The sequence below is a fragment of the Notolabrus celidotus genome, chromosome 14, assembly GCF_009762535.1.
Source record: "Notolabrus celidotus isolate fNotCel1 chromosome 14, fNotCel1.pri, whole genome shotgun sequence".
Classification (NCBI taxonomy): Eukaryota; Metazoa; Chordata; class Actinopteri; order Labriformes; family Labridae; genus Notolabrus; species Notolabrus celidotus.
Window position 1 is genome coordinate 22219225 of NC_048285.1, and position 72089 is coordinate 22291313.

At 40.7% G+C, this 72089-nt stretch overlaps 3 protein-coding genes across 9 annotated transcripts; 1 reads left to right on the forward strand and 2 right to left on the reverse strand.

Annotated features, from left to right (window-relative positions):
- Positions 1 to 1983: 1983 nt before the first annotated feature.
- Positions 1984 to 11446, reverse strand: LOC117825686 (potassium channel subfamily K member 13-like). Its single transcript, XM_034701604.1, has 3 exons — positions 11110 to 11446; positions 2084 to 2626; positions 1984 to 1988 (listed from the first exon to the last, which is right to left on the reverse strand). The coding sequence occupies exons 1-3, from the start codon at positions 11444 to 11446 to the stop codon at positions 1984 to 1986; spliced, it is 885 nt and encodes a 294-aa protein (XP_034557495.1).
- A 2637-nt stretch (positions 11447 to 14083) lies between these two features.
- Positions 14084 to 37253, reverse strand: si:ch211-195m9.3. 6 transcript variants are annotated; one of them, XM_034700388.1, is made up of 17 exons: positions 37106 to 37253; positions 36704 to 36804; positions 36586 to 36618; positions 32880 to 32916; positions 31622 to 31773; positions 29098 to 29232; positions 27275 to 27463; positions 26811 to 26996; positions 26157 to 26170; positions 25846 to 25868; positions 23206 to 23318; positions 21436 to 21512; positions 20569 to 20795; positions 18487 to 18643; positions 16203 to 16365; positions 16051 to 16110; positions 14084 to 15956 (listed from the first exon to the last, which is right to left on the reverse strand). In XM_034700388.1, exons 2-17 carry the CDS (start codon positions 36729 to 36731, stop codon positions 15697 to 15699), a joined length of 1854 nt encoding a protein of 617 aa, XP_034556279.1. In that variant the 5' UTR covers positions 36732 to 36804; positions 37106 to 37253; the 3' UTR covers positions 14084 to 15696. The 6 variants fall into 6 exon arrangements, with proteins under 6 accessions (XP_034556279.1, XP_034556283.1, XP_034556282.1 ...); XM_034700392.1 differs by lacking the exon at positions 36704 to 36804 and having other exon boundaries at positions 31622 to 31770; positions 37106 to 37250; XM_034700391.1 differs by lacking the exon at positions 36704 to 36804 and having other exon boundaries at positions 37106 to 37250.
- Positions 37254 to 65288: 28035 nt separating this feature from the next.
- gemin7 (gem (nuclear organelle) associated protein 7) lies at positions 65289 to 69083 on the forward strand. Of its 2 annotated transcripts, none has more exons than XM_034701098.1 (2): positions 65289 to 65420; positions 68193 to 69083. In XM_034701098.1, exon 2 carries the CDS (start codon positions 68213 to 68215, stop codon positions 68597 to 68599), a length of 387 nt encoding a protein of 128 aa, XP_034556989.1. In that variant the 5' UTR covers positions 65289 to 65420; positions 68193 to 68212; the 3' UTR covers positions 68600 to 69083. The 2 variants fall into 2 exon arrangements, with proteins under 2 accessions (XP_034556989.1, XP_034556990.1); XM_034701099.1 differs by having other exon boundaries at positions 65292 to 65420; positions 68196 to 69083.
- Positions 69084 to 72089: the final 3006 nt, after the last annotated feature.

Genomic DNA, 72089 nt, shown 5'->3' on the forward strand with positions numbered 1-72089 from the left:
GATGTATGCAGATGACACAATTGTCATGTCTACAACAGAAAAAAAGGATTACAGAAAGCAATAGATCATATGTGTGAATTTTGTGAGAAATGGAAGTTAAAAATTAATAGTGATAAAACTAAGGTTACAGTTTTTGGTTATCAGAAAGCGGATGTTAGCAAATTTAAGTTTGAATGGGATGGAGAAATGTTAGAGATTGTCCATGACTTTAAATACCTTGTTGTCATCATGAATTACAATGGTGCATTTAAAAGTGCTGTTAAGGAGCTGCATAAGCAAGCTTCCCGAGCAATGTTTTCTATGTTTAGCAAATGCAGAAAGTTTGACCTGCCTGTAGACGCCACATTAGATTTATTTGAAAAGCTTGTTATGCCGGTTATGTTGTATGCATGTGAAGTGTGGGGGGTTGAAAATATAGATCTACTGGAAAAGTTACACCTTGAATTTTTGAAGTATACCTTAAAAGTTAAAATGACAACCTGCAATAACATGGTGTATGGCGAGCTGGGAAGATACCCACTCTGTATTGCAGTTAACCAAAGAATGATTGGCTACTGGGGGAGGTTGATCAAAGGTAAAGAAAGTAAGTTAAACCGTATTATGTATAATTATCTGCTTAACCTGCACAAAACAGTTGCCTATGCATCACCATGTGTTTTAAAGGTTAAACAGATACTGGATGACTGTGGCCTGTCTTACCTCTGGATCACACAGCAGTGTCACAACATTAACTGGCTTAGACAAACTGTTGAACAGAGGCTTAAAGATCAGTTTTTGCAAAAGTGGCAAGGTGAACTGGATAAAATGACATCATGTGATTTATATGTACAATTTAAACGAGATGTAAAACTAGAAAAATATTTGTTATTTGAAAACCAGAAGTATAGATAGGCTATTTGTAATTTTAGAACGAATAACACCAGGATCCCTAAGGTCACGGGAAGGTATAAAGGCCTGGATAAAAAAGTACCATATTTTGTTTGAATGCAGGAACACAAGCATTCTGAATAATAGAGAGAGGTTCATACCCAGGTATTATTTTCAACGTCCCTCTGTGTTTAAATTAATTTTGCTTTTGAAATCAGATAAGCCAAAACTTATCTGTAAATTAGGAGCTTTTCTGAAGAATGTCCTTCCATTGTTTAAGTAAGATCTGTTGTACTTCTAACATGCCGTGTGCCATCATTATATTGTTTTGTTATTTGTAATTTATGTTCTGTGGCTCCATACCATGTGATCATGGTCTGAGCATCAAATTAAAATGAAATGAAAATGAAATGATTTAGTCCTAACCGGAGAGGCCTGAGTATTGTGGTTCTTAATCAAGACCTGGTCCAATGTGGTCTTGACAGAGAAGACGCTGTGAAATCACCCCCTCTTACATCTAATAAATCTACTGTCTTTATCAGTTGGTGCAAATTCCATCCATCCATCATCACAGCTAATCTCGGCAGGGTCCCAGGGAAGTCTTTAAATTCTCCAAATTCATTCCAGTTATGATGAGTCTAGATTTTGCGTTTTTGGCTCTATCTTTGCCTATGCATGGGAGACATCACCCACAATCCCTGGTCTGGGGTGATTAACATGTGAGAACATTTAAGGAGTACATAAAAGAAAAATAAATATATCAGAATATAAATTCTATACCTCATTAGGTCTGTGGCTATTTATTGTAAAACCTTTGGGTTCATTTTGGTACCGTAAGTACTTTTAGGGCCCCTATTTTAACCTCTTCACCTCTTGAAAGAAACCCAACAGAGGAATGAATTATTCTACCATGAGGGCAGTGGCCTAACATAGACTTCTTTCTCTCCATATGAACAATCATTCCGTTCTTGTTTTACAGAATTTTCTATTTCGATGTTTCTGTAGCTCACTGTTTCCACTTGAGCTTCATCACAAAGGCATTTGCCGATGGAATATGGAACATTGGAGCGCCATAACATGCTGTGACCTGAGCTGGAAACTGCTTGTATCTGCTGTCTATGCTGAGCATCATTTTCACAATAACACAGAGTTGCCTCACAGCCAAAAAAACAGAGTTTGAATAAGGGTCTGATTTTCAGTCTGTGGTGGTGGATACCACTATACATCCAGGCCAGTGTCCTCAGCATCCAGTTCAGTCCCTGCTTGATGATCACAGAGATTGCATTAAAGAGGGAGTAAGTGCAGCACACTCCCAAGAGCATCATGAGACAGTTTGCAACCTGGTACCCTTGAGAGTCTGCATGGTGCTCTCTCTGGCCACTAACAAAGTCACCAAAACCCACTGTGCTGAAGGCCACAAAGCAGAAGTAGAGGGACTCCAAGTAAGTCCAGCCCTCCATGACAGAATAAAGGGAGGCAGCTCCACATGCAACGAGCAGGACAGCAACAAAAAGAATGAGTGTGACTTGGTAAACGGATGGGTTCCCTTCTTCATTACTGATCGTGTCACTGCTTCTGCTGTCCAGACGGCCAGGTCCTTTTCTCCATCTCTGGCACCAGAAGATCAGGAGGCTCAGCAGTTTTATGACTCTCTCCAGAAAGAGATTAAAAAAGAGTATGGCAGCAGAGCACCCCAACAACCCGTAGAAAACTAGCAAGATCTTTCCAGTCACAGTGGATGGGGCTGTTACTCCAAATCCTGTGAAAAACAGTAAAGGTTAAAGGTGATATCTATGGTTACAGACACTGTGATAACAACCAAAAAAAAATGTATAGCTTTAAACTTGTTTACAGCCACAGTGAGTGCTTGTTTCACAAGTTATTGCACATAGTTTGTGTTCTAATAGTTCTTGAGCAGGTTATGAGGGGTCTGCAGTGATGTTATCTGCCCATTTCTTGACCCATGACTGATACAAGACCTTGATAGAGGGCAGGTCTGCCTGCAAGAACAGACTGGGTGATTGCGGTTTAGACTTGAGTCAGCAGCTCCCGTATCTGCTGGAACTTCCTGAGCAGTCATAGGGAGTACAACATCTGCTGGGCCTTTTTTGATGTTGTTCCAGGAAGCGAAATGAGTAGACATGGTGCTATTGAGAAACAACAGGCTAGGTTAAATTTTTCAGCAGACGAGGCTGATCCTGCCATGTAATTGAGCTAATTTTGAGAAACTCCAACCTGAGCACACAGTTTAGGTGTACGCTCCACTAAGAATTTTTTCACCACTTCCCTCGACACCAGAAATCCTATTTGTGTTTGCACTATTTTCGGATGCAACATAGATGTGCTCTTCCGCATGTAGCGCACTGATCAGATGTTCAGGTATGCAGGCTTCAAAGAGACAAAAATACAATTGAATAATAGTTCGGGACAACTGGAAAATCTGGGGTCCTGCTTCCAGTCCTGGGATTGGAGATTTGCATGGAGGCTTTGTAGCTGCAACTAACAAGTTAAACCAGCTAGGGAATACTAGGCAGAGATTACAAATGCTACTTCCTCAGGGAAAATAATGGAGTTGGCATCTCTAGTGCTTCTGTCTCTCTCTGTACCATTGTTGAAGAAAGTGATGATCAGACAGATGAAGCCTTTGAGGCAGATGTCAGACTTGAGGACTTATCAGTTACAGCAGGGGATGAAAGTGAAATACAGAGGGCTGATCAGGTGGTCGCCATGGAGGTTGGGGATACAAGCTCAATCTGCACAGTCACTCAGTGTGTTGGAGACAATATAGACATGAACATTTCATTGTATGGGTTTGATTAAAGTCACCTCTCCAGCACCACCCTCAGCAGATTATCAGATAATTTATTCCCAGATTGGCCAAATATGGGCTAATTATTTCCCTGACTATAAATAATGAGTTTATCAAACTGACTTAACACTTGCATGCCTGACTCATTTAGACTTTGGAGCATTGAATGGTGAAACATAGTTGGTTTTCTGCTGCCTGTTTGCCAAGAGCCAAAATCATTTTCTGTCACGGTGTGAAGAGGCAGGAGGGCATGGGACTTTTAGAGTTTTGTTTTAGGTACTGCATGAGTAGGCCTGAATAAAAGTTATTGATAATGGTGCTGCAAACACTGACTCGCCATAAGAAACTTCCTCTCGTCTAGGGTCACCAGGTGTTCCGCTTTGTTCGGAACATCATTTTAATCAGTTGTCCCACACAGTTGCCTTTCTTTATCAAATGGATGTGAGGAAGTAAGAGAAGGCTGTAACCATTGCCTAAGTCAATCAATCAGCACACATAGGCTCAAGAGCTCGCTAATCCGTGAATCTCTACGTTGCCTACTGTACCCTCCTCTTAGATAAAACAAGGCAGGAGTCATCGGTTTCCTCAAGAAATGCCAGGCTCACAGAGAGAAAGGTTGAGAAAAGGATACACTCCTCCTGGAAACAAAAGAGGATTGCTAAGCAGATAAGGTAACAGCAGCTGAAATAACAAACATTTGCCATACTGTGCTGCACTTGCATTCATATTTGATCTGGTGGAAGTTTGATATTTGATACCGTGTCTGCATGTGCCTGTTTCTGAGTGGAGACTGTCTCCCCACATCATGGCTGCTCGTGGAAACCTTCCCCAGTTAGAATTAATCAGTGAGCCCACTGGGCCTTGTAGTGGTGCATCTTAAAGAGATATCCATGCCAGCTACTCTGTTGGGGTTAGGCCCCATGCATATAGAGTATTCAACTGGGTTGAGAGATACTCTCAATAGGTTGGAGAACATGACATATACATGCACAAGACAAGATTTGCACTTTATTTACAGGGAGCGTCAAAATCAAGACAAACAGAAAGCTCCCCACTGAAGCTTTAAAGCAGAATTGAGCTTCACTCTTTGAGTTAGCCTTCAAAGGAAAATGTCTGCCATGTGAATTTGGTGAATAGATGACACATGGCAGTTTCACAGGGCGACCCAATGATGCTCTGCTTACCCTTCCTACAGCGAGAAGGTACTATCTGCAGAGGTAACCACTTGAAAAGAGTTGAGAAGGGCAGGTATCCGTATGTAAAGACATCTAAAGGGTTTATCACAACTGAACCTTTTCGTGCTTTCTAATGATGTTAATAGTTAAAGTACTTTTTTGTACACAAAGTCCAAACATTTATTTTGTGATATGCTGAAATATTGAGATAATGTTGAAGAAATGTAATGAACAGCCTTCAACAAATGAATGAAAAACTGGTCAGAAATTGAGAATTACTGGGAAAAAAAAGGTCAGCTGAAGAATTTTCCTCTGGGCGGATAACGGAACCTTATATTAATAGCTGGAAGGAAAGCATTCAGGATGTGGAACATGGGATAACTAATGGGCCAACAGTTTTGTGTAGGCGGTCTCCTCAGAGTAGCAGAGGCTGTCACTGTCCTTTCTTTGGTTTGTGTTAGACAAATGAATCAGATTGGCTTGTTACTTGGAAGCAGATGTCCCGGAGGTGGAAGTCTTGCTATTCACTGGACTCATGACCTTTGCCCTAGTGGTAAATGATCAACCCCTGTAATGTAATGGTTTCACCCACCCCATCCTCCTTTTTAGTTTGAAATAGAATAGAGATGGGTTGATGCCCCTGTTACAGTTAATACCGTCATACAGGTTCCCAAAGGATATTTTACGGACAGTGGCCAAAGCTCATTAGTGTCAGTGGGAAATGACTGCACTCTTTACAAATTTCCGTGCGGTACGATGCATGATATGAAAAGGATATGACTTGTGCTCGGTTTCATTTTCAGAATCAAAAAAGGTGTCGGCTATAGAAGGAAGGAAAGGCGACACATTAATGCAGGAACAAATATGGTGTAGCTGTCATAAGTCATGATATGTCAAATTGTAGTTTCTCAAAGTTCACAGAGAAGCATTATTTTTTCGTCATTCACTAAGCCCAGAGGTGTAGTTACATAAGGAAATGATTGCAGTCGGTAGACACAGAATTTGTTTTGAAAAGGAAATTGATTGAGGCGCAGTGCCATCTGTCCTTCAGTTTCCACAGTGACAGAGTACCTGAAGATAGTGGGTACAGTTTAGAGGCTGTAAATTGATTCAAAGAGATGAGAGAGGTATTGTTTATTATCTCTGAGATATGTTTTTTTCTCCAAAGGTTCAGACAAAACATTGATTTTGATGGGCTGTTCTTCAACCTAAGATCAATGTGGCTTCATGTGTCCTGTGTTTGTGATAAGTTACAGTGTGTATAATAGGTGTGTTATTCAGAAATGGTATTGATCTGTCATCATGGGATCCTTTTGTCAGAGTTCTTGTTGAACATGCTTTACACCTTGTCAACATTTTATTGGTTCTATCTGTTTGTTTCTAAAGCAGCCATTCCTAGACATAGGAAGGCTGCTGCCAAGTTTAAAAATCTCTCATAATGTGCAGCCCATCCGAAATTCTCATCGTACAACTCATCATTACTTTTGGGATCAACATGATCTGTAAATACTTGTTATTTTTGGGGGTTATTTTCACTCTTACTGGATAGGAGAGCTGAAGATAGGAAATATAGGAAATATGGGGGGCTGAGAGCATGGGAAGACATGCAGCAAATGGAAGAGTCGTACCAGCGACTGCCGCAATGCCCAAACCGCCAGGCCAACAGAGCCCCACAAGTAACAGATTTGGTGAGTAATTTACTATGGCAATTTTAGGGGGTGAAGTAGAGTAACAATAAAATTAAAGGTGGGTAAAAGAAGAAAGGAACCAAGTGAAAGCAAATCAAAAGGGGTTTCATTTCAAAAATAGACTACAATTAACAACTTAAAACAAGCTTCTATCAAAACAACAAATTAGAAGCCGAACTTTTCCTTCTTGACATCCTGTGCCTCTTTCGTACAGCAGGGGTGGAGCATTTGGGCCCAGAACTTTTTGACCGGGGTGGCCCAACTGAGGCTCTCACATAGGCAGGGGTGGCCAATGCATTACTAATAAATAACATTTACGCTTTCTGTCTTCACAACCTACTTTCATTAAAGTATTGAACAGTTGTTAAAAACATGACAAAGTGGCATAAATCTTCTAGGCTTAATTATTTATAGACTGACAAAAGATGTTTTTTCAAAGTCACATTTGAGGGCACTAATAAAGAAATCTACTATCAGCCTTTTAACCCAAATTATAGATTTTAACCGAAACCCCACCTCTGACAAGGCAAACAGCCAATCATAGTTTAGGATTTTGGGGTGGCCCCTGGGGTGGCCAACTGGATTTCAAGGGGTGCCAGTGCCACTCTTGGCCACCCCTCTTGACATGCCACTGCCGACATTCTGTTGATTCAGTGGCTGTGACAACGCGGGAGCAGAATCAGGCTGCTCCAACAAAACTTCAGGCTCGCCTGAAGCAATGCTCTTAAGGTAACCAGCAGGTGATGACCTCATCAAATTTCCTGCAAGAGTGAGGAAGGCCAAATTCCACCAGATCCGGTCCGGTCTGTCTCCGATCCGCCATGGCATCGGATCTGATAGGATTCTATTCTAGTCAATCTGTTAACCCCCACTGGAACCGCTCCGCAGGTCAGAGCCCTCCGGATCAGATACGCAAGACTTCTATTTTTGCCAGATGCCGGAGTATGACGCATCAATGCCTGACTTCCTGTCCCGCTCAATCTGCTCTGTGACACAGAGCAGATTGAGCTCAATCAGAGCAGATTGAGCGGGACAGGAAGTCAGGCACATAAACAAAATAAAAACAAAAAAAACCTCTGTCACATGACTCCAGCTGTCCGGAGGTCCTGCTTCGTCGGATCGGAGACGGACCGGACATGGATCTGGTGGAAGTCCCGTGTCACAGTGGGAGAAAATATACTTTTGTGCGTCATGGCACATGCCTCTGCCAAGACTGCAGATTTTAGTGAAGGGAAGTAACCTTTTGATACCCTCTGGATGACTCTGGAACACAGTTTTTAAATGCCTCCAACAACAATACATTCTGTAGGGCGCCAAAGTCAGTGGCACCACCATTTATCATCTGGTGGGGAGATTTCCTCGGGCCAGCAAAATGCTTTTTTTATAGGCCTCAGGTAAAACCCCATAAGCACTCAAGATAAAACCCTTTACCTTATCATGGTGGAAAATGTCCACAACTTGCAGAGAGGAGAACACCTCTAGGGCTTTACCTGTTATCTTATGTTGTAGTAATAGGGCCCACACCTCTTTTGGCCATTGCAGAGCAGTGGCAATCCTTTCAAACACGATGACGAAAGCCTCAAGATGTGACTCCTCAAAAAAGGGCACAAGAGGAATATTTTGGCTCGCATCAAAGATGTTCCTAGAATCTGAAGGATCTGGGCCTGGCCCAGTAGAATTCATTGACAAAGTAATGACTGCTTCGATGTACAGAAAACAACAACACACTTTGAGCTAGCAATACCCTTTAGGTTACTGCTGCTTACCTTATCAAACACTTAACGACTGCGTTCTACTCAATTACCTAGTGTCAACCAGATAAGAGACAGGATGCAAGAAAAAAAACCCCAGGTAATATACTAACCAGTTAGTTAGTTTATTGAACTACACAAAAACACAGCTTCCCCAGATCCTGCCCAACTAAAATTTTACCAACCTGTCTTCTGGGGTTTCCTGGGCTTGAGGCAAATTTAGAGTTATATGTTTGGGGCTTTCATCCAGTCTACATGTGTTTTGTGGGCTTGGAGAAGGCCTACGAACGTGAACGACGGGGGCTCTTGTGGGGTTTACTGCGGGAGTACAGGGTTCGGGGGCCGCTACTGCGAGCTATCCGGTCCCTGTACGACCAAAGTGAGAGTTGTCTCCGCATACTTGGCACAAAGTCAGACGCGTTCTCGGTGCGTGTTGGCCTCCGCCAGGGTTGCCCTTTGTCACCGATCCTGTTTGTAATCTTTATGGACAGGATCTGAAGGCACAGTCGGGGGGGAGGAGGGTCTCCAGTACGGGGAGCTCGGAATTTCATCTCTGCTTTTTGCAGACAATGTGGTTCTGTTGGCTTCTTCGAGCGGGGACCTCCAGTAGGCATTGGGGCGGTTTGCAGCTGAGTGCGAAGCGGCCAGGATGAGAGTCAGTACCTCCAAGTCTGAGGCCATGGTTCTCTGCCGGAAAACGGTGGATTGCTCTCTTTCGGTGGGGAGCTGGACTTTGCTCCAAGTGGGGGAGTTTAAGTATGCGTGAGATCCACAGGCGGATTGGTGCAGTGTAAGCAGTGATGAGGACGTTGTATCGGACCATTGTGGTGAAGAGGGAGCTGAGCCGGAAGGTAAAGCTTTCCATTTACCAGTCTGTCTACGTTCCAACCCTCACCTATGGTCATGAGCTGTGGGTCATGACCAAAAGGATAAGATCGCGTATACAAGCGGCTGAAATGAGTTTTCTGCGAAGGGTGTCTGGGCTCGGCCTTAGAGATAGGGTCAGGACATCCGGAGGGAGCTCGGAGTAGAGCCGCTGCTCCTCCGCGTCTGGGATCACCTCGGGATTCCCCAGGAGGAGCTGGAAAGTGTTGCTGGGGAGAGGGATATCTGGGTCAATTTGCTTGGACTGCTACCCCCGTGACCCGACCCGGATAAGTGGAAGAAAATGGATGGATGGATGGACAGTGGATATGGTAGGAAAGTGGGAGAGAGTAGGGGAATGACATGCTGGAAAGGGGCCGCAGGCTGGAATTGAACCGTGCCAGCCGCTATATAGGCACGCAACTTAACCATTAGGCTAAATCAGTGCCCTCGAGGCGACTTTAAAGGCAGTATCAGCAGCTGAAACATTGAAATGCCCACCTCCGCCAGGGCACGGAGTCACCGCCTGAAGTTCACACCCAAAAATAATAAAGGCAAAATAATAAACAAGTGCCCGAAGGAAGGGGTGTAATCAGCTGGACACTCTCCTGTCTAGACTGAGGAAGCTTTAAACAAATATATTAAGGCTAGTCAACAGACAACACACGATACACCTTACCTAGATTATAACTAGAGAATTTTAATAAACTATTTACTCACACTAAATTCCAAACCTTCTTTTGGATCCCGGACGAGCCCCGCAATTTATGTTCCGCTTGTGTCAGTGTAGTTTGTGCTTGTGGTAGATTTTTGTGATTGGCACAAAAAAACTGTTTTTGAAGTTTTCTTAGATATTATTAATAATGGTACATAATGTATATATCTTTTTCAATGTTAACTTAAACAGTCCTAACATGGAGGTGTGGGAGAGTCGCCTTTTCTTTTGTATATTTGTTTTCTCCTGTTATATGAGTCAGGTAGGTAAGGGTTTGTCTTTTCTTTTGGTTATTTCCCCTGAGTTAAGAAAGTGTGCCTGACTTGGAGATGTTTGTTTATTGTTTCGGCCTTTTCTCTCCCAGAAGTTTTGTTTTTGGGAGTGAGTAAGGAGAGGGTCATTTTATGTGGCACTCTGGTTTCCTCTCGGCTGAGTGTCACAGGCATACAATAAATAATGAAGTTAAACAAACCTACAAATGGCATGGAAAACTAAGTTGAATTATAAAATCAAAAGTTAGAAACATTTTCAGGATTTTTGGCAAATGGCCTCATTTGGCCCACCAGCAGCACCCTTAAGGTCCTTTCATAGAACCTGGTCCACCCTTGACAAATCATAGAGCCCTTTATAAGGTAAAATGTTTGACTGTATTTCTCAACTGGTTATTGAATCTTTTAAAGCTCCTTTGGATAGATTTGACTTGGTTACGGCAACTCAATTGCCTCTTTATGAGCTCCAAAAACAAATAGGACAATCAGCATACAGATCATTTGTTTCTATGTGTTTTTTTTAAATTATGCCTCAAATCACTGTTGCAGGGTAGGTGTCAGGCGAAGGGATTAAATGTTTGGTGCAGAAATAGCATTAAAAGAAAAATAATACCTAAAAACGTACAGGACAAAATCAGAGAAGAAATTAGAGGTATCACTCTGTCTTCAGGGGGAGGCTAACATCAAAAAATGGAAAAAAATAAAACGATGTTCCACACAGGGTCTTTAAATACTTTTAAGTCCATATCACATTTATTACTTTAAGTTTTTTATGAAATGTATTTGCAAGTTGATAGTCCACTCTGCAACATCTGACCTTGGATTCATTTAAGGCTGATTTAAAAAACGGTACTAAGATAGACAATCAGGAAATTGAAAGTGTATTGTGTCTTGAAGATGGCAGTAGCAATGGTTGGAAGGTAATGGTACAGATTCAACAGTATTTTCCCCGCCAGCTCTTCTTGACTCACCAATAGTGGAGACAACGGTTCCTACAAAATAGAAAGCACCTGGAATGTCCCACAGGGCTCTGCCTCGCTCTGTCCGGATACCTGCGGTCCTCGCCTCCTCGTAGTGCCGTAACAGAGACTTCAGGTCTTCACAGCTGACGTTATGTTCCTGACTGAAGTCCTTTAGCCTTGTTTCCCAGAGCTGGTGGGCCTGAAGCTCTGCTGGTCTCTCCAAAGAAGAAAAAATGGCAGCACCAGCAAGCATGTACAGAGCAATAAGCACAAAGAGCAGATAGAAACAAGCAGTTTCCCTGCTGGGGATCAGGGATGGACAGCAGCAGGAGAAATCTTTCTTCATTCTTAGTTGAAAAGGCTGAAGACAAATTTTCCTCTCCGTTTGCTGTACAGCGGTCGCTGTGCTAAGCAACAGCAATAAGTTTCATATTTGCTTAGGTGTCTGATACCATAAGTCTACCGGAGCTACAGACCAATTGCTGGCTTTCCCCTCTCTTTGACTTTATCTCATGCTTCAGTGTATTTCTATCTTATCCAGTTCTAGTTGAATTAGCATGACTTACAAAACATTAGTCCCTTATCTAAAGCTGTGTTGACAACCGCTGCTTCTAGGTCTGCAGGTGGCTGTAACAGAGACTTAAATGATGTGTGTATGGCTACTGCTTATCACCAGCTCAATAACCCTTCTCCAATCTCTTTTTATGAGCCACAAACATACACTGCACTGTCCTCTCCTTCGTTTTTTTTGTTTGTTTTACTGGTCATCATAAGCAGACCAGCACAAAAATGAAAAAGGTAATGTACTACAACAGATACATTATCCTTGTTCTTCTCACTTTAAACCTCTCTGTTACTGTGATAAGGAACAGAGAGGTTGTATTTCTTATAGGATTGGAGAAATCTTAAAAAATGTGACTACAAAAACACTTGCATTTCTTTCTTACATCATGCGTGGGTGACTGGAATCATACAGAAGGAATGCCAGCTCTAACATCCTGTGAGCAATGAAAACCATACATGTCAGTAATTTATCGCTACCACGCAGATTAAAGCTTTATAAACATCTGTTAATGTCTACAAAGTGGGAGGGGAAACATGTAGATTTGCAACTGCAATTCCAAATAAGTCAGGACACCATGTGAAATGTTATAAACCAGATGTGATGGTTTGCAAATCATTTAAAGCCTGTATTTAATTGAAACTAGTGCAAAGACAATATATCAAATGTGGAAACTGAAAACATGTTTTTGTTTTGTGAAAAACACATGCTTATTTTATATTTGTTGCACTGAAACACTGGAAAAGTTCTGCAATGCTAGAACAGAGGAACATCTACCTGACTAGTTAGGTTCATTTGGGACAGGTTTTTATGACTGGATATTGAAATTGCCTTCCAGAAAGGCTGAGTCTCTCAGGTGTAAAGATGCTAAGAATTCCCCCTATCTGTGAGGGATTGTGTTTTAGTTAACAGTTCAACGAATTTGGAATAATGTTCCTGAGCACTAAATTGAGAAGAATTTGGGGATTTCATCATCTGTCGTACATTATATTATTAAAAGACAGATAATCTGGAGAACTTACTGTTTGAAAGTGAGAAGGCTAAGAACCGGTACTGGATGGCCCTGTGGTCCCTCAGGCAATACTGCACTCAAAATAGACATGACTCTACAGTAGATGTCACTGCATGGGCTAAGTATCCCCTGGAGAAACCATTGTCTGAGACCACTCCAGTAAAAAAAAAGTCTGAGCATGCACTTGCCCTTCATTCAACCTAACCAAACTTTCACCTAGCCCAAGGTTCCAAGTAAATTGTCAATATTCATACTTATTACAATGTACAAAGCATTAAACATTAATGCTTTGTCTTCTTTATGTTGAATGTTTTTATTGGGAGTGCCACTCGACAAGCCTGTTACAGTTTTCTGGCTCCTCCCGCACATTTCTTGTCACTGAAGTTAGTGGTTAGTTATATTGTTGAATTTACCTGTTATATCCTGGCTTTTGTAATTGAGCAGCAATGCTTTATTGGGTTATTTTATGTGTGCAATACAATACAATGACTAAATTAAAAGTAAAAAATAGTCAGTTGCCACATAAGCTTGCCGCTTCTTCATAAAGGTCATAGATAGGTCACCTGAAGAGGCCAAAGTCTGGTGTTTTTCAGTTAGTATTCACCGGTGTTAACCATGTGCCTTTTTAGATATTTTGAAAGGGTCTCTTGCTATAATAGATTGTTTAGTGTCAGCTTAAGTGCCAGTTGCTAGTTTAAATCCCATCCTTCGTTGTATCCATTATTAATTCCCTGGCTTTACAGAACAATGAAAATCCACTAATGGATGGTACAGTTTTCATGGTGCTGCATGGGTATAACATTTTATAACCCTAATTTACTGCAAACAAAATTGCTATGCACTGTTTAATCACAAGTCTCCACTTCACCTGAATCATCACACCTTAACAGGTCACACCTGACCAAGCCACTCCCCCAGCCTTATAAAAACCTGCCCTCAGGCCTTTGTCTCCTTTACCTCCAAACCAAACTGGCATGAGGTTGTGAAGTCAAAAAAAGGACCTATCTATTCCTTTTGTGTTAACCTAATATCAAGAGGAATGAAATGCTTGAAGTAGATGCACAAATCATATAAATGATCTACATATCGATCCGGCACCAGATCTTGTGTTTAATTGCTCCTAACATCAGTTGTTCTCTGAACCATTGATTACAACTAGCAATAGCTTTTACACCCTCTCTGCAGAATGCTCTCTTTGATACACATTTAAATCTGCACATGAAACTAGTTGGCTTTGAATGCTGAATATTTAAATATTTTGTTTGGCTTAGTTTGAAAGAGTTGGAATATGGAAAAAAAGGATAACATATTTTTGTTGGCATAAGAATGAACAGTGGATAAGAAAACCTGGGATGTGAGGAGATGTGAGTTGGTAAAGAATTCACTCGTGTAGTCCACAAACTGCCATTATAATCGTTTTTTATTCCGAAAAATTAAAGTAAAAAAAAAGGCAACCAGACTATTATAAAAAATATACATGCAATAAATCAATGTTTTTTAGCATGCAAAAGAGAGTATATTTTTGGCATATGAAAATAGGTTTTATAGCTTGTTTTCTCTCACCCCCTTTCCAAGACAGTGTCATACACTTCAGAAAAACATTCAAATGATCCAAATGTTACCACAGAGAAAGGAAATAGAAACATATTCAAGGGACAGAAGGACCTTTGAGCGATTAGGCTCTTTAGTGTAAGTTCAATACAATATGATTGTGTTCTACAAATCATTGCTGTCACAGTGCAGGACTTGTGCAAATGGTTGCCAGATGCATGCAAATAAACACAATAAAACATCAATAAAATTAACAGATGCATTTTTCTCCCGACCACCAAATATATGAACTAGTAGCTACAGTGTTTACCTTATGTGGACACTAATGTAATAGAAAATAATTCAGCTACATTCAGTTTAAAATTTTCTGCAAAGAGTGCAGCAGACACTTTTGCATCATACTTCAAAGTGTACATGTCATTAAATCACAATGCAGGATTGTCATTAAAATATTGCATTTATTAAAGGGATAGTTTTTTTTCTTTTTAAGTAAGGATGGATAAAAATGCTAAACTGCCAAAGTAAGGCACATTACATTATCCAACACTTGTAAAAAGTGTGTCCTGAACCTGCAAGTTTTTTGATAACAGATACTTAAACTTCCCTTAGAGGTTCCTATGATGAACTTGTGGTTTTGTTGATTTGGTGCCCCCTTCTCCTTGCTACTTTGTCCTGTACATGTCTATTTCTAGTGTCTCATCGTCTAAATGAAATCTGATTTTGCTGTCCTCTGTAAATATATCACTCACTGTAAATATGTGCGGTGAAAAATATTAAAAGAAGGATGTTAGTGCAGTGTTCTGTTCCTCACTTTGTCTGACACCTACCCTGTTGCAGTGGTTTCAGTCATTAAAAATGTAACCATATAGAATGTATTAATCTTTTCACCTGCAGTCTTTTTAGCTTTTGTTGATAATAAAGACACATCACTATGTAATTCTGTCTGTTTCAGCACCTGTTAGAAATTCCTTACCGAAGCTTGAAGTACTGACATACATTTGCACGTCATGTTATTAGTTTATTCAATGGTGTATGAGTGAATTCTATCTTCTTCCCTTTTTACCAGATTATTGTTTTCACATTAAATTTTTGCCTTGTCTGTCAGATACAGTAAAATAATGTTCTAAACATTCAGCTTAGCACTGTGACTCTGAGACAGTAAACTTTAGCTCCTAACTGTAAACTCTAAATGCTACTGGTTTGCATGGATATTAGGCTTTTCCTGCTTTACCTGATTCATCAGTGCTTTACTTCCATTCTTAGAAGTAACATAACACACCTCAATAACTAAATACCATGACACCAAGTCGGAGCAGAGGGATCAGAAACTAAAATAACAAGCATTTTAGCTTTTAAGTGCTACTAATGAGTTACTGGTACGGTAGTATGAGAAAGTTAGTCATGAGTACAAGGAGATTCAAGGCATGTTCCCTGTTAACTGTCTGACACTGACAATGTCTGCCAGAATGGGTTAATCTGAGGTCGCCTGACACTTGGAAATAATGAAATGGAGTGACTGGAGAATGTAGTCATGGTTGAAATCAGTAAAGACATTAACGTGATTAAAGAAGTAAGTCTCCCCACAGATCAACTTAAGGAAGTTGCAGCCATGTGTTTCCAGGATGTGAGGGGAGGTGAGATGTTTCACAGTGGCATTTTTTCCGTAGATTTTCACCACACGGCTGAACACGATGCTTTGCGGAGACACACTGTCCACAATCCCAATGTGCACTAAACAGAGTCAGAAGTAATTCATTATGTTAGCAAATCCACATATATCATAAACAATATTTGTTTCAAAGTTCACAAAGGAGTAATGTCTTACTTTCTCTGCAAAGTTCTTTCTCATCCAGGTTGTTCAGTGACACATGACTGCATTCTGAAACTCAACCATACACAAAGGTTTTATTTAGATCCAGGAAGTGTCAAATACACCAAATTAAAATGTCCAAGTAAACTACAAAAAGTACAACTGACCTTTGATTGACTGGCTGTGGTGATGTCCTGGTTTGTGGACCGGACACAGGCTCCCTGCACAACAGGACCACAGAGAAGTATTGTAGTAGAGATGGCCGCAGCATTTGAACCCCCGCTGTGGAACGTAGAGCACCTCCTCATTCTGACTCATGCAGCAGACATTCTGGATATAAAGTACAATGGTTACAATAGTTAGAGTCTTTCCCAGAGTTTTATGAGGCTTTGTAACCTTTGCTTGACCGTAGCTACTTTTCCGCCCTTTCAGACTTTGCATAGCTAAACTTGAACGTCAGATGCAATTCCATCCATCCATCCATTTTCTTCCACTTATCCGGGGTCGGGTCGTGGGGGTAGCAGTCCAAGCAAATTGACCCAGACATCCCTCTCCCTGGCGACACTTTCCAGCTCCTCCTGGGAAATCCTGAGGCGTTCCCAGACCAGGCGGGAGATATAATCCCTCCACCGCGTTCTGGGTCTACCCCGGGGCCTTCTCCCAGTTGGACGTGCCCGGAACACCTCTAAAGGGAGGCGTCCGGGAGGCATCCTTATCAGATGCCTGAACCACCTCAGCTGACTCCTTTCGACGCGGAGGAGCAGCGGCTCTACTCCGAGCTCCCTCCGGATGTCCGAGCTCCTGACCCTATCTCTAAGGCCGAGCCCAGACACCCTTCGCAGGAAACTCATTTCAGCCGCTTGTATCCGCGATCTTATCCTTTCGGTAATGACCCACAGCTCATGACCATAGGTGAGGGTTGGAACGTAGACCGACTGGTAAATCGAAAGCTTTACCTTCCGGCTCAGCTCCCTCTTCACCACAATGGTCCGATACAACGTCCGCATCACTGCCGACGCCGCACCAATCCGCCTGTGGATCTCACGCTCCATTTTATCCCCACTCGCGAACAACACCCCGAGATACTTAAACTCCCCCACTTGGAGCAAAGTCTCACTCCCCACCGAGAGAGAGCAATCCACCGTTTTACGGCAGAGAACCATGGCCTCAGACTTGGAGGTGCTAACTCTCATCCCGGCCGCTTCGCACTCAGCTGCAAACCACCCCAATGCCCGCTGGAGGTCCCCGCTCGAGGAAGCCAACAGAACCACATCGTCTGCAAAAAGCAGAGATGAGATTCCAAGCTCCCCAAACTGGAGACCCTCCTCCCCCCGGCTGCGCCTTGAGATCCTGTCCATAAAGATTACAAACAGGACCGGTGACAAAGGGCAACCCTGGCGGAGTCCAACACGCACCGAGAACGCGTCCGACTTTGTGCCAAGTATGCGGACACAACTCTCACTTTGGTCGTACAGGGACCGGATAGCTCGCAGTAGCGGCCCCCGAACCCCATACTCCCGCAGTACCCCCCACAAGAGCCCTCGTGGTACACGATCGTAGGCTTTCTCCAAGTCCACAAAACACATGTAGACTGGATGGGCAAACTCCCATGCCCCCCCCAGGAGCCTCGCAAGGGTAAAGAGCTGGTCCACTGTCCCGCGGCCAGGACGAAAACCACATTGTTCCTCCTGTATCCGAGGTTCGACCTCCGGTCGGAGCCTCCTTTCCAGCACCCTAGAGTACACTTTTCCCGGGAGGCTGAGAAGTGTGATACCCCTATAATTGGAGCACACTCTCCGGTCCCCCTTTTTGAAAAGGGGAACCACCACACCGGTCTGCCACTCCACAGGCACCGTCCCAGACCTCCACGCGACACTGAAGAGGCGTGTCAGCCAAGACAGCCCAACAATGTCCAGAGCCTTCAGCATCTCAGGGCGAATCTCATCCACCCCCTTCCACGTGCTTCCACGACCACCGATGCTGCCGCCCTCCTAGCCACCCGGTACCCGTCAGCCGCCTCCAGAGACCCCTGGGCCAGCCAGACCCGAAAGGCCTCCTTTTTCAGCCTGACGGCTTCCCTCACCGCTGGTGTCCACCACCGGGTTCGAGGGTTACCGCCACGACAGGCACCGATGGCCTTCAGGCCACAACTCCTAGTAGCCGCTTTCACAATGGAGGCCCTGACCATGGTCCATTCAGATTCCATGTCCCCAACCTCCCCCGGGATGCACAAGAAATCCTTCCGGAGGTGGGAGTTGAAGACCTCCCGGACAGGGGTCTCCGCCAGACGTTCCCAGTTCACCCGCACTATTCGTTTGGGTCAGATGCAATTAAAATAATTTAATCTTGAATATTAGAATGTTACATTTTAGGTTATTGATACTGTACTCTGGAATGCATTCAGATTAAAGCCAACATGATGATAATCATTATTGACATTAAGAGACCTACTGATGGTTTTTGCAGCATGGATCCACAGCATTGTGCTTCATGTGCAGACTGGTTAGACCTCAGGTGGTGCAGTCTCCCTGCACAGCACTTCTTCTGTTTGCTCTTAATGTTGTAGGCCTTAATCCCACAGCAGAGCAGGTTTTCGACTTTGGGATATCTGGGAGGAGACATAACAGTGACGTTAAGAGGTTTTTATGACATATTCTGGTAATTCAAACAAGGAGGAGGGAATTCACTCAAAATGGATTGAACAGCATAAAAAAAACCCCCAAAAAACACTTTGTTGTGGGTTACGGCACAGCCTGCATCCAGAGCCCCAGACTGCTTTAACCCCTAATGATCAAAAAACCCCTTATGACAAAGTAATATTAACAGGCTAAATGACCAGGTGTTTTGATAAAAACAAAAAGAGGAGGGTGAAACGCTTTGGTGCATTAAATACTGACTCTCAGCAGACAATAAAAATGTTGACCTGACTTGGCATGGCAGTTAGTAACCATTTTTTCTGAATTATTTTTTTTGCAATGAAGCTCATTTGCATAGAAAGGGGCCAATTTTCCACAGTGGCTCTTCAAACTGTATGCGAAAAAACAAAACATGGAGACACAATTTCCTCATTTGATACTTTGTGCATGCCTTATGAGTTACACAGTGTTTTTCTGGCTCATTTGCACAGGTTTAGTAGGTGTAAAAACCTTCACATCTTTTTGTGAATCAGACAAAATCTGAGAGAATTAAAAGAGGTGTCTACACATCTGATCTGATAAGCCTTTGTAGTACATTTAGTAGTACAGTTTAATTATAAAGTGCTTTTCTGAATACTCAAAGACGCTGCACAGAGGATAAAAGAGAAACAATAAAACAATTGTACTGTAGCATGACAGTGTGATGGTGATATCGTACAACAAAAAACAACAAACAGCAAAAAATCTGACTAAAAGACTAAAAAGTTGGTTCTCGTTGCAATTATTTACAGGGTACTTGAGTAAGATGCAAGCTCAAATGTGGCCAATAAAGATATGTGTGCTTATCAAAGTAAAAGTATCTCCAAACGGACATGTATGAGAGCCATGCCTCCAAAACACAGTTGAAAAGCATACAGTGCAGCCTTCTTAAGTCATACATGGCCACTAGGAGGCAAAATAAATCTGAAACGAGCTGACAGAACAGCCTAGAAATACTGTCATGATATCAAATTGATCATCTTACTAACCACCTAAGGTCTTACATGACAGACAGAGACAAAACAAATATCTGTGTGTGTCTTACTGCTACAGTCTCCTCCAAATTCTTATCAATGTGCCAGAGAAGATGTATAATTTTGCTGTCAGTGTACTTTGACTTTCTGCTGATGTTAATGGGAAAGTTGTTTTTTGCCTGTTCATAAAGAAAAAAAGACCACTGGCAGGAGTAACTGGAAATGAGACTATTTGACGAGAGAGGTAAGAAATTCTGTGAATACAGGTGCTAACATTGAAACCCAAACTGTGACCTAAAGGTACAAAGGTGAAATAAAATAAACAAGGTTTATGGCCGTAGACTTCATTTATATTTTAAGTCATTTGATTCCTAAAAAATGGATACTCTATCTCATTCACAAAAAGCTAACCCAACACTTAACTTAACTTAACTTAAATACCAGGACCTGATCAATCCCTGGATGGAAAAAAAGCATCACATGCATGGGTAAACAAAGTCAGCCCAAAGACACAAAGAATCATAGACAGACAGGCCAAACAGACATTCCTTGGCCCGGTAGCTGTGGGTTTTAATGAATGTTTGTTCTGGGCAGTTGCTCAAATTCCTGTATATTTCCTACACTTTGTGAAAAGAATTTTCCCTTGCCACTCCTTGTCTGAGATCGTCTGATACCTCATATAGTCTATTAGACACACGCACGCACACACACAAAATCCCAAACAGACTCTTTTCTTCACTGTTGAGACACATTCCTAAAACCACAGAGCCAATGCAAGACCAGACGCTACAACATACTGAGTGGATTCACAAAAAAAAGTAGGGTAACAATTTCACTGAATTTCATCAGATTGATAAGCGTAAGCACACGAGCAACGTTATCACCTGTGTCCATTGCAGCAGATCTCACTGTGAGGCTGGTAGATGTCTGTCCCACAGCAGTGCTGCCCTGATGAGCCATGAAACTTTGAACAGCATATAGTCCCTTCAGCTGGGTGGTAAGCAACACTGCTGTCCAAGTATATGTCTCCATCCTCTCTGCCTGTGTACAAGATCTCATCACAAGAGCGGACTCTGCATCGTGCCCAGTTTGGCCGTGTCCCTCCACAGCACTTGAGTAGTAAGATAGAAAGAAAATTAAATTAGAAGTGCAGCACATTAGACAATATCTCTCTCTCACACACACACACACACACACACACACACACACACACACACACACACACTCAAATGAGAATATGGGAATATGAAACATATGTGTATAAATCCTGACAAAAATATGAAGAAACATGAGAAGAAGCTGATGTAAGTCATGTAAGTCAAATGTTAATAAAGTGTGCAAAAATTGTTTGGTCTTACCGTAAGATTTTCATGTCATCCTTTACCGAACGCGGTTAACCTTAGGACGCTAACATTAGCAGAGCTTTTGTCCTGTAAGTTAAAATCATCCTCACTTGCTGTATAAAGGGAGGTGGAGTGGGGGGAGCTCTAAGCTCTTTTTCAACTTAGCTGTTCCGAAGCTGCAGTTTTCCTTTTTTTTCTTAACAGTGACTGCTCGGATGAATGGCTGTCAGTTTCAGAATATAGATAATGCTTTGCATTTATTATGTTACAGAAAAACAGTGCACTTTAAAAGAAAGGAGTGTTTCTCAGGCGGCTTTTTTTTGCTTTCAACAGTAAAAAACAACAGAAGAATGTGGAAAGTCCACCCGGCTGAGCCAACAAAAAGACAGAGAGACAGTAGTTTATTACTTGATCAGTTGAAGGCCTCCACCCAGATTTACAGGAGACGCCTGCATGTGGAGTACAGATGGGAGTGTCATGTCGACCTAGAGACAAGGGTGTTACTACAATAATGGATCAGTTTGCAGAGCAATAACATTAGGCAGGTTTAAGAATGTGAAAGAAATGCGTCAGAGGAACAACTTATGGAGTTGAAATGATCAAAAAGTTGGCCAAGTACATGCAGTTTAAAACATTCTCCCGAGAAAGTTATTTCCCAATAATGCAAAGGTCAGGATGACAGCTGTTGTTGTTTTTCCCACCACTTTCATGTGTACCCAACTATTTCGCGTCAGGAAAAGAAAAGAGCCGGTGTGCTAAGATGGTAGTTGCCTCCAGGGAGAGTTGAGATCATCCTTTGATTTTTTGTTTACAATGTAATTTCACTCAGAGTTAAGCATGTGCATCCCGACTACAAATAGCCAGCGCCAAGGGAGAGAGCAGCAGCATTGGAACATTCCTTTATTCCTTCATTCAGATCCCCATTAGCTGGTTGAGTCAATGCATATGTTTGGATGTAGTCTTATTAGCCTATTTAATAGGCTATTAAATAATAGTTTATGATAATATTACAGGTGAAAACTGATGGAATGGTAGTAACTCTAAAATGTATTTTAATGTATGCCTTGATGCAATCCGAGCAGTGAAAAGTAAACTTGGACCAGCTATAAATGAAATATAAAGAAGAGTGAAATAGAATCTGCTTGGATGTGAGAGTGTGTCCACGATGGGTAATGTTGGCGATGTGATGATAAAATAGAAATGGAAATAATAAAACATCCACTGGGGCTCTAAAAATTCGAACCCCACATTAATGTAACTCCTTGTGGAGTAATGCAGCCCCTTCATGTGTCGGCTCCTCTACAAAATAACCAGCTTTGTTTGAAAAAGAGTATGTTTTATACAGGCTAGTAAGCCTCAAACTTGGGTTTTTATTTAGACATATGCATTAACACGCTTCTCATACAGACTTAATACATGAATTTGGAAATTACACTGCATTTATGGCTCTGTTGACAGGGAGGAGGCAGAGAGAAACTCAGGGTTCATTGTAGAAAACCTGCTCCAAACCAGGTTAGGATCACAGACTCAGTTAACACAGTAATCAATGATCCGGTTACCTCTCTTTCTAGAACAGGCTTGAGTTACCCCTCTGTCTTGAGTCTGAATTACCTCCCTCTCTGAAAAGGAAAACTTACAGTTCCCCTCCTCAGGGATAAGAAACTCAGGGTTTTCCCTAAAAACTGACCCCAACAGATGGCAAATCTGTTTGTACAAAGATTTAGGGGATTCCATCATTTATAGAAAATAATATCATTAAAGCTTGAGAGAAGCTGGAGAAATCTTTGTACAAAAAGAACAAGGCTGGAAGTCAATACTGGATGGTTGTGATCTTATATACATATATACTAGTAAATAATTAGAGAAAGATTTAAGACTATAGCTATTCATACAGAGACATAGTTAATATTGCTCTGTTTGTACAATCACTCCCTAAGAAGAGCATCTGAACAGTGTCTCCTTTGTTCATTAGTCTATCTCTTCACCTTTTGTCCCACCAGGTGTTTCTTCATGTCGCTGCTATGAGCTTATGTCAATACCAGACCATTACGCGAGCTCTAACCCAGGGTTTTTGTTTTATCAGCATTGCACGGATAGCAGTCGGCAGCCACCACTATTATGTTGGATAACATCTAACAACAACAGCACTGATACAACCAAAGACACCCAATGTCATACCTGGGGTGCAGCACAAAGGAGGCTCGGGAGAATCTGTCCGGTATGTCTCACCGCACAGGCATTTGATCAGGTCGAAACATGATGATCCAGCTAGACCTGTGTGTGGCTCAGTGCTGCAGATGTGCAAGGATATGTGCAAATAAACAACAGTTAGTTCCGCCAGAGTTATCTGATTGGACAAGAGGCATTACATCAGTGCTGATGCATCATTAAGACTTTCAGAAAATGGTCGGTCTAGATTGATAACAAATGACTTAAATTGAGCAAATGTCAACCAGTATTGTAGTCGAGTCAGCAAACCTCAAGTTCGAGTCGAGTCTTGAGTCCTCAGTGTTCAAGTTCAAGAGAGAATTCCAAGTCTATTCCGCATCTGAGTCTGAGTCTGAGTCTGAGTCAAGTCCTCATCATTAATATTTTATCCGTTTGACACCTAACTATTGTCTGTAAGAACCTGGACCGACTGCGTGGGACTGTCACGGCTCCAGATTAGTTAGGTTGTGTTAGCTCATTACCTCGTTTCTTGTCTTGTGTTTCCTCTTTTACTTTGGTACTCACCGTTGTCTCTTGTTTCCTGCTCCCTTGTGTTTCCCACTCCCTTAATTACCTCAATGTCTTACATCTGTGCCTTGTTATCCCTTCTCCCTCTGTATCAAATTAAGCTCGATCTTCCCTCCCTTTTGTGCCAGTTTGCATTGTACCTTGTGTCAGTGTTCCAGTCTTGTTTTTCCCTCGTGTTTGCCCTGCAGTTGTGACCAGTTTCGTAAATTTGACTTCGGCTGTGCTTTGTGATTTGGATACTTTTGCCTGTGCTGTTTTGACCTAATGTCTACCGACCCTTGGCCTGACTGAACTGATTTAAACTTTGAAACTGTTGAGTTTTGCATTTGGGTCAAATTTCTTGGTTCAGTGTCACAGGGACATTTTGGATGTGTAGAAAACACATTTCTTTTATTAACATTAGAATATAACAAATCCTGTCAATGTGTCTGGATATTTAATGTAAATAAGCAACTTCTCTTAATCAAGGGGGCGCGATCAGTGATTCTGCTGCAATTGGAGCACTGCAGGTGTCTAATAAACTCAAAAATACCTGCAGCCAAACCGCTATTAAACAGAGTTTTAACCAACCAAACATCTTGGACCTAGGGGTTGAGTCACTTCAGTTGCTAACATTACCATCACCTTGCTAAATAGTCTCAAACTTTAGCATCTCACTTATATTTCTGGTTTCATCCTGGACAGATGTCTGTTAGAGTTTGAGTTTGTCCTCATCTTTTACTTGATGATTTCCATATCCAACATGTTACACTGCTCTCATTGCAGTTACTGGCAGTGACTGTTGCTAAACAAGACGGCACTTGAACGCGCATGCAGGTGAATACACGTGCCAGCACTCGCCCTGAGTTGAATGAATTACATAAAAAATGATATTATATTTCTAAACTTTACCCGGATAAGATAGACGAGAGATGTAATAGAAGTTTACAGACACCGTGCAACCTAACTCATATGTTTTGGTCTTGCCTCAAACTATCTACCTTCTGGCAATCATTCTTTAAAGCTATCTCAGACACATTAGGCTTAGAATTAGATCCGACACCACATATCGCAATTTTTGGCAAACCACTAGATCTAACTCCCACCACAACTATACAAAAGAATGTCATCGCATTCACCTCTCTTGTCGCCCGTAGAAGGATCCTCTTATCATGGAAATCCCCTGAACCAGCCTTAATCAAAGTTTGGTTAAATGACATGTTATTTCTTTTGAAATTGGAGAAGGTGATGTTTACACTTAGAGGCTCATCTGACAAATTCTATACACACTGGAGACCGCTACTCACTTATTTTGACAATCTTCCTGCCCAAGAAGTGTCCTTAAATTGAACTCACCTCGGCCCGTCCGCCGGCCAATTGACCCAACACGAACCTAGTCCAAGCATGCTGTCAACCGGGGCGTGAGCAGTCAACTCCAACCGCTCTCGGTGGTAGTTTGAGCCATACATAGCAACTCTGTATATTTGCACAACTATTCTGCACAAAACATCTCTATTTGCATTTTTTTTTTTTTTCTTTCTTTTACTTATACCTAAGTTATTTTGATTATTTTGATTTATTTTGATTATATTTTACCTTATTATTATGACTGTTCTTTCCAACTTACCGGTCTTTACTGGTTGTCACTGTGGATATTATGTATATATCTGTATGTTTCTACTTGTCTGTCTCACTGTGCAACAGGTTTGCGGGAGGGTGAGGGAGGGGGGAGGGAGGGATGTTCTTGTTCATGTATGTTAAACATAGTTAACAACTATTGTACCAAACAACACTGTGATTTATACCTTCCTTTTGAAAAACAAAAATTATTTAAAAAAAAAATATATATTATAAATCTGACAAACATTAAAACAGTGTTTTCAATATGTAAGTTCAAGACTTTTTCTCAATCTGCTAAGTCTTAATGCAGTCAGTCGAGTCTGAGTCATATAAAGCGCACTACAACACTCCTATCAACAGACTTGTGTTGTACTGATAGCAAGATAAAGCAAACATACTCATAAATACAGGAATACAAACCAGGTCTGCATAAATGTGAAGGCTTGTTCATGGTACAATACTTAAAATGTTTGGTTGACTTACCTGTTGAGTTGGGAACTGGGGTTCTAAAAATAATAAAATAAAACACAAAACGTAAATATTTTTCCTCTCTCTTTTTTGTCTCTGTCTTTATCAATGCAGGGAACTAAACATTACAATAAACATTACAAAATCTCTAGATGTTATCCATGATTATGATCTAGCCCCCTCACTGGTTTCTATGCCGCAGTTTGTAGATATGCTTTTGAGGTTATTACAATGGTCCAAGCAATTTTGGCCAGCTTTGACACAGCTGATTAAATCTCATGAAACAGAAATGAATCATTAACAGAAGATTAAGATATGTTTCTCACCTGTGGTTGTTCATCTGTGAACATGAAGCATAATGTATTTTAAGTACATGTGGATGACAACACTTCTATGGTTAATCACAGCAGAAGTTTGCTTTAGTCACTGTTAGCCCCGCCGAACAATCTGAAAACTTCTAGGAAACTAAGGAATCAATGCAATACTCATCAGAATCAGAATCAGATGGGGCCCTGTCTCAGTTAGTTCACAGCTGTTTCATATTTCAGGCATCTTTGGTGGGCTGTTATGTGAATGTGGATGGTGACATTTAAATTCCGACTAACTGACCAGTTGAAAGGTAAACACTTGTTCAAAACAACACGATGTATTTAACACGGCTAAACACGGGATCACAGAGTCTGCTGGTAAACAATGTCAATGGTCGACATTAGCAGAGCTTTAGTCCTCCTTAGAGGTTAATACTCACATGCCTGTGCTGATTAGACATTGCTTCAGTTGAGTAGTCATATGCCAGTTTACCCAGACACAGCCTACATACAATTTTATCTCCATTTACAGAATACTGCCAAACAATGCAGAGCTGTAGATATCTGTCATCTTATGACAGAGCATCTTACAGCTACTGCCAAACAGCTTGTTTGGCAGTAGCTACAGCTACTGGTGGGTGGCAGAAAGTCAAGGATAACATTTGGACACACCTGATTCGTTACAGCATTCGGAGCCAATGGGGTGTATCTTCAAAGGGTGATCCAGCCCACAGCAACAATGAGTCGTGGTGTTATACTGGTCACGTCCACAGCACAGGTGGTGATCAGAAATTCTACGCGAGCAGGTCTTATTCTCAGGGGGGCCACAACATAACTCAGTGCCTGCATCAAATGTCTCTGTGGAGAAATCAGGATCATTCTTTATCACCAAAACAACTAACTTGATTTAAAGATGTGTATTTACATTTTTCTGAAGCTTAATGACTTGTGTTTTTGTTCTGCTCTTCTCACCACAGAGAGCTGTGGGCATTTATTTTGATCAATCAACACAATTTACAATTTTATTTTAAACTTTTGTCTTCTTTAAAAAAAACACCTCGGAGTAAAATGTAACACAGATTTCAAGATTCACTTGAAACTGTTGTAGATGGTTCAGGCAAGACATTCAGACGTACCTGAGTCTTCTACACAGCAACTGGCCTTATTGGGGTGTATCTGAAGAGTGGCATTTATCGCACAGCAGCAATTTTTCAAAGTGTCGTACTGGTCTTGGCCACAGCATTGATGGTGATCAGATAATTTCAACTGGCCTTTTTTTGCATCTGGTGGACCACAACACAAATGTGTGTCTCCATCAATGGCATCTGTAGAGAAGATCAGAGAGTATCTTTGTCGCTTTGACTCACAACTACTACAGTGTACAGGATCACTACGAAACATCAGATGAAGTATTTTCTACATGTGTTTTCAAACTATATCACTAAGAAAAAAGATTAAGCATGACCAAAGAACCATATAGGATATATACAGTATCATATCAGGCACCTCTCCTTTGGAATCATCTACCAGTCAGGGTCTGGGGGGCAGACACCCTTTCTACTTTCAAGGGAAGGCTTAACATTATTTTTTGATAAATCTGATAGTTAGGGCTGGCTCAGGTTTGGACCAGTTCTTAGTTATGCTGTTATAGGCTTAGGTGCCAGGGGAACAAACACTGGGATCCTATCTCTCCCCTCCCTCTGCCTATCACTTACTTTAACTCTCCCTGTCCCATTAAAGTTATTAACCATAGACCTTTCTGTCCCTGAGTCCCTGAGCTCCATTGCCTCTGAGTCACTGCCATATACGGCCCTCTGCTGTGGACGGCCCTCTGCTGTTGACAATCCAGACTTCAGCTTCCACAGACCTGAAATACTCTAGTGGCTACAACTACTACTATCCGTCTCACCACTATCATCTCTCTCCCTCTCTTTATCTCCTCTATCCCTGTTACTAACCCAAACTCAGCTGAGGCAGAAAGCTGTCTAACACGAGTCTGCTTCTGCTTGAGGTTTCTGCCTGTTAAAAGGATGTTTTTCCTTGCCACTGTGACCTTCTAAATGCTGCAAAGTGCTCTACTCATGTTGGATTAAGATGAGATAATACTGAGTCCTGCCTTGAAGATGGAACTGGATCTTACCCTGTCTTGATGTTGGGTCTTTGTTATTAATATAACATAGAGTATGGTCTAAACATGTAATGTTTGTAAAAGAGTCTTGAGATAATGTTTGCTGGGTATTAGTGCTATACAAATAAAGATTGATTGATTGATATGCAATATTTATTTCTATTATCAGTGGTTATATGCAGTATAACTTTCCATTATTATCTATTAGATTTATTACCTGGCTGTTTGAAATACTTGATTCTGATTGGTCAAGAGCCCGTTACAAATCGTGATCTATTCTCATTTAACCTCTGCCTGTTGATAAGAATCATTACCATGATAACACAACCGACCATGCACTTTGAGGTACTACTTTTTTTTTTTTTTAGCTGTATAGATAAATCAATATTTTGAATCAATTTGTTTCTGTCTTTAATTGGTGGCCAGGTAATAAGCGGGATCATTTACAGCAAACAGGTGGGGTCTTGCTCACCCGGGTTGGGGACTTCTCTACATAACAATCTGTTCACTAAACATTATCCCTAAATATTGTACAGTCTTTGCACATGCAAGACAAATCGGACAAAGTTATAAGTTAAAGTTTTCAGGCAACAAAAATTACACAGTATCCAGGCTCTTCCCTGTTGCGTTCCTAATGCTGAGTTTGATTCTGTGTGGGAATTATGATTACTGGTACAACAAGCTATGTACATTTGCCAATCAGAATCAAGTGGGTGTAGTTGAAAGGATGTAAACAAAACCTGAAAAAGAAACTGAAATATATTTTTTAAGGGGTGCAGTGTAAGTTTTAAAAATGTTTTTCTCCCAACATTTGTGCGCAGTTCTACTCACCTCTACCACAGCATTGGGCGTTTGCTGAAGGCTTGGTTCTGACGGTGGACTGACAGCATATTTCATTCAGAGAGTTGTATGCCTGCAGTTCACAGCAAGACGACACACTTTGGCTCAGACCTTGTGTAACTTTAGCTGCAAAAACAGAGATGATGTCAGAGTACAGAAAATGTTACACTGCTCCAGTTTTAGCTAGTAAGACGCAAAAGTCTGGCAATTAAATTGAGATAGGCATCATATGTAAATGTTAGATATCATGTGTCGTTCCTCATTAAACTTCTTTAAACAGTAATTGTAATTCAACACACAAAACCATACTGTTTATATATTTGCCAACATTCACTCATACAACACAAAGTACCTCTTTGTAATCTCTTGGACTGGAGTTTTAATTTAGGTGGTAATCACAAATTCATTTTATCTGGAAAAATTATAAAACCACAATAGTTGTACAAAAAAAGGACACATGGGTTGTTTATGACAGGTGGCGTCACCTCTGACATGGATCTAAATTACATGTGTGGATCAAACTTTTCATTTGTATCTGCTGTATTTCCAAAATTCATCCTTTAACATCTCAGAGCTATTCATTCAGAGCTCAGGGCAGATCCCCCTATCTCCCAGTAGAGTGCAAGCTCTAACAAGACTCTATAAATATAACATCTTCTCTGTAAGAAAAAAACACTGATTATGAACTTTCTATCCCCTATTTTGTAATACAAGCTGCAACTTATCTGGGAAAGATTTCCCCAAGATGGGAAATCTGTGCTGACTAAGCAGTGAGTAAACATGTGATGTCAGGCTCTAGCGTCAGACATTAAGTTCTAGCTATAAAAGGGCATCATAATAGCTCACACATCTGTGCAGAGGAGTCCAGGAATCTGTCCATCTGTGCAGGAAAACAAAAGGGCTTTCCTTAAAACTATGCCCAAAAAGTTTGCTCATGACCACGAGTGCAATAACCTCAACTTTGCAGTAAGTGACTGATGCAACATCTGAGCAACACATCACTGACGAACAGCTCATACAGATGGGAATAACAACATTTATTGTTGACCAGGGTTAGAATTAGTGAGGCAGAAATTTCTCACACTGACTTCCTACGACAGTTTTGTGTTTAAGGTAACTGATCTCTGTGCCACCCTATTTCACTTCTCAGTGTGTGTATCTTTAACGTGCTACATGTGCTAGCAATGAGTAACAGAGATGTATGTAATTTTGTTTTGATTCTTTTCAATTTGATGGGCTTGATATTGTGCGTGTTTCACATTGTGTTCATGTGTTTAATATTGTTATATTGTAAGCAATGAGATGTCTGGCTCTCCTGACTTCATTGTTTGAATTTTCAGTTGTCATGGTTAGAGTGCAAGTTTATTTTTTGGGAGTTTTAATTTAGGTGGTAATCACAAATTAATTTTCTTTGGAAAAATTATAAAACCACAATAGTTGTACAAAAAAAGGACACATGGGTTGTTTATGACAGGTGGCGTCCCCTCTGACATGGATCTAAATCACATGTGGGGTTCAAACTTTTAATTTGTATCTGCTGTATTTCCTAAATTCATCCTTGAACATCCCAGAGCTATTCATATGGAGTTAAATAAAACTCTAGCAAAAGCATAGTCAAAGTGACTACATTCTGCATGCTGATTTATTGTCCCTCTGTTGTATTCACCCTTCCGTGCATGCTCACTCATATCCTCTGTGCTCCTGAGCTGCTTTTATCACCTGGTCATACAGCACTACAACATGCCCTCACTGGTAGCCTATTATTTTGCTACTGTCATTTTAAACGGGGCTTTCTCTTTCTACAGTTGATTTATGCCATTGTGACGCACAACTCACCACCTCCGCATTATTGCCCAATCAAGCAGATTGAACAACAACGTCAAAGGCCAACACCTCCAACACCAATATCTGGGGATACATTGTTCTGCAGCTCAGGGCAGATCACCCTGTCTCCCTGTAGAGTACAAGCTCCAACATAACTCAGGCAGTAAAAATATAACATCTTCTCTGTAAGAAAAAAACATTGATCTTGGCTTCATAAACCTGCCTCTACAGTTGGCCATCCCATTTATTGCAATGACAGCTGCAACTCTCCTCGAAAAGATTTCCCATAGTGAATGGATGGAAAGTCTGTGCTAACTAAGCAGGGGATGAACATGTAATGTCAGGCTCTAGCATCAGACTTGAAGTTCTAGCTCATAAAAGGCATCTTTAACATGCTACATGTGTTAGCGTTGGGTAACGCATGAAACAGGTTGGGGAAGGGTGTTAACTGACTTTAGTAAAGAAATGTAAGTAATTTTGTTTTGGCTTTTTTCAAGTTGATGGATTTGATATTGTGTGTTTCACATTGTGTTCATGTGTTTAATATTATAATATTGTAAGCCATGAGATGTCTGGCTCTCTTAACTTTACTGTTTTAATTTTCAGTTGTCATGGTTAAAGTGCTGTTTTTTCCCCAGTACATACAAACCAGCATCCCTACCTGGTTCTGACTGATATGGGCTGCAGTTACCTGTTACTCCTGGTTTTCCTGGACAGCAGGTGGCCACTTCTGGATCAAAGGACAACTTTCCACAACATGAAAGCCCTCTCCCAGGATGGAAACAGTTCTCACAGCACACAGCCTCTCGGGTGTCATACTCTATCCCCATACAGTTTTTTCTGCTGGCAAGGAAAACATAAATCAGGATATCATTAACTTAAAGTTTTCTGTCATGTTGATATCATCATCTTATCCTTTGCCATACTGCCCTCTAATGGAATTGTACGGGAACACTCTTCATACATCCCCAGGTGTCCATCAAACAAGGGAAAAGAAGACTTTGCTTTTATCATTAGTGTTAATCTGCTGGAAATCCTTAATGTTGTGATAGAAGTTTAAAGCAAACAGAGCATGTCATATCATCGGATTTCTCTGGAAGCATGGACATGTATGCGTACACTTTACTCTGTTTTCCTGTGACGAGTAAATTTCAGTTGTTTTAATGAGATCTCAACTTAACATTGATGATCATAACTCAGATCCACAGAGTTGCAAAAATAACAAAACAAACATGGAAGTGAGCTTGGCCTACGTCACAGATGAGAGCCATGGCATGTCATGGTTTGGCCAATCACAGTGACCAGCTAATTGTTTAACTTTCTACTTCCCTTTGAAATTATCCTGTTTACACCGAAAAACAAACATTGTTATCCTTAGATGAGATAAATCATCCCCCTATTATGGGAAAACCAGCTTTGTTCGTTAATGATATTTATTTTTTTCTCTTTCTCTACTTTAAGTCTAGCGGTATGTGCTGATATGCAACACTTTGGTGTCAAACCTCAAACATAAATCAATGCTTCTTATGGTCAAGGCAGATGGCTGTCTGACGTGAGTCTGGTTCTGCTCGAGGTTTCTGCCTGTTAAAGGATGTTTTTCCTTGCTGCTGTAACTTGCTAAATGCTACAAACTGCTCATCTCATGGTGGATTAAGATGAGATCAGACCGAGTCCTGGCTTTAAAATGGGACTGGGTCTTATCCTGTCTTGATGTTGGGTCTTTGTTATTAATATAACATAGAGTATGGTAGAGACCTGCTCTGTTTGTGAAGCATCTTGGGATAACATTTGTTGGGATTTGGCACTATACAAATAAACATTGATGATTGATTTTATAAACATCTCATCTATCCTGCAGTCACAACACACACACGCACCCCTGTGTTTTGCCTGAGGCACTTAACACTTGTCCTCACGCACCCATTCAGGAAAGAAAAGGTATTACCCACCTGCAACAGTTGTTTTTAAATGCATCAGATCCAATGCCTGTCAAAACACACACCAAAATAAGTTAACACATACCAAAAACCAAATGTAAATCTTCAGAATTGTTAGAAGAGCAATTTACCTATTAACTTAGATTATTTTTTAACAAAGCAGCAGTACAAGTTGGCTATTTAATACATGTGTATTGTAACAACTCCCTACAAATGAGTTGAAATGCGTTTGACTCTGGGGTTTGCCGGTTCTGGGATTGCAGTCAACTCCCATCATGACTCATCATTAGTATTCTCACTGTACTCTGTTCTTTGTGGGTGTGTGTGTGTGTGTGTGTGTGTGTGTGTGTGTGTGTGTGTGTGTGTGTGTGTGTGGGGGGGGGTTAATAACAGTCCTGAAGTGCCATATTGGATTATCTCCAGTTGATTGAATACAAAAAGGATACTCTCTAGATGCCCATCCAGTGGATACAGTGTTAAAATAAGCCCTCGTGATGCTCTTCCACTGGATAAAATCTAATAAGGTGCCCTCTGGATGCTCTTTAACTGGATAAAGTCTAATAAGGTGCCCTCTGGATGCTCTTTAACTGAATAAAATCTAATAAGGTGCCTGCTGGTTGCTCTTTAACTGGATAAAGTCTAATAAGGTGCCCTCTAGATGCTCATCCAGTGAATACAATCTAAGAAGGTGACCGCTGGTTGCTCTTTGACTGGATAAAGTCTAATAAGGTGCCCTCTAGATGCTCATCCAGTGAATACAATCTAAGAAGGTGACCTCTGGATGCTCATCCAGTGGATAAAGTCTAATAAGGTGCCCTCTGGATGCTCATCCAGTGGATAAAGTCTAATAAGGTGCCCGCTGGTTGCTCTTTAACTGGATAAAGTCTAAGAAGGTGCCCTCTGGATGCCCTTCCAGTGAATACAATCTAAGAAGGTGACCTCTGGATGCCCTTCCAGTGAATACAATCTAAGAAGGTGCCCTCTTATTTTACTCGGTTGAAAGCACTTCCTCAAGCTCACTACCCACATGTCCCGAAAGTCAAGTTCCACAGACTGCACTGACCATTTCCAGTCACCAACCTGCACCAACATCCGCTATCAGAGTATTGACAATCAACAGACCAGAGTTGAAAAACAAACAAACAAACTGTCTGATTTCTATTAACTGTTCCCAGCCCCACATCCCCAGCACTCCCCCCTTGCACTCTAGAACTTGCACTGCTAAATGTTAGATCTCTTTCAAAAAACACCTTCATCATAAAAAATATAATTTCTACTCACAAACTAGATTACTTCCTGCTCACTGAAACCTGGTTTGATCTAACTGGAAACAAAGAGCTTATTTAGACATCATCTGCTAACTACAATTTTGCTCACTGTCCTCAAACTGATAGGAAGGGTGGTGGGGTTGCTGCCCTGTATAAAGATGTTTAGCTGTAAATCTGTACTTCTTGGAAGTTACCCAAGCTTTGAATATTTAGGTATTGTTCTTCATTCTGTCGCCAGCTGTTTTTCTTGTTACCATTTATCTTTCTGCCAAATTTAGACTGGGAACCATGGAAGAATTTGGGGAGTTTTCTAATCCAACAATTTCTCAGCCTACTGGATTCAGTCAACTTTAAACAACATGTCTCTGGGCCCACCCACATTTTTTCCAAAGGTCTTTGCATCAGTGTAACAAAAATTTCAGATGTTCCAATCTCTGACCATAAAAGAAAGGCAGTCTTATGTTTCAATCGTCAATTTCAAATCTGCTGTGCTACAAGATACCTCAGGGATTCCACAAGGGTCAGTCCTTGGCCCCCTCTTTAATTTGAACTGCATAAAGGATATCAACTGTTGGATGTCTTCAAACTTTTTAAAACTAAACTCAGAAAAAACAGAAGTACTTGTCGTCGGCCCAAAAACCCACAGGGAAAAGATCCAATCACATCTGAGTTCAATTTCTTTAAAACACTGTGAGCAAGTCAGAAATCTTGGTGTTATATTAGATGTCGAACTTAACTTTGAATACCACATCACCAATATAACAAGAACATAATTTTACTATTTAAAAAACATCTCCAAACTACGATCATTCATATCCTAAACTGACGCCGGGAAATTAGTCCATGCATTCAACTCAACCCGGTTAGATTATTGTAACGTACTGTACGCAGGTCTATTCAAACAATCCATAAGACGGCTCCAACTCATTCAAAACACAGCAGCTAGAATCCTGACACATACAAGAACATTTTATCATATCACCCCGGTTCTCAAAGCACTTCATTGGCTCCCTGTTCAATGTAGAATCACTTTCAAAATCATATTACTAGTCCATAAAACATTCAATGGTTCAGCTCCCCAGTACATCTCTGACTTGCTCACAGTGTATAACCCAACCCGGATCCTTAGGTCAGCAGATGGAAGACTTTCTAGTGTACCCAGAGTACACTCAAAGTCTGGTGAATGGGGCTTCAGCTACTGTGGTCCTCCTCTCTGGAACAAACTGCCTGCTGACCTAAGGTCCATCACTACTGTCTCCACTTTAAAAAAAAGACTCAAAAAATATTTATTTTCTCAAGCGTATGAATGATTTAATGAGTGTTGTGACTGGCTGCATGTGTTTGTTGCTGTTTGCTGTGTTTTATGCATGTTGGGTGTATATATGGATTTTATTGTTTTGGTAAAAAAAAAAAAAAAAAATGTATATTTGTAATTCTCCATGTAAAGCACATTGAGCTTACTTCTAATGAATTGTTTTATAAATAAATTTGCTATTGCTCTGGATGCCCTTCCAGTGGATACAATCTAATAAGTAAATGGTTAATGGACTAGATAGCACTTTCTCTAGTCTCCTGACCACTCAAAGCACTTTTACATTACAAGTCACATTCACCCATTCACACCACACTCATACATTGACGGCCGAGGCTGCTGTGTGAGGAGCCCATCAGTATGAACTAATAAACTAATACGGTGCCCTAGGATACCCTTCCGATCAACAAAATGTAACTATGTAACAATCATTTTGCTTTCCTTTCATAATTGACCTCAAATGGTCACCTGAATACTCACCAGAGTGCAAGGACTTAAACATTAGACTTTCTAAATTTCCTGGGGGACATACTTGTTATCACTGACTCAATATGTTTAAATTAATCCTAATCAGCGGTTTGACAATAAACGCCATATATCTATTTCTCCCCTGCCTCTTCAGCAGCCTGAGTGCGCCACTGTTCATCATATTACGCACGCGCGTACACGCACACACGCTGCAAGTCTCAGGTGTAACAGCCTTGACAACGACATGGAGATAAGTAATGAATAACATTCGCGATTCTGTCATTGAAGTTTAAAAATTAACTGTCCCATGTATAATGACTTTCAAACTCCGAAGAGCGCAGTTCATTTTCCAGCCGGGATTACCTGGGCTACACAATTCTCTCACGCTCTGCCTCTAACCCACTGTGCTTTGATTCACACACACACACACACACACACACACACACACACACACACACACACACACACACACACACACACATACATATATACACCCACACCCACACACGCTCAAAGCAGGCTCACGCTAGTTACTAGTCACACTAGAGTAGCACCTGAGCATGAACTGTGTAACATAAAAATAAATCCTCAAAATGATCAGCATCAGCTGGAAAGCACAACACAACAAATGAATGACCCTGCCTGACAAATCCAAGGAGAATCCACTCACCGCACACAATGATGATGCCACAGGTCAGCCAAACTGGAAGAAGATAACAAAAAAGAACCATTCTGGTTAGAAAGCTATCACTGTTACAATGTATTTATAAACTGTGCAATCATCCTACCGAGAGCCATCTGGCCAGTTTGGAGCATCTGACAGTTCCAGAGAGAGCAATTCACAAACAGTTGTAGATAAGTACGCTATGGCCACTCCTCTCCTACTCTCCTGATTTAAAAAAATGACAGCTATTCATGCTGCGCAATGTGTCGCCCTTAGTGTGTGCCAAAAAAAAACCACATTGTTTTTTCACACAGGTAGAATAGCCTAAGTTGACAAAGAGATTAATTAGCTATCTTCAGTATGAACAAGCACATTTTAGCATTAATGTTGTGTCTCCTACGTTCCGTTCCACACAGAATAAACTTAATCAGAATTAAAGTGTAACTATACCTTAACTCTGAGAATAGTGGGATTAGCTGGTCAGAGATGAGCAGCCGTTCTATTCTGACCACTGTCATTTACTCACCATGCAAGCTCTTCTCTACCTGTGAAAGTTCACCAATCCAGCTTTCCTCTTTTTTCAAACCATGGCGCACTTGCTAAAACAAATGGCTCCATCATTGAAGTCCACTTAGCCTCTGGATCCCAGCATGTTGTTGGACTTTCTGCTGACTCATTACTATCATAGTGGATCTATAGAGCTTTGATTAGAAGAATAGATTATTTGTTCATAGTTGCAATGTGATTGAATGTAAAGGAATAGTGGCTGTACAACCCTTTACCAACTCTTCTCTTTATGCCAGATCAGATCCGGTCAGGATGTGTTTGTAATACCTTCTCTGTAGGGCCCACACAGATGAGACCAAATGTTCCTCAGCCTTGACCATAGACTGGGCTTGACGTACAAAGTAGTCAGTTGCTCTGTAGTTTGCTGTTGAATGATTACAGCCCTCTGCTGTAATTAAGACACGACTGACGAAACCATAAAAGTATACCATAATAAATAATCTGTAGTCATCTGCAAATATTTTGAAAAGCTAAATTAAATTATTATTATTATTGTTGTAATTATCTTTATTATTATTATTTTTGTTATTATTATTATTATTTTTATTTTTATTTTAAATATTGTCATTATTCATATATTGAGAGAGAGAGAGAGAGAGAGAGAGAGAGAGAGAGAGAGAGAGAGAGAGAGAGAGAGAGAGAGAGTGAGAGAGAGAGATTCAAATCTGGCTTCAAGTTAGACATCCCTATTCAAATCTGGCTTCAAATTCTGGACTCCGTTATAGAAGCCATTTTTCTGTATGGTTGTGAGATATGTGGTCCTCTCGCACACCAAGATTTTTCTAAATGGGACAAACACCAAATTGAGACTGCATGCAGAATTCTGTAAATCCATTGTCCAACGGAAAACCCCAAATAGGCTAATGCATATAGAGCAGCATTATGATGATACCCTTTAATCCTCAAAATTCAAAAGAGAGCTTTTAAATTTTACAACCACTTAAAAGATAGTGACCCTGACACACACCATTGCAAAGCCCTGACCTCCAGAGAGTCTTCAGAGAGCTGCCCCCTCAGACTCCTGGTTCTGGGGCTGTACTCCCAAGCAGAGCCCTCAGACAGAAACCCATCAGGATCAACCACATTATTCAAAAACATAAAATAAAAATATTTAACACATTGGACAAAATCAACCGAAAAACAAAGCAAATTAAAGCCGCAAGCGGCGATGCACGGGCCCTCACACACCTGCAGCCACCACCTATGTGAGCCACCGCAACATGTACAACACTGCCTGATATTTGCCACCACATGATGTGAAAGCAAGATCTGAGAGTATATAACGCCTGTGTCACTTGGGGAGTGCAAATGTTCCAAGTTTTTGGCAGATTGCCAAGAAAACTTCAAACTCCCGATCTGCCACGCCCACGATTTTAATCTGAATGGTATGCCTCGAAAGATTTGGAATTGTCAATATGTCTACTATAGAATGTGCCTTGTTTGGACTGAATTGGAGAAAAGCCCTAGGAGGAGCTCTCAAAAGTATGCACCCTTATTTAGGCGTCATTCTTCACATTCAAAGCTGTATGTGCGTTTGATTTTTATATTTCTATAAATCGTTTAATAGGCCAAGGAGAGTGCATGTCCTCAGTGGCAATCCCAGGACATCAGAAGGGGCAGGGGTGAATTCAGACATATTGCATTAGAAGTAACAAGAGGGGGTCTGGAGGGCCCTTCCCCAGAATATTTTGAGCATTTTACACTTAATTCCCTGCATTCTGGTGAATTTATATGTGACCATTTGTGGTGGAAATTGAATTATGTAAAAGGAAAACACAATATTTCTGATACACAATTAACGTATTAATTGATGTCTAATGTTTATTAATTAAACTCAAATTCTAGTAATATTTGGTCTGTTATTTTCTTGCGTTAATTTATAACTGAGTTGTTCAATGTAAATTTAATAGTAAAGTTAACTGATCAAACACTTAAATAAAAAGATACTTTCTGAGGTGTTAAAATAAACTCACAAACCTGACAAACAAACAGGTTAGATAAGGATAAGTTACAAATAGGACACTTTATCATATTTGAATCTATATAAGGGCTTCCAGACATCACATTTTTACATTCTGTCCACTGGAGGGCATTTTATTACAGGAAATTCATTAGAAAGGCATCAGGTGGTGGACAAAGAACACAGTTTCATTACTTTCGCCAAAGAATAGATCCTCCTGGTCAAACATTACTCCAATACTAGTGAAAGTTGTTATGTCAAATTATGACTTGAGTTACAGTACTAGAGTACTAGCTTTTTCAATTTCAAATTCATTTGAAAGTCTAGAACACCTAAGTACAACTTTCTAAAAAACAAAACGAAACTTCCTGATGTTTTCTCTGACTTCACAGTAAAGAATGACCTAAATTCCCAGACGTTTTTTTTAAAACTTCAGTATTTTCATCCATTATCAGACAAAAAAAATGCAAAACTGGTACTTTAAATGCAGCACAGTGAAAGGTAAGGTTCTCCTGAATAAAATGATGTATGGCACTTGATGCTGAGTGCTTCAATAGGTTAGAAAAATAAAATAAATACTGGAGAGTCTGGCGCCCCCCAAAATGGTCTAGGTCTTTAAGAGTTAGTACTTTAAAGTACTTTTTAAAATATCTCATAAACCTATTTTCACAAAGCATGAGTGCAGTCAAGAATGCATAGCTGTACATTCTGCTACATTATGTTTATCTAGAAAACATTATTCCATAGCTGAAAAGTATACCATGAAATATAAACGGTGACTAAGTTACTTGCACAGACAAGTTTAAAATGTTCATCTGGAATAAAACCAGGGTGTTAGCTACAGACCTCCACATGCTTCCTCAGGTTAGATGGTGATGTTTTGTAGTCTGTGATGAAGTTTGTGTGGTAAACAGATCAGAGATTTACAACAATACGAATCCTTCTTTATTTAACAACCTCTAACGTGGGTTGAAAATATGGCCGTGGTGCTCAGGTAGAATATCATCATCCTTCTCAGCCATAGCCATCATTACTACATCAAAATGAACGTTCTGATCTGAATAAAGTCTGTTCTGCATTTACTCTACGCTCAACCGAGGTACGACTACACCATTTAGACCAACCAAACGCAAGTACATGAACAATTACGGTCTTTGGGATCTGATTTCAGAAAAGAAAATTTCTGAGCCGACTTCAAAGCATAAGTAGTGAGTAACTAGAGCATTGATACATTGATAGGAATGACGTGGAGTAAAAAGTATATTTGTCTTTCAAATGTAGTGGAGTAAAAGTAATAAGTACCCCCAAAAAATAATACTCAAGTAAAGTACAGATACTTAAAAAATGTACTTAAGTACAGTACTCAAGTAAATTTACTTTGTTACTGTCCACCGCTGCTTATGTGGAGCACAAGTATGGCATCCAGAGGGCAGTTTTCACATTTTATCCACTGGAAGGGACTCCAGGGGAAAGTCGCCCCCCCATTAAACTCACTGAAGGGGTAGGAGCACCTTCTTTTTTTTTTTACATCAAGTTCAATACAAAAACATCCAAAGAGCATTTTTTTGGCATTCGATCCAATGGAAAGGCTCGTAGAGGACACTTTTTAACACTGTAATGACGAGAATTACGTCCTGAGGGCACTTTATTTTTATTTTTTTAAGTTATATTTTTTGGCCTTTTTGCCTTTATTTATGAGGACAGCTGAAGAGAGACAGGAAATGTAGGGAGTAGAGAGTGGGGGAAGACATGCAAGAAATGATTGACCGGCCGGAAATTGAACCAGTGTCCCCCATGACAAGGACTGTAACTTCTGTATGTGGAGCGCTTAGACCGCTAGGTCACCAGGGCATTTTAACACGTCATCAACTGAAAGTGCGTTGTGTGAACATTTATTTTTGGGGTTTCTTCTGGAAGGGAAGCTATGAAAAAAACGCTTTCCTTTAATTCCACTGGAAGGGCACAAGAGAAGGTGTTTTGCTACATTTCTACTGAAGCAAAATCTAAGAGGGAACCTCAGTGGCTTCACTTTCTGACCCAAGACTGCATTTCCATACTGGATCAGCAAAAAAAAAAAACATTTAAAAAAAAGTGTTTATTTGCAGTATTTTTACTAATTCCAGTTTATTAATTATGCAATATGAAAAACAAAACAATACAAATAATAAAGATGTAACAAAGTATGTACGGGAGACAAGTTAGTCAAAATAAAGGGGAGGACACTTCCTCCTAAAAAGGAAAATAAAAAAATAAAAAAATAAAAAACACAAAAGGCAGCCCTAATAAAGTTGATATACACACCTCCTGGCTCTAATATGTCATATACTTATACCTGCATTTGTTTGATTGTGTCTAACAAATATTTCTGTAAATAAGGCTAAATTGAAACTTAAAAAAAAAAAAAAAGGTTTTGAATTTTGTATTTGAGATGTAGTCACTCATTTATGTCACCAGAGGGAGTCTCCCCTTAAAGGACCACGCTTGTCTCATAGAATTGTCTCTCTTTGATCTTCTAAGGGTCACACACATGTATGCTCTCCTAATGTTTGAAAATGGATCTATATGTTTCAAACAGTGTAACTATCATAGCCCTTTACACTTCCATGCACACTCTCTGTTAAGCAATACATCCGCTAATGGGCATGGCCCAGAGACAAAAGTTACTGCAACAATAAAGGAGAGGAGTCAAAAGTTTATGACAGCATCAAACATGGGCATGATAGAGGATATGTGCATGGTGTATCTGCTAAGAAATATGCCAAATCTAAAAAAAAAGAACAGAATTTGATGAAATGAAGATGTGAAAAAGATATGTGTAATGCTTAATAAAGATAGGGAACAGCCTGCTGTTCACTTAGCATGCATATCAGCAATGCTAAGAGGCTCAGTATCTGCATACAGATGGATGATGCATGACCCCTTCCTCCCAATGTACAAAGCTAAATCCAAAATATCCTCAGTGACTGCTGACATCTTGTGCTGGTGATATGTAGCTCTAGCGAACGCAATCACAGCAATTGTTTAACTCTCCTCTCCCTCGTTCAATAGCTCACCCGCTTCCAGCTGCATGCTCCGGAGCTGTCATTGGTTAATCAGCGGTGGCTGTCATCCAATAGCTCAGTGGCATGCCCTTATCGTCAGCCTATCAACCTTCTGCTGTCTTTTTAAATGTGTCTCTCTCTCCAGCTAGATCCTTCTTGCATTGATGGCGTGCACCCCTCCACCTCCCCATCTCCACCTGGTCTCCGCAAGTCTTCAATTCCTGGAATTCATCAACCACCATCACCAGAGTCTGCACTCTAGGAGGATTTCTTCTGCTGCCAAATTCACACATCCTACGCTCACAAAAATGATCCCCATAGAGTCCTTACGCCAAATATTTTTGTCAAGTTTCATTATTCATTAAGTTGTAATAAATAACCTTTAATCTTCAAATTGTGTCTCTCCTGATTGAAATAATTTTGATGCCAGAGTCTGTAAAGTAAGGATGGGGTGGTGGAGCCACAGTATCAACATCCTGTGGCTTCAACAACCCACAATAAACTTTGTAAAAAAGGCCCATGCAGCCCACAGCATCACAGTTTCTTGATGTTTATTTTGATTCAAAGGTTTAACATATGTCCCATTTGTTCACTTGTAGAAGGTGGCCTTACTGACCTGAACTGAAACCATTTGATAGGATGGGCTATTTTTTTGGCATCTCTTTCTTGAGAGCTGTTATGCTGTCCATCTTTTAAAGCAGTTTGTGAAAGTAAACTTGACTCCTCTACTTCAGTCAGACAATTGTTCAATCTGCACTGCAGATGTGACCAGACAGTTTTTCCAGACAGTACTTTTTAGACAAGTAACATGGAAGACTGCATGTCTAGACTGAAATTAGGCTGCTTTTTTCAGGAGTGAAGTTGGGAAAGCTTCACATCAGAGATTTTTGTTCACTCGAAGGTTCTGGGTCCTTTCCCAAAGGCAGGTTTTCCATTCACACCCTTCAGTGCATCATGGAAAAAACAACCAGACTGGGAGGCTGATTTTTCTATGTTTGCTCAAATGTCTCCACTACTGATAGCATAAAATCTGATATGAACCTAGTTTTTACTTATTCATTTAAGAGAATAAAGGGTGTTACAATTTAGTCTCTAGAGTCTTTAAGGATTCAGCAGAGGTTTGGCATCCTCCTTATAAAAAACCTTCAATTTCAACCCCCAAATACTTCAAACAGAAACAAAGAAAAAGCTCTGTGAAAGGAAACAGAGATGCAGCATTAAATTGAACTCTATTGCAGAACAAAATGGCTAATCTCTGATTTCAATGTGCTTATTACTCAATCAATGACTATGAAATAAACAGGGACCTGCTTGTAATTTTTGATGGATAATGAGGTTAGAGATTTGTCTGACATTGTGCAGCAAATTTGTAGGTCAAATTAATGTTTAACTCAAAACATTAACTTTTATTTTATTACACGAATTAAGGAGATTCATAGCACACCCGGGCAGAATAGCTTCCTTTTTTTTATTTAATCCTCATTTTCACACAAACGTGTTTCACCCATGACCTCATAAGGTTTGCTTCATCAGCAAATCTGATCTGCCATCAGTCTCCACTTCACAGGGTAGACAGATTGAGTTTGTACCTCTGTACAGATATCGTTGATGAATCTTTTTCTTATGCACCTCAGATTCAACAGCTGGTTAAAAAGACTAAAATTGAAACTGAAATTAAAATGTAATAATTAAATCCTGCCCTTCTATCCAGTCCAAAAAGAGACCGATGTCACATTGGGAAAAAAAGGGGTGATGACCCATGTGCAGAAAGATACGATTTTAATATTAAAAGGACAAAAAGGTACAAACAAAACTTACTAAAATGTATAAGAAACTAAATTCAAATAAAACACTGGAAATACTGGGCATTAAGAAACACAGAGAACACAAGGAAGACATACAATGATCCATCAAAGGACAGGGGAAACAGAGAAACTAAATACACAGTAATCAACACAGGTGTGGAACACAGGACACAGGTGGAACAAATCAGGTTAATCAAAAAGGGAGGGAAACACACAAGGGCAGGAAGTAAAACTAAACTGGACACACAGGGAAAAAGTACTACAAATTAAAACAGGAAACACAGGAGACTAGACTAACAAGAAAATACAACTTGAGACATGGATCACTAATTTCACAAGGGAGACAAAGGATAACTAATACAAAATAAACACAGGGGAGGAACCAAAGCATGAAACAAAGAAAAAAACAAACTAAACATCGACTCATGACAACCGGTAGCTTCCACTTTTATGTCTGCGCTGGACTATGGTGATGTCTTGTATATGCACACCTCCTCTCAGAGATTACATGATCTGGACACTTTGCACCATGGAGCACTGAGGTTCATCACTGATTTTAAAGTTTTCATTCATCCCTGTTTGCTGTACGAATGCGGTGGTTGGCCTTCCTTGCCTGCATGTAGACAGAAATACTGGCATATTCTTAGTTAGAATTTAGTAGCCAGCTCCTCTGACTGCTAAATATGTGTCTGCCTGTCGCAGCCTGAGGGACGCACCATCCCATAATATCTGATTGTAGGTGAAGGTTTTATGAGCATACTGCATCAAGTGAGGACATTGAGATATGCTGTATGGGTAATCGTTCATTAATGCGTATAAAATATGTAATATATATAATATGTAATTCATATATATGTAATGAATATAATATGTAATGAATATAATATGTTAGGAATATATCTGTAATGTATGTGTATAAATTTTATGTGCTTTGGCAATAACATGTCTTTGTTCATGCCAATAAAGCAAATTGAATTGAATATAAGCCTATTTTAGAACTGCTTCCTTCATATCTTCTAAACTACATCAGACAGGAGAGTACATGAATTTCAGTCTACTGTCTGTTCTAGTGGTGAGAACTTGTGGGGAAAAAGGCGTTTAAGATGGCTGAATTTGCAATAAAATGATCTCACCGAGTGGCTTTAAAGGTGACATATCACGTTTTTTTCATCAATATATATTGGTCTAAGAGGTCCCCAAAACATGTCTTTAAAGTTTATGCTCAAAAAAACATTTTGAAATCAGATTTTTGCCTGCCTGAAAAGCTCTCTTCTTCAGCCCTGCTCAGAACACTCCGTTTTCTCTCTGACCACGCCCCCTCCGGAAGTGGATGTGGCCTCGGCTCTCCAGCACGTTGATCTAATGTTTATATGTTGGCTGAATATACATGGCTGCTCACAGACCTGCATTACTTCAACCCTCTGAATCTGATCCAGAATCAGATCCTGACGGAGAGGCACCACCTGCAGCTGGACCTTTCTGAAGGATTGGTCACAGATTTAGTGTTTCTTGTTGTTTTACTTGTCAGCATGTCGACATGTGTCTTGGTACACAGCTACGAACATGTAGCTATGTGGCTATGCTAACTAGCGCTAGCACTTATCCATGATAAATAAAAATCATCCACTAGATCTTCAAATCTGCAGACATGGGGAGTAAAACCGACCTTTGTGTTTATTAAGACAGCCTACAGTCATGGCCAAAAGTTTTGAGAATGACACAAATATTACATTTTCACAAAGTCTGCTGCTTCAGGGTTTTTAGGTGTTTTTGTCAGATGTTTCTATGGTATAATGAAATACAATTAGAAGCATTTCATAAGTATCAAAAGCTTTTATTGAGAATTACACAGAATTCATGCAATAAGTCAATATTTGCAGTGTTGACCCTTCTTTTTCAAGACCTCTGCAATTCTGCCTGGCATGCTGTCAATCAACTTCTGGACCAAATCCTGACTGATGGCAGTCCATTCTTGCATAATCAATGCTTGGAGTTTGTCAGAATTTGTGGGTTTTTGATTGTCCACCCGCCTCTTGAGGATTGACCACAAGTTCTCAATGGGATTAAGATCTGGGGAGTTTCCTGGCCAAGGGCCCAAAATCTTAATGTTTTGTTCCTCGAGCCATTTTGTTATGACTTTTGCTTTATGGCAAGGTGCTCCATCATGCTGGAAAAGGCATTCTTCATCACCAAACTGCCCTTGGATGGTTGGGAGAAGTTGCTCTCGGAGGACGTTCTGGTACCATTCTTTATTCATGGCTGTGTTTTTAGGCAAGATTGTGAGAGAGCCCACTCCCTTGACCGAAAAGCAACCCCACACATGAATGGTCTCAGGATGCTTCACTGTTGGCAAGAGACAGGACTGATGGTAGCGCTCACCTCGTCTTCTCCGAACAAGCCTTCCTCCAGATGCCCCAAACAATCGGAAAGGGGATTCATCAGAGAAAATGACTTTACCCCAGTCCTCAGCAGTCCAGTCCCTGTACCTTCTGCAGAATATCAGTCTGTCCCTGATGTTTTTACTGGAGAGAAGTGGCTTCTTTGCTGCCCTCCTTGACACCAGGCCTTCCTCCAAAAGTCTTCGCCTCACTGTGCGTGCAGATGCACTCACACCTGCCTGCTGCCATTCCTGAGCAAGCTCTGCACTGGTGGTGGCCCGATCCTGCAGCTGTAACACCTTCAGGAGACGGTCCTGGTGCTTGCTGGACTTTCTTGGGCGCCCTGGAGCCTGTTTGGCAACAATTGAACCTCTCTCCTTGAAGTTCTTGATAATTCAATAGACGGTTGACTGAGGTGCAATCTTACTCGCTGCTATAAACTTCCCTGTTAGGCCCTTTTTGTGCAATGCAATGATGGCTGCACGTGTTTCCTTGCAGGTAACCATGGCTAACAGATGAGGAACAATGGTGTCATGCACCATCTTCCTTTTAAAGTGTCCAGTCACTCAATCATGACAGATTGATCGCCAGCCTTGTCCTCATCAACACCCACACCTGTGTTAATGTGTGTGACACCTGTGTGTCATTGAAATTATGTTAGTTGGTCCTTTTGTGGCAGGTCTGAAATGCAGTGGAAATGTGTTTTTGGTGATAAAGTTCATTTTCAAGGCAAAGAGGGACTTTGCAATTAATTGCAGTTGAGCTGATCACTCCTCATAACATTCTGGAGTATATGCAAATTGCCATTATAAAAGCTGAAACAGCAGACTTTGTGAAAATTAATAGTTGTGTCATTCTCAAAACTTTTGGCCATGACTGTACAACTAGAATGCCTCCCTCCTAAGCTCCTTGTTAGCACACGTGTACAGGTAATGAAAAACAGAGGAGGGGTTGAGTTGTATTTTATACAGTCTATGGGCTGAACAAGCTCCGAGCTCTGACTCCGTGACAGACCGGATATTGTTGTTACGTAACAAAAACACGGAAGTCTGAAACGGCTCGTTTCACACACATTTACAGAAAGGTGGAGAAATCAGAACAGGGGCAGAATGGATTTTTTTCATTTTCGGGGGGTTTGTAGACATGCCAGGGACACATATTTCAGGTAGAGAACCATTAAAAAGTCGATTTTGCATGATATGTCACCTTTAAGGTGATGGTGAAAAATTTTGAGACTGGCACATCTAGTATTGACCAGGACAGTCTTGAAAACAAGATTTTTAATCTTCATATATTTTTCTCCAGGCTAAATAAACATAAAATAATAACATAACATATTCACAAGCTAACTTTATCAGTCCATTATTTAATGCTTAAGGGCGGGTAGCCTGTAGTGAGCCTTTGGAGCTTTTTTACTGAGAATGCGAGGATGACTCACTCACACTGAACCAAAATAGTGCATTTGTGGGCTCTTATTTATTTTCCAACAGCTCCATTTTTCGAATGTTTCAGATGTTTTAGTTGAGAGAGGTTTGGAGCTCACAAGAGAATACAAATGGAATGATCAAGGGGTAACCTTGATAATTTGTACTCAATTAGGGCCTTCCCAAATAAACAAGGTAGGAAACATGGGCAGCAGGATCTTAAAAGAAGGAGACAAGTACAAGAGAAACAACAGGAAAAGATAATGAATGAAAAAAAGAAGGAATAAAAGCATGACCTTGGTTAACTTGATAACATGTTTCAGGTCACAGATAGCCTGAAACTGATAAAAAGAAAACTGTCTGTCTGTGCTCAGATGACATTTCATGTGGCCCAGTTTTTCACATGCTGCTTTCCACTTCTGATCTGTACAACATTGAACCTTTGTGTGGAATCAAAAGGCACAGTAAGCACTCCAAGCTATAAAACACTTACAGCCTGATTGCTATGTGTTATGCTTTCATGTGCGGGTGTCTTGCACATGAAAGCATTTCTCGCATTGTTAGTCACTATCGTCACAACAGCATTAAGGTTAAAAAACAAGGATGCAGTTTTCAAACACAAATGTGATTGTATCTGAAGAAGCCTGAGCTGCAGAATGCCTCTGTCATTGCTTTAATTTCCAATATGATACATTCAGATTTGACTTGGGTCAGCTATATGTGGCGCTGGTACTGATTATATTTCTCCTTTTTACAGTGGTTTTGGACCTTGAGTCCTGTTTTCTATTAAAGGACAGTGAATGAGTAAATCATCAGGTGCTGGTCTTGGTACTAATGGGCCACAAATAAAAAAATGCATTGGGTTATAAAGCAAAAACATCGAGCTGAAAGTTGCTTTGTCAAAGTGGATTCGAGCTCCTCTCTCTTTCTTCTCTGTCTCTCTCTCTCTCACACACACACACACACACACACACACACACACACACACACACACACACACACACACACATTATTTTACTCATAGACTGTATATTATAATGGATGCCATAAGTGTTCACTGAATGTGAAGTCAAATTATTTAGAGCCCCCCCGTAGTGACTGGCTGCGGTATAGATCATGGGTTCCCAAACATTTTAGTCTGAGACCCCCAAAGTAAGTGTGCTAGAGACAGTTGACCCCCATTGTCCTGAGGTGGGCAAAATGTTGCTCATAGCCACATGCAAGAATTTGAGCTAAAAAGTTATATTGAATATATTTCTAAAACATTTGATCAAATATGCAATGTTAGATCATTCTAAATTTGTATTGTTTTTGAAAAAAATCTTGCTACCCCCCCACTTTAGGAACCACTGGTATAGATCAGAATACCAATATAATGCCCTCTCCATTCTTAAATACGCATTGAATGCATTTTTTCCTCAAAAATGCTTTCTGTCATAAAAGTTAATTCTTATCATGTTGATTTATGTTCAAGTGTTCTTTTATCTGAGAACTTTAGTTTTAATTAGTGATTTGATTTTAAGTGGATGACTCGCTGTATAAGCCTGCATAACTCATTCTCTCTTGTTCATCTCAGTTCTCAACACCCTCCCCCATGATCCATTCTACTTTTTCTCTCCCTCTCCTCTTCTTTTTTTTTTTTTTTTTTTTTTAAAGTAATGTTTTTGGCCTTTTGCCTTTATTAGATAGTACAGCTGAAGAGAGACAGGAAATGTGGGGAGTAGAGAGTGGGGGAAGACATGCAGGAATTGGTCGACTGGCCGGGAATCGAACCGGCGACCCCTGCGACGAGGACTGCAGCCTCTGTACATGGGGTGCTTAGACCGCTAGGCCACCAGCAACCCCCTCTCCTCTTCTTAATACAGGAACCATGGGGGAATACCAAACCAGTGGCATGTCGAGAGGGGCCCGCACCCTGAGGCTCAACCCCTCTTTTGCCGACAATTCAAATACCTTGACCCTTACTCATCCCTCCCATAGACTGTAAATAAAAAGAGCCCTCCTCACTTTGACCTCACCCCTTCCCTCTTACCTCAACCCATACTCATCCCTCCCTAACTGGACCCTTTAACTTTGTTGAAGCTTCTAAAATTCTTAAAACTGTACTTTCGCATGGATTTGTTTTGACGTTCAATGATGTGGTTGTACACAAGACGCCCATTTCTCTCAAATGTTGTTCACAAATTTGTCTATATCTGTGTTAGTGACCACTTCTCCTTTGCCAAGATAATCCATCCATCTCACATGTGTGGCATATAAAGATGCTGATTAGACAGTATGATTATTGCACAAGGGTGCCTTAGGCTGGCCACAATAAAAGGCCACTCTAAATGTGCAGTTTTATCACACAGCACAAAACCAAACATGTGGCAAGTTTGGATGGAGCGTGTAATTGGCATGCTGACTGCATAGAAAAAGAATGAGGCGGTTATTTTTTTGGCACACTGGGGGAAAAAAATCAGTTGCCAAGTTTAAACAGGATGTAGCCAAGAACTGAAGGCTGGGAGGAAATGTCTCATCCTCAAAGAGAGTTACATGAGAGTCAACAAAGAGATCAAACAATGTTTGAGATCATTTTAAACCCCCGTTTAGCTCAAGGTGGAATCTTGGAGTGGTTAAATTACACCATTTCAGTGTCCTGATGCTACTTTGTTACTGTATCCACAAAGAATAAATCCTGTTTCCATTAGAACACAGTTCTGTGAAGCAATGGTCATTATGGGCAGCTCCATATCAAATGTCAGTGGAATCAATGATCTAAAGTCCCCAGGGGCCTTGACTCAGAACCATTAATCCCTGTGAAATCTAAGGTCGCCTTGCCACCTCCAGGAGAGTTTGCAAAGGAGGAGATGTATGCCATGTAAAGGTGACATAGTACAGGAAGTATTTTCTCTGGAGTTGGTAGAGAAAATCCCCCCTGTACCTATTTACTACCTCAAGGCAATGGTCTCTGTTGGTAAAAGATTACCTGAACTAGCTACTGAAAATGTTTCCATCGATGTGCTGAGATGACGGTCCACACGGACAAGATTTTAACACACTTCTTTGTGAAGTTCTGTCACATCTGAGCACACCTCTGTGCAAAATGTAAATGTAATGTAAGAATTTGGACCTATAAAACACAAATTGTATTTAGCGCCAGCTCTTGGTCTATCTGATCGAGTTAAACTCAATTCACAGACTGTTGTCTTACTTTCTTCAAATTGTTTGTCACTATCATCTCAACACCGATAATGTTTGTGGAAGATGACTGGAGTAGATGATTTTAGTGAACAACCTTCAGCAAAGAATCATTGTATTGACCCCCCTGATCATGATAGCACATGAAGGAGCCTTTGTATTTCTCTGTTGCAGCCTTATGGCGTTGTTTAGTTTTTTCTGCAAGTGAAGCCTGTGAGGATGGCTTGATTCCCTGATAAATAGATCTTAACTTAGACTCAGTGTATTTATACTCAGTTTTTCCATGTCAAAATGAGAGCAGCTTAGATTTTGCTGTCAGGGTTGTTTGGCATTTTGTGAAAAGACAGTTGTTCAAAAGTGTTGATTTGCATCAGCTGGTTCGTACTTGCATCTCAGCCACAGTCTTCTTCACCTGGGCATCAAAACTATGTTTGATAATATCACGGATGTGCACAGTGTGGCCATTATAACCCCACATTTTTTACCCTGTGAACACCAACACATTTATCTGCCTCAATGCTTTCCATGACCGTGTAGAGTGCAAGTTTTAAGATGCAGATTTGTCTAAATCTGTTATAGTGGATACTTCTTCTTTGCCGAGATTATCCATCCATCTCACAGTTGTGGCATATCAAGATGCTGATTAGACAGCATGATTATTGCACAGGTGTGCCTTAGGCTGGCCACTGTAAAATATGCAGTTTTATCACACAGCACAATGCCACAGATGTCGCAAGTTTTGAGGTAGCGTGCAATTGGCATGCTGACTGCAGGAATGTCCACCAGAGCTGTTGCCCGTGAATTGAATGCTCATTTCTCTTCCTTAAACCGTCTCCAAAGGCGTTTCAGATAATTTGGCAGTTCATTCAACCGGCCTCACAACTGCAAACCACATGTAACCACACCAGCCCAGGACCTCCACATCCAGCATCTTTAACTCCAAGATCGTCTGAGACCAGCCATCCAGACAGTTGCTGCAACAATCGGCTTGCATAACAAAGAATTTTTTCACAAACTGTCAGAAACCGTCTCAGTGAAGCTCATCTACGAGCTTGTCGTCCTCATTGGGGTCTGGACCTGACTGCAGTTCATCATTGAAACAGACTTTAGTAGGCAAATGCTCACATTCGATGGCTACTGGCACTTTGGAGAGGATTCCTCTTCATGGATTAATCCCAGTTTTCACTGTACAGATCCTAAGGCCCATTGTTGTGCCATTCATCCACAACCATCACCTCATTTTGCAGCATGATAATGCATGGCCCCATGTTACAAGGATCTGTACACAATTCCTGGAAACTGAAAACATCCCAGTTCTTGCATGACCAGCATACTCACTGGACATGTCCCCCATTGAGCATGTTTGGGATTCTCTGGACCAGCGTATACGACAGCTTGTTCCTGTTCCTGCCAATATCCAAAAACTTGGCACAGCCATTGAAGATGAGTGGATCAACATTCCACAGGCCAAATTATCTGAAACGCCTTTGGAGACGGTCTAAGGAAGAGAAATGAACATTCAATTCATGGGCAACAGCTCTGGTGGACATTCCTGCAGTCAGCATGCCAATTGCACGCTACCTCAAAACTTGCGACATCTGTGGCATTGTGCTGTGTGATAAAACTGAATATTTTATTGTGGCCAGCCTAAGGCACACCTGTGCAATAATCATGCTGTCTAATCAGCATCTTGATATGCCACACCTGTGAGGTGGATGGATTATCTCGGCAAGGGAGAAGTGCTCACTAACACAGATTTAGACAAATTTGTGAACAATATTTGAGATGAATAGGCCTTTTGCTTACATAGAAAAAGTCTTAGATCTTTGAGTCCAGCTCATGAGAAATGGGAGCAAAAACAAAAGTGTTGAGTTTATTTATTTTTTCAGTGTAAATTCAAAGACTTAACAATGTTAAAAAACTCAATCGCTAAAAGTTTATCAGAGCAGCAAACATGTATATTAGTGTATAAAAACCACCAGGACATGCTCAAAAATTGACATTACAATAGAAAGCAGTGCTCAAGAAAGCCAGACACAGATTTGTCTGTGTAGATTAAAATGCACAAGTTTTAAAGTTCCCTGAAAACAGAGACTCAAATGATGAATTCTCACAGGTGGGCTACTGAGCAGTCATAGTTGCTGTTATAGATTACTACAAGTCCTCCTCTTCTAGTCTAGGATTGTTCATAAAAGAAAAATTACGAGGTGAGGATTCTATAAGGGGGGCAGTCAACAGCAGGTTTCAGTTATCATGAGAAAATCAACATTGTTAATAGCCAATAAAGGCTTGACAAAAACAAAACAATTTTAGAGGACTAAAATGAACAGTGTTCAATGGCAGGCTGATGTGTGCTACTGACCTCTTGGCCAAGTCACCCTTGAGTAAGAGGTCTCGATTTCAACAGGTATTATTGGGTTGAATAAAAATTAATAAATAAATGAGAGGAAACAAAGATAACGGTCTGTGGAGAAGTGTTAGAAAGAGGATAGGAAATGCAGAGCTTTAAAGGCAGTTATTAATCTTATCTAACCCTAGATAACCTCATTATCGAGCATCCTGTAAACAACTGGATAAAACAACTTCTTATTACACTCCATACACTACTAGGGGGCTGGCTGAGGAGGCTGAGAAAGAAGGTTTCTGACTCAGGTTTAAAAGGAATGACACAAAGTGGGGCAGAGAAGATATAATCACCAGCTGCAAGAGGGATCTTACAGTCAGCTGCAGGGAGTGGGAGTGTTGTATCTTGACCGCCCATGATGTGTAGATGCAGAAGGAATCTTTGTGACACTGGCTTGCTTGCATAGTAATACATTTATTACAAGAAAACAATAACAGTATCAAACAAGCACCCGGAATGCTTGGGAGAACAGCTCTGCAAATCTGCTGACTCCCAGAATGCTGTTGACCAGCACCTTTTATAGGTCTGCGAACCAATGACATAGCCCACTACAAAGCCCAAACTTATCTTGATCTCTAGTTATTTATTATATCCTCCTGGGCTCTACTAGCCTAAGGGTTACAAAACTTTTCCATGCATGTCACTAAATTGGAAGGGGGTCTCAACCAAATTCCTTGAAAGTCTGGGGCAACATAGGTTTCTCTTTGACTTGTTTTACGTCAGTTACTTATTTCCTATCAGATACTTTAGGAGGCAGACATCTCTGCTGCTGCCCCACCACCTGAAGATCTGGGTCAAAGGTGCAAAACATATACAATGCATTATGCTGCCATCCATTGAAGAAGATGAATCTTTTTCACTTTTCTCAAAAATAATGTAGATACTAACCAGAGATTATGACCCCAGATGAACGGCTTTTGTCCAAGGAGGCCACCAAAATCTTCATAGAATTAAATTCCTTTATAATGAAAAAAGGTTAAGGTCACTGCTGTCAGGCTTTCCATTTCAGGAGTGTAATACTTCAGTAACACCTACAGAAACTTCCATTATTTGCATTGGTTTATTTCAAGATAGTGATGCTGTTTCTTTCAATGTAGTGGACACCTGATATCATTTTTCTTCCTCTAATTGGGCGTGGTGTAACCTTTCCTGTAGACCTTCCTGTGCTGCTGTTTTCATTTGTGATTAAATTAACACCAGTGAAGCCATATACTGACACAAGGTGCAAGACAAACTGGCACACAATGGAGGAAAGTTTGACTTTAAAAGGAACAAGAGAGTCGTAACACCTAGAGAAACTTCCATTATTTGCATTGTTTTTTTTCAAGATAGTGATGCTGTTTCTTTCAACATAGTGGACACCTGATATAATTTTTCCTCCTCTAATTGGGCGTGGTGTAACCTTTCCTGTAGACCTTCCTGTGCTGCTGTTTTCATTAGTCATTCAATTAACAACAGTGAAGCCATATACTGATACAAGGTGCAAGACAAACTTGCACAGAAGGGAGGAAAGTTTGACTTTAAAAGGAACAAGAGAGTAGAGATTACAAGGCACAGGTGTAACACATTGAGGTAATCAAGGGAGTGGGAAACACAAGGGAGTGGGAAACACAAAAGAGCAGGAAGCCCAAAGTCCTGGAACCAGAGACAAAGGTGAGTATCAAAGTAAAAACGGAAACACAAGACAAGAAACATGAGGGAATGAGCTAACACAACTTGTCTAATCTGGAGCCTTGGCAGTCAGTTCTGTACAACATACTGGAAGTTTTGGCATACTGCAGATTTTGATACTGCTTCAGCACTTAATGCTAGTAGGCAGTTTCGAAAACAGCCAGAGGCAAAATACACAGTGTAATCAAACACAGAGCTCTCATGCATTGCACAAATGGCTAGTAAGCAAATTCAGCATGGTTCCTGTAAAGGCACAGTGGGAGGTGTTAAAGTGTCTTACGGAAAAAGTTTCCCATAGGAGACTACTAACAATTTCAGGAAATAAAGCAGACACTGGAATTTTACACAAACACATAAAAACACTCCCCCCAGCAGCAGCCAAGCAGAAGAGACACAACCTGACCCCCACCTTCACACACACTCACTGCTGAATCTCACTTGGCCTTTTTCTACCCCTATCTTTTCTACCCCTATCTCTTGACATTATCTGTCAAGTAAGAGAATGCAGGTTTTGGCATGACTTCTGACGGGAACCTTCTCTGTTCCCATGGGTAAACTCCACCCACATTGAGGGGACTCTCAGCAGGGTAGTGATGTGTCATGATCAAAAGCTGTGGGTCTGAGAGCCGATGCTTTTTAGTGAATCAGAAGAGCCGGCTTGCATCGAGAGAGAGCCGACTCCCAGTTTTTTCCTTTCGCTGCTTAGCTCTCACAGTGTTCTGCCCAATCGGCAACCTCCGGTCTCAAACGATGAAGCCATGCGGGGGGGGGGACTCCCGGTCGGGAACACATAGCTGTTGGCTAGGAGGTATAGGATACAGGTGATGGAGGGGAGGCTGTGTATCGTGTCTTCTCAAAGACAGGGTAAATACTCACTGAGAGGAGAAATCGGATCAGCCCATCCAAGCTGATCTAACAATGTTTGCTTGAGTTTGGTTCTGGTTCTGTTTACATGAGCTGGTTCTGGTTCTGTTAGCTTGAGTTTGGTTCTGGTTCTGTTTGATTGAGTTTGGTTCTGGTTCTGGTTCTGGTTACTTGAGTTGGTTCTGGTTCTGTTTGCTTGAGTTGGTTCAGGTCCTGTTTGCTTGAGTTGGTTCAGGTCCCGTTTGCTTGAGTTTGGTTCTGGTTCTGTTTGCTTGAGTTTGGTTATGGTTCTGTTTGCTTGAGTTCGGATCTGGTTCGGTTCTGGTTCGGTTTCTGTTTGCTTGACTTTGTTCTGGTTCGGTTCTGGTTCGGCTCTGGTTCGGTTCTGGTTCTGTTTCTGTTTCTGTTTGCATGAGTTTGGTTGTGGTTCTGTTTGCTTAAGATTAGCTCTGGTTCTAACACTAACCCTAACCGTAATCCTAACCCTAATCCTATCACTAACCCTAACCCTAATCATAACCCTAACCCTAAACCTTATCCTAACCCTAACCCTAACCCTAATCCTAACCCTAACCCTAACCCTAATCCTAACCCTTACCCTAACCCTAGCCCTAATCCAAACCCTAACCCTAATCCTTATCCTAACCCTAACCCTAACCCTAACCCTAATCCTAACCCTAACCCTAATCCTAACCCTAACCCTAACCCTAATCCTAACCCTTACCCTAACCCTAACCCTAATCCTAACCCTAATCCTAGCCCTAACCCTTACCCTTACCCTTACCCTAACCCTAACGCTAATCCAAATCCTAACCCTTACCCTAGCCCTTACCCTAACTCTAACCCTAACGCTAATCCAAACCCTAACCCTAATCTTAACCCTAACCTTAATCCTAACCCTAACCCTAATCCTAACCCTTACCCTAACCCTAACCCTAACGCTAATCCAAACCCTAACCCTAATCTTAACCCTAACCCTTACCCTAACCCTAACCCTAATCTTAACCCTAACCCTAAACTTAACCCTAATCATAACCCCTAAACCTAATCTTAACCCTAATCCAAAACCTAACCCTAACCCTAATCTTAACCCTAACCCTAAACTTAACCCTAATCATAACCCCTAACGCTAATCCAAACCCTAACCCTAATCTTAACCCTAACCCTTACCCTAACCCTAACCCTAATCCTAACCCTTACCCTAACCCTAACCCTAATCCTAACCCTAACCCTAACCCTAATCTTAACCCTAACCCTAAACTTAACCCTAATCATAACCCCTAACCCTAATCTTAACCTTAACCCTAACCCTAACCCTAATCCAAAACCTAACCCTAATCCTTATCCTAATCCTAACCCTAATCCTAACCCTAACCCTAATCTTAACCCTAACCCTAACCCTAACCCTAATCCTAACCCTAACTCTAACCCTAATCCTAACCCTTACCCTAATCCTAACCCTAACCCTCATCATAACCCTAACCCTAATCCTTATCCTAACCCTTACCCTAACCCTAACCCTAACCCTAACCCTAACCCTTATCCTAACCCTTACCCTAACCCTAACCGTAACCCTAACCCTAACCCTAATCCTAACCCTTACCCTAACCCTAACCGTAACCCTAACCCTAACCCTAATCCTAACCCTTACCCTAATCCTAACCCTAACCCTAGTCATAACCCTAACCCTAATCCTTATCCTAACCCTTACCCTAACCCTAACCCTAATCATAACCCTAACCCTAATCCTTACCCTAATCCTAACCCTAACCCTAATCCTAACCCTAACCCTAATCCTAACCCTAACCCTAACCCTAACCCTAACCCTAACCCTAATCCTAACCCCAATCATAGCCCTACCCCTAACCCTAACCCTAAAATGTTTGCTTGAGTTTGGTTGTGGTTCTGTTTGCTTGAGTTTGGTTGTGGTTCTGTTTGCTTGAGTTTGGTTCTGGTTCTGTTTACTTGAGTTGGTTCTGGTTCTGTTTGCTTGAGTTGGCTCAGGTCCCGTTAGCTTGAGTTTGGTTCTGGTTCTGTTTGCTTGAATTTGGTTCTTGTTCTGTTAGCTTGAGTTGGTTCTGGTTCTGTTTGATTGAGTTTGGTTCAGGTTCCGTTTGCTTGAGTTTGGTTCTGGTTCTGTTTACTTGAGTTGGTTCTGGTTCTGTTTGCTTGAGTTGGCTCAGGTCCCGTTAGCTTGAGTTTGGTTCTGGTTCTGTTTGCTTGAGTTCAGTTCTGATTCAGTTCTGGTTCGGTTCTGGTTCGGTTCTGGTTCGGTTCTGGTTCGGTTCTGGTTCGGTTCTGGTTCGGTTCTGGTTGCTTGAGTTCGGTTCTGGTTTGGTTCTGGTTCGGTTCTGGTTCGGTTCTGGTTGCTTGAGTTTGGTTCTGGTTCTGTTCTGATTCGGTTCTTTTTCTGGTTGCTTGAGTTCGGTTCTGGTTTGGTTCTGGTTCGGTTCTGCTTCGGTTCTGGTTGCTTGAGTTTGGTTCTGGTTCTGTTCTGATTCGGTTCTTTTTCTGGTTGCTTGACTTTGATCTGGTTCGGTTCTGGGTCTGTTTGCATGAGTTTGGATGTGGTTCTGTTTGTTTAAGATTACTTCTGGTTCTAAGCCTAACCCTAACCCTAACCCTAACCATAACCCTAATCCTAACCCTAACCCTAATCCTAGCCCTAACCCTTACCCTAACCCTAACCCTAACGCTAATCCAAACCCTAACCCTAATCTTAACCCTAACCATAACCCTAATCCTAACCCTAACCCTAATCCTAGCCCTAACCCTTACCCTAACCCTAACCCTAACCTTAATCATAACCCTAACCCTAATCTTAACCCTAACCCTAACTCTAATCCAAACCCTAACCCTAATCCTTAACCTAACCCTAACCCTAACCCTAAACCTAACCCTTACCCTAACCCTAACCCTAACCCTAATCCTAACCCTAACCCTAACCCTAATCCTAACCCTAACCCTAATCCTATCCCTAACTCTAACCCTAATCCTAACCCTAATCCCAGCCCTAACCCTTACCCTTACCCTTACCCTAACCCTAACGCTAATCCAAACCCTAACCCTAATCCTAGCCCTAACCCTTACCCTAACCCCAACCCTAAAGCTAATCCAAACCCTAACCCTAATCTTAACCCTAACCCTAACCCTAATCCTAACCTTAACCCTAACCCTAATCCTATCACTAACTCTAACCCTAATCCTAACCCTAACCCTAATCTTAACCCTAACCCTCACCCTAACCCTAATCCTAACCCTAACACTAATCATAACCCTAACCCTAATCCTTATCCTAACCCTAACCCTAACCGTAATCCTAACCCTAATCCCATCACTAACTCTAACCCTAATCCTAACCCTAATCATAGCCCTACCCCTAATCCTAACCCTAATCCAAACCCTAACCCTTACCCTAAAATGTTTGCTTGAGTTTGGTTGTGGTTCTGTTTGCTTGAGTTTGGTTGTGGTTCTGTTTACATGAGTTGGTTCTGGTTCTGTTCTCTTGAGTTTGGTTCTGGTTCTGTTTGCTTGAGTTTGGTTCTGGTTCTGTAAGCTTGAGTTGGTTCTGGTTCTGTTTGATTGAGTATGGTTCAGGTTCCGTTTGCTTGAGTTTGGTTCTGGTTCTGGTTCTGTTTGCTTGAGTTGGCTCAGGTCCCGTTAGCTTGAGTTTGGTTTTGGTTCTGTTTGCTTGAGTTTGGTTCTGGTTCTGATTGCTTGAGTTCGGTTCTGGTTCGGTTCTGGTTGCTTGAGTTCGGTTCTGGTTCGGTTCTGGTTCGGTTCTGGTTCGGTTCTGATTCGGTTCTGATTCGGTTCTGGTTCTTTTTCTGTTTGCTTGACTTTGATCTGGTTCGGTTCTGGTTCGGTTCTGGTTCTGTTTCTGTTTGCTTGACTTTAGTTCTGGGTCTGTTTGCATTAGTTTGGTTGTGGTTCTATTTGTTTAAGATTACTTCTGGTTCTAAGCCTAACCCTAACCCTAACCCTTACCCTAACCCTAACCCTAACGCTAATCCAAACCCTAACCCTAATCTTAACCCTAACCCTAATCCTAGCCCTAACCCTTACCCTGACCCTAACCCTAATCCTAACCCTTACCCTGACCCTAATCCAAACCCTAACCCTAATCCTTATCCTAACCTTTACCCTAACCCTAATCCTAACCCTAACCCTAATCCTAACCCTTACCCTAACCCTAATCCTATCACTAACTCTAACCCAAATCCTTACCCTAACCCTAACCCTAACCCCAATCCTAACCCTAACCCTAACCCTAATCCTAACCCTTACCCTAACCCTAATCCTATCACTAATTTAACCCAAATCCTTACCCTTATCCTAGCCCTAACCCTTGCCCTTACCATAACCCTAACCCTAATCCAAACCCTAACCCTAATCCTAGCCCTAACCCTTACCCTGACCCTAACCCTAACCCTAACGCTAATCCAAACCCTAACCCTAACCCTAATCTTAACCCTAACCCTAACCCTAACCCTAATCCTAACCCTAATCCTAACCCTAATCCTAACTCTAACCCTAATCTTAACCCTAACCCTAACCCTAATCCAAACCCTAACCCTAATCCTTATCCTAACCCTAACTCTAATCCTAACCCTAATTCTAACCCTAACCCTAATCCAAACCCTAACCCTAATCTTAACCCTAACCCTAACCCTTATCCTAATCCTAACCCTAACCCTAATCATAACCCTAACCCTAATCCTTATCCTAACCCTTACCCTAACCCTAACCGTAATCCTAACCCTAATCCTATCACTAACTCTAACCCTAATCCTAACCCTTGCCCTAATTTTAACCCTAACCCTAACCCTAATCCTAACTCTTACCCTAATCCTAATCCTAACCCTAATCCAAACCCTAACCCTAACCCTAATCCTAACCCTAATCATAGCCCTACCCCTAATCCTAACCCTAATCCAAACCCTAACCCTAACCCTAATCCAAACCCTAACCCTAACCCTAAAATGTTTGCTTGAGTTTGGTTGTGGTTCTGTTTGCTTGAGTTTGGTTGTGGTTCTGTTTACATGAGTTGGTTCTGGTTCTGTTCTCTTGAGTTTGGTTCTGGTTCTGTTTGCTTGAGTTTGGTTCTGGTTCTGTAAGCTTGAGTTGGTTCTGGTTCTGTTTGATTGAGTATGGTTCAGGTTCCGTTTGCTTGAGTTTGGTTCTGGTTCTGGTTCTGTTTGCTTGAGTTGGCTCAGGTCCCGTTAGCTTGAGTTTGGTTTTGGTTCTGTTTGCTTGAGTTTGGTTCTGGTTCTGATTGCTTGAGTTCGGTTCTGGTTCGGTTCTGGTTGCTTGAGTTCGGTTCTGGTTCGGTTCTGGTTCGGTTCTGGTTCGGTTCTGATTCGGTTCTGATTCGGTTCTGATTCGGTTCTGGTTCTTTTTCTGTTTGCTTGACTTTGATCTGGTTCGGTTCTGGTTCGGTTCTGGTTCTGTTTCTGTTTGCTTGACTTTAGTTCTGGGTCTGTTTGCATTAGTTTGGTTGTGGTTCTATTTGTTTAAGATTACTTCTGGTTCTAAGCCTAACCCTAACCCTAACCCTTACCCTAACCCTAACCCTAACGCTAATCCAAACCCTAACCCTAATCTTAACCCTAACCCTAACCCTAATCCTAACCCTAACCCTAATCATAACCCTAACCCTAATCTTAACCCTAACCCTAATCCTAGCCCTAACCCTTACCCTGACCCTAACCCTAATCCTAACCCTTACCCTGACCCTAATCCAAACCCTAACCCTAATCCATATCCTAACCTTTACCCTAACCCTAATCCTAACCCTAACCCTAATCCTAACCCTTACCCTAACCCTAATCCTATCACTAACTCTAACCCAAATCCTTACCCTAACCCTAACCCTAACCCTAACCCCAATCCTAACCCTAACCCTAACCCTAATCCTAACCCTTACCCTAACCCTAATCCTATCACTAATTTAACCCAAATCCTTACCCTTATCCTAGCCCTAACCCTTACCCTTACCATAACCCTAACCCTAATCCAAACCCTAACCCTAATCCTAGCCCTAACCCTTACCCTGACCCTAACCCTAACCCTAACGCTAATCCAAACCCTAACCCTAACCCTAATCTTAACCCTAACCCTAACCCTAACCCTAATCCTAACCCTAATCCTAACCCTAATCCTAACTCTAACCCTAATCTTAACCCTAACCCTAACCCTAATCCAAACCCTAACCCTAATCCTTATCCTAACCCTAACTCTAATCCTAACCCTAATTCTAACCCTAACCCTAATCCAAACCCTAACCCTAATCTTAACCCTAACCCTAACCCTTATCCTAATCCTAACCCTAACCCTAATCATAACCCTAACCCTAATCCTTATCCTAACCCTTACCCTAACCCTAACCGTAATCCTAACCCTAATCCTATCACTAACTCTAACCCTGATCCTAACCCTTGCCCTAATTTTAACCCTAACCCTAACCCTAATCCTAACTCTTACCCTAATCCTAATCCTAACCCTAATCCAAACCCTAACCCTAACCCTAATCCTAACCCTAATCATAGCCCTACCCCTAATCCTAACCCTAATCCAAACCCTAACCCTAACCCTAATCCAAACCCTAACCCTAACCCTAAAATGTTTGCTTGAGTTTGGTTGTGGTTCTGTTTGCTTGAGTTTGGTTGTGGTTCTGTTTGCTTGAGTTTGGTTGTGGTTCTGTTTACATGAGTTGGTTCTGGTTCTGTTCTCTTGAGTTTGGTTCTGGTTCTGTTTGCTTGAGTTTGGTTCTGGTTCTGTAAGCTTGAGTTGGTTCAGGTTCTGTTTGATTGAGTATGGTTCAGGTTCCGTTTGCTTGAGTTTGGTTCTGGTTCTGGTTCTGTTTGCTTGAGTTGGCTCAGGTCCCGTTAGCTTGAGTTTGGTTTTGGTTCTGTTTGCTTGAGTTTGGTTCTGGTTCTGATTGCTTGAGTTCGGTTCTGGTTCGGTTCTGGTTGCTTGAGCTCGGTTCTGGTTCGGTTCTGGTTCGGTTCTGGTTCGGTTCTGGTTCGGTTCTGATTCGGTTCTGATTCGGTTCTGGTTCTTTTTCTGTTTGCTTGACTTTGATCTGGTTCGGTTCTGGTTCGGTTCTGGTTCTGTTTCTGTTTGCTTGACTTTAGTTCTGGGTCTGTTTGCATTAGTTTGGTTGTGGTTCTATTTGTTTAAGATTACTTCTGGTTCTAAGCCTAACCCTAACCCTAACCCTAACCCTAACCCTAACGCTAATCCAAACCCTAACCCTAATCTTAACCCTAACCCTAACCCTAATCCTAACCCTAACCCTAATCATAACACTAACCCTAATCTTAACCCTAACCCTCATCCAAACCCTAACCCTAATCCTTATCCTAACCTTTACCCTAACCCTAATCCTAACCCTAACCCTAATCCTAACCCTTACCCTAACCCTAATCCTATCACTAACTCTAACCCAAATCCTTACCCTAACCCTAACCCTAACCCTAACCCCAATCCTAACCCTAACCCTAATCCTAACCCTTACCCTAACCCTAATCCTATCACTAACTCTAACCCAAATCCTTACCCTTATCCTAGCCCTAACCCTTACCCTTACCATAACCCTAACCCTAATCCAAACCCTAACCCTAATCCTAGCCCTAACCCTTACCCTGACCCTAACCCTAACCCTAACGCTAATCCAAACCCTAACCCTAACCCTAATCTTAACCCTAACCCTAACCCTAACCCTAATCCTAACCCTAATCCTAACCCTAATCCTAACTCTAACCCTAATCTTAACCCTAACCCTAACCCTAATCCAAACCCTAACCCTAATCCTTATCCTAACCCTAACTCTAATCCTAACCCTAATTCTAACCCTAACCCTAATCCAAACCCTAACCCTAATCTTAACCCTAACCCTAACCCTTATCCTAATCCTAACCCTAATCATAACCCTAACCCTAATCCTTATCCTAACCCTTACCCTAACCCTAACCGTAATCCTAACCCTAATCCTATCACTAACTCTAACCCTAATCCTAACCCTTGCCCTAATTTTAACCCTAACCCTAACCCTAATCCTAACTCTTACCCTAATCCTAATCCTAACCCTAACCCTAATCCTAACCCTAATCATAGCCCTACCCCTAATCCTAACCCTAATCCAAACCCTAACCCTAACCCTAATCCAAACCCTAACCCTAATCCTAACCCTAACACTAATCCTAACCCTAACCCTAACCCTAATCCTAACCCTAACCTTGTCCCTAATCCTTACCCTAACCCTAACCCTAACCCTAACCCTTATCCTAATCCTAACTCTAATCCTAACCCAAACCCTAACCCTAATCTTAACCCTAATCTTAACCCTAACCCTAACCCCAATCTTTACTAGTTTTTAAGGCACTGCATGGCCTTGCACCAGACTACATTTCAGAGATGCTTTTAGTGTATAAACCAGGAAGGCCTCTCAGATCCTCCAGCTCCTCTCTTTTAGTTGTTCCTCAGAGCAGAACAAAAACATTTGGTGACGCTGCTTTCAGCCACTACACTCCCAAACTATGGAACAGCCTGCCGGAGGATCTGAGAGGCGCTGATAAAGATATTGAGACTTTTAAACGTAAACTAAAAACGTATTTATTCAGTCTGGCTTTTATGTAGGGTTTAACAATTTTATTACCTACCTTTTACTATAATATTGATTTAAATGTTGCTTTATAATTTTAGTAATTTTAACTGTTGTCTTATTCTATTTTATGTATTTATTCATTCATTTATTTAATTTGTATTTATCTATTCAGTTTTATTGATATTTTTAGCCTTAGTTTTATTTTCAACTCTTATCCTTACCCTTTTTATTTTAACTATTTTTATTCTTAATTTTGATGCTTTAACTTATTTTAATTACACATATTTTATTTTTGGTGTGCATTAGTCTCTATTTTATTTTATGTTGTTCTTATTTTTAATTTGTATTCTTATTCTTATTAGTTTTATTTTTATTCTTATTCTTATTCTTATTATTATCTTCCCCTAATATGTCTTGCCATTGTTTCATTTCTGCTTCTTTCTTGTTTTTCAATCACTGTAAAGCATTTTGGGTTGCATTTGATTTGTATGAAAGGTGCTATATAAATAAAGCTTGGTTGATTGATTGATTGATTGATTGATTGATTGATTGATTGATTGATTGATTGATTGATTGATTGATTGATTGCACTAAATATTGATTTAAATGGTTAGTAATGGAGTTAATAATGAGATTAAAAATTGTTTATTAGGATTTTTTTCAGTTCTGACACTTCTGGATAATTAAACATGCCCCAGGTCAAGTTGACCCACAAACATTAATGCTGTCCCTAAGAAACAAACACAACAGGAGGGTTAAGTGAGTCGAAAAAAAACTGGAACTGAAACGTTTCCCCTGCGTTTACACTTCAGACCACTGGGTGGAGGTAAAACCTTAGTAAGCTACTTTGCAAACTGCTAATAAATCCAACGAAGAAGAAAATGTAACCACAAGGTTTCACATTCTGCTGCAGATCCAGATGACTTGAGGAAAACATCAGTAAGTGCTCGAAATAACTGCAAACCTTTAGAGCCTTCAAGATTCATCTGAGTGAACAACTGATAGGAGGAGAAAAGACAGTTTTTTTGTATCGAAACATGAAGCCGTTTTTTAAAACCAAACAGTGAGCAGGACGCACGCGCTCTCTCTTAGATGCTAACTTCGTCATGTGTATCCGACACGTTTGGCACATTACGCACACTACCTGATGCTGCAGATACAGATCTTATTTATACAGTCTATTATCAGTGGTGGACAAAGTACACAGCTTCATTCCTTAAGTCAAAGTATAGGTACTCCAGGTCTAATATTACTCCAATACAAGGGAAAGTTGCTCTGTCAGATTATTACTTGAGTTAAAGTACTGAAGTACTTGCTTTTAAAAATACTTAAGTATTCAAAGTACTTCTTAAAAAATCTGAAAACACATTTTCACAATACATAAATGCAGTCAAGACTACATAGGAGTATACACTGCGTGCACAATTATTAGACACGTGAGTATTTTTGTGAATATGTTATATGTTTCATTCAGATGAACATTTCAAACTAAGTTGTCTGTGCTTGGAGTAACTTGGTTGCTGTTTTTATTCCATGGTATAGTTTTTAGAGATTTCAAGTAATGGTTTCTAAATAAACATAATGTAAGTGAATACACTGCGTGCACAATTATTAGGCACGAGTATTTTTGTGAATATGTTAAAAACTATGTTAACAGTCGTTTTCAAATTTGTCAAGAAGTCAGATAGTGAATATATTTCTTCAACAATGTGGTTAAAATGATGCTTTTCAAATTACATTGGCTGTATTTTTAAAGATAAGCAGAATCTGCAGAAATGAGCGTGCCAAATTATTATGCAAGTTGGTGATAAGAGTATATAACTTGTGAAAATTAAAAACTAGGCACCATTTTCAACGTTCTATTGATTGAAAATAATAATATTTACTACAACTGTTTTCAAACTTCAACAAAAACAACAGTTTTCTTTACATTTGTATACAAAATAAAACTGTTAGTCTTTAAAACATTTCAAATCTAAAGTGTTTCTCAAATGTCCAATATATCCTCTTATTCTTTCAGTGAGGGTCACAGGTAAACAGATTTAGTGAGGTTTCTGATGACTTTTCTGCTGACACTGTGAGCTGTACCTTGTATGGCTTTCCAAAGATGCTCATTGAGCTGTATTTCTTGCCATTACTGTAAATTATCTTCTTCAGTATTGACCACAAGTTCTCAGTCGGGTTGAGATCAGGTGAGCAGGCAGGCCAGTTCATGAGGCAATCTTCTTTAAAGCCCTGAGATGCCATCCTGTCCTGGGAATAACGTGAGGCATGTGACGGTGCATTGTGCTCATGCATGAACACTAGCATCTTTTTCACTTTAGCTGAATGTCTTTTCCTCCATGCAGGAAAATACAAAAGAGGATCGCCTCTTAATTTGAAAAGCATCATTTTAACCACACAGTTGAAGAAATATATTCACTATCTGACTTCTTGACAAATTTGAAAACGACGGTTAACATAGTTTTTAACATATTCACAAAAATACTCACATGCCTAATAATTGTGAATGCAGTGTATTCACTTACATTATGTTCATTTAGAAAACATTACTTGAAATCTCTAAAACTATACCATGGAATAAAAACAGCAACCAAGTTACTCCAAGCACAGACAACTTAGTTTGAAATGTTCATCTGAATGAAACATGTTACATAGCTCAGCATGTTATCTCAGGTTGGACAGTGAGTGTTTATATGTTTGGGCAGAGTGGGAAACAGGGAGAACATTTCAGATTACATGTATCATTCTTCATTTCAACAACCTCTAACATGGGCTGAAGATATGGGCATGGGTGCTCAGGTGGAGAATTATAGCCATCATTACCACCTCTAAATGAACTGCCTGATCTGAGTAAAATGTGCACTGTGTTTGTTCCACGTTCAACCGTGGAGATGCACGATATAAGGTATGACTAAATCACTGAGACAGACAGAACTACACAAACCCATTTTACTGTCTCTGGGATCAGATTTCAGAAAAGAGAAGGAAATTCATGAGCTGACTTCAAAGCAAAAGTAGTAACTAGAGCAGTGATAGAAATGTAGTGGAGTCAAAAGTACAATAATTGTCTTCTGAATGTAGTAGAGTAAATGTAGTAAGTTCCCCCAAAAAATAATACTTAAGTAAAGTACAGATATACTTAAAAAATGTACTTAAGTACTGTACTCAAGTAAATTTACTTTGTTACTGTCCACCACTGGTCGTACTAATGCAATAGGAACAGAACATTAAGTTGAAGTGGAATTCAAAAAGTCAAATCAGTAAAATTTCAGTCCTTAAGTACTTTGATGCATTTGCACACAGGTGTTATGTAAACAAGAAAAGCAGGAAAAAAGGCTTATAAACTTTTAGGCAAAGCCATTATGAATTCCTCAATATTTTGAATGTATTTAACTTATTTTTATCAGCTATGGAAACTAGGTTTTAATTTTGACTTCTTCAAAATGTCATCCTAACATGTCAGGTGTGTGTACTTAAAGAAAAAAATGAAAAAGGCATCTGCACAGTGGATAGATGCTCAGCTTATATTTCTATGCTTAAAAATCTCCCAGTGTTAAAATACAAATAATTCAATTGATTCAACTCAAGCTGGGATCCTGTGTTGAAATTAGTATTCATGATTGTAGAATAAATCAAAATATCTTTGAAACATATATTTGCTTTATGAGGGTTTTTGCAGTTTTTGATTGATTGTTGTTTTTTATTCAGCAGTTACTGACAGACTGAACATGGCAACACCTGTGTCTGTGCTCCGCCTGCCAAAAGGACCAGACCCCAACAGTCGAGGATTCGATCCCAAATCACCTCGCTACATAGCCCTGTGCCGTACCTCCATCCCCACTTCTGCTGAGTCAGAGTCCGACTCCAACCATCTGATGAAAGAGCAACATGCACGATCCAGGCTGAGGGAGAGTTTCCTCCGATGTCTCCTCTCGATGAACAACAAGAAGGTTCAGTTCAACATGCATGAGAAGGTGAAGGTGGAAGCCACGTTTGGAGCGTCTGACATCGATGTGCTGAACTTTCAGGTGTCAGACCTGCACACTCCAATCGGGGTGCAGAAAGAGGCGCTGATAAGATGTCAGGACGTAATCTCGCTCAATTTTGATGTGTGATCATGAGTGTATGATCTCTGTTTTCCCTGTCTTTGAACACTTGACAAAATGTGGTGATATTTTGGGTGAGCACTGTGGGTGTGCATTGCTGCTTTTAACCCTGGTTCATTTATTCAGCCTATCATGCAGCCCAGGGTGAGGGAGCTTTCAAAGATCCAACAAGCTGTCCTAATTTTCTACCACAAGAGGGAGCCCCTTGCCTGGTCAGAGATGCCAAAGCCTGATGTGGAAGCTTGTTGAGGTTTTCACTTGGATCTGTAGACAATGTTGGGAGAGTCAAATGTCATAATTGAGTAAACATTTAATGTTTATTTAGCCATTAATCTGTGTTGATTTAACCTAAAATGTCATGGGATGCTTTCCTTTCAATCATCACTTATGACTATGTCTCCCATTTCTGCTCTTCAGCACAATAATTTGTGTAAACCATAAGCACTGTTTTCTCTCTGTAAACATTAAAGGGAGAATATCACTGTACTTGTGATCGAGTTGATGGCTTATAGCGTTTGTAAGTTGTCAAAATGTATTAGTGTACGAGTGTAGACGCACCCAAAAAAATAATGAACTTTTTAGTTTAGTTATTTACTTTTATAGTTTTAAGTCACTGATGCAAAACATTCATAGAGTTGAAATCTGTATCACAGTGAAAGGCCCTGAAATATAGTAAGGTCTTATACAGATCTGGTGTACACCAGTTCATTTCTCTGAAAAGAGAAACGGTAAGTCCACGTTTGATTGCAGCACAGGTAGTTATCTTGTTATTTCAATCCTTGGTCATAAATATAACCCAGGAGAGAGAGGAGGAGGTAGCAGCATCAATGCTGTTTAATCTTCTTAAAAGGTGTATTTTGCAAGTTCTCAACAAGTCATTTTATTTGAGTGCCATTAGGGAGTCGTGCTGTGCCTGTGTCTCTCTCTGTACCTGAATTATCTGACCACTCAGTGGAGACAGTCATCAATGAGGCAGTGACTCATCCTCTCTCTCTCTCTCTCTCTCTCTCTCTCTCTCTCTCTCTCTCTCTCTCTCTCGTCCTCTCTAATCCAAAATATGACTTAAACCAGGCATGACGTCATCCAGCCTGTGTGATTCAATCAGGAAGGCCTCAAGGACAACCAATGTTAATTTCATAAACACAGGCAGCATGCCGCTCTCTAACCAGCAGCCCTCAACTCCCTCAGTTCTTACTCTCACCTCTGTGAGGATCCATCACATCAGCAGGAACACAGACAGATCATAAACAGGTGTTTTTATTTTCTGACACTTTTCCTTATACAAACCAATGACTCCTTAAAAATCTTAGCAACTCTGTATGAAGTAGTTAAAATAAGTCCCACAGCAGCAATAAAATGCTGCTTACATGTGTCTGTGTCTAGTATTGTGTGTCCTCCCAGTCCATCTAGGGGAGCATTTTGTATTTGTCATGCTTGAGTTTAAATATTTCAACAATTGAAATGTTTTAAAATGTCATGTCTGCTGTCTACAACCCTTTAAAATGGTGATGCTTGTGGTGTGTTAAAAGCCAGTTTCCACTGCTTCTGAGTGGCCAAAAAATATTTAAAAGGTTTAACGAAGCAGCAACTATTGGTTTTGAAAAACACACCAATCAGCCATTAGACATTAGACATCAGACATTATGACCAACTGCCTAATACTGTGTATACACATCTCTCATCAGAGCAGTATTTTTTGGGCTGTGATCTAACAAAACGTGGACTCCATTAGACCTCTGAAGGTGCACTGTGTACAGGTATCTGGCACCAAGAACTGAGCAACAGATACTTTAAGTCCTGTAAGTTTCAATGTTGGGTCTCCATGGATCAGACTCGGTTGTCAGACACATGATTGGATTGAGGTCTGGGAAATTTAGTGACTGAGTCAACACCTTGAACATGTTGTCATGTTCCTCCAGGTCACCTTCCATTGTGCCAGAGTCCAGTTCTGATGCTGGCATGACCATTGTAGGCACTTTCAGCGTTGGACAGCATGGACACCCTGACTAGTCTTAGTGAAGTTATCATGTCCTCTGACAGGCGCCATTGTAAAGAAATAATATTATTCACTTCCCTAGTCAGCGGTCTTGATGTTATCCTTATATCACTTGAGGCTGACTCCAAGAGACAAAATCTCCATTTGGCTTTATATTATATTGCAGATTTTTAAAGAACAGATAAACATGGCTGGTTTTAGTCTTATTGCTTATTTCTGTATTCATAACAATGGTACAGTGCAGGGAGTGAGCTTTATATAACTCATTTTCATTGTATGAACCATGAAGGTTTTAAAGGATTGGTCACTCAGTGTGACGTGTGGATGCTGCTGACTCTGCAGGCCAACTCAACCATTCAGCCACTGACCATAACCTCTCAGCTAACTTTGTGTTGCTGGTGCTGAATAATTGGGGATGTCTTCATTCAAAAATCAAACAAATGACAGGCTTTCTTTGGTTGCACACACTGCACATCCAAGGAGTGTCTGCTCAAGCTTTTGGGTAAGAGAAACTTTTATGCTAACTTTTTTATCAAGCTTGATCAGTGTTCATCATATATTAATTTATTTGATAGACAGCACATAGGTGTCATCAATGCTGTGTGATATGAAAACTTAATAAGACTGAGTTTTTAAGTTGAACATTGTGAACCTGAGTTAGATTCATGCCCTCTAATTTGTAACTCTGCACGCGTACACCCTGTCTCAGTGTTATCTACTCTTACTGTTTGTCTTTCCTGACAGTCTGCTTCTCCCTGATTTCAGTGGAAAAACATTCCTGTCCGTTAGTATGCAAGCCTATATGTGTGTGTCTGTGTGTGTGTGTGTCAGTTATGATGGCACGTGGAATCTGTCCTGTATAATACCGCCGGCCAACAGGAAGCACATTCCGCTTCTTCCTGTTTGTGGCCTGTTCTCACTTCCTGTTAAGTGTCTGATAACTGACACAACCACTTAATCAACATTTCACCCAATGTGTCCTTCCAGAAGACTAAAATAATTGGATAGTGACCTCATGACTAAGTATTCTTAGTGCATTTTGTTCAAGACATCTCAGAGGTTTTGATGATCATTATGGAGATAATGTTCATTGCAATGTTAGAAAGCTCTGGTATTGTTGTATTAGACATTTATTAAAAATGTGACTGCCTTTTTGCAAAGATGGTAAAGAAAGGCTGCATGAATTTATAAAAATGAGTTCAATATTGAGATGGGGGATATTCAAATGCAATAAAATAATTAAATGAAACTGCCTCTGGCTCCTCCTCTTGCTGGTAGATAGTATAGTAGTGTACTGATATTTTTGTTTAAGATTATTTTTTTTTATTTGGTAATTTTATAATTACTTGATAGGACTGCTGAGAAGAGATAAGAAGTGTTGGAATCAAATAGTGGGATATAAAATACAACAAGGAGGCAAGGCTGGTAATTGAACCAGTGACCACTGCAATGAGGACTATCCATATGCCTTGACACAGTGTAAATTAAACTTGAATGAAGCTT

What these genes read in the sequence shown, in the direction of transcription:
- LOC117825686 (XM_034701604.1), bottom strand. Translation starts at nt 11,446, where the DNA reads ATGAAGAAAGATTTCTCCTGCTGCTGTCCATCCCTGATCCCCAGCAGG. An exon ending in AACCGTTGTCTCCACTATTG is followed by an intron (nt 2,627 to 11,109) that starts GTGAGTCAAGAA and finishes TGTTTTTCACAG; the next exon opens with GATTTGGAGTAACAGCCCCA.
- si:ch211-195m9.3 (XM_034700388.1), bottom strand. Translation starts at nt 36,731, where the DNA reads ATGCTCCAAACTGGCCAGATGGCTCTCG. An exon ending in TCCTTTGTGCTGCACCCCAG is followed by an intron (nt 21,513 to 23,205) that starts GTATGACATTGG and finishes CCTTGTCTCTAG; the next exon opens with GTCGACATGACACTCCCATC. An exon ending in GAAAGAACTTTGCAGAGAAA is followed by an intron (nt 15,957 to 16,050) that starts GTAAGACATTAC and finishes GACTCTGTTTAG; the next exon opens with TGCACATTGGGATTGTGGAC.
- gemin7 (XM_034701098.1), top strand. Translation starts at nt 68,213, where the DNA reads ATGGCAACACCTGTGTCTGTGCTCCGCCTGCCAAAAGGACCAGACCCC.